The sequence below is a fragment of the Pithys albifrons genome, chromosome 12 (genome assembly GCF_047495875.1).
Source record: "Pithys albifrons albifrons isolate INPA30051 chromosome 12, PitAlb_v1, whole genome shotgun sequence".
NCBI classification, from domain to species: domain Eukaryota; kingdom Metazoa; phylum Chordata; class Aves; order Passeriformes; family Thamnophilidae; genus Pithys; species Pithys albifrons.
The window spans coordinates 2694616-2748414 of NC_092469.1; the positions used below are offsets into that span (position 1 = coordinate 2694616).

General features: G+C 47.5%; 1 protein-coding gene across 1 annotated transcript; it reads right to left on the reverse strand.

Moving 5' to 3' along the window:
* Positions 1-31058: 31058 nt before the first annotated feature.
* Positions 31059-52760, reverse strand: GPI (glucose-6-phosphate isomerase). Its single transcript, XM_071567219.1, has 18 exons — positions 52521-52760; positions 47810-47900; positions 46861-46929; positions 44421-44540; positions 42533-42616; positions 42301-42447; positions 40521-40592; positions 39512-39556; positions 38672-38725; positions 37694-37754; positions 36165-36208; positions 35790-35942; positions 35351-35480; positions 34930-35006; positions 34053-34181; positions 33582-33657; positions 33433-33499; positions 31059-32063 (listed from the first exon to the last, which is right to left on the reverse strand). Exons 1-18 carry the CDS (start codon positions 52637-52639, stop codon positions 31940-31942), a joined length of 1662 nt encoding a protein of 553 aa, XP_071423320.1. The 5' UTR covers positions 52640-52760; the 3' UTR covers positions 31059-31939.
* Between the last annotated feature and the right edge of the window lie 1039 nt (positions 52761-53799).

Here is a 53799-nt window from a genome sequence, read left to right on the forward strand (position 1 = left end):
TCTTACATAATAAGGCAGGTCTGGCCTTTTGGCTGTAGAATTAACCAATAGTCACATACCTCCTCTCTTTTTTAACATCACCAAAACACACACCAGTTACCCTTTTGACATAAAGCACCACTTGTGAACACAGATCAGTACAATTAATTATTTTAATGAGCAAACTAATACCACATCAGAATAATGCCAGCTCACATTTCCACAAGTCCGTCTTCCCAAGAAAATTTATTCATTGTCATGAACACTCAGACCAATAGGACAGCTATTTTTTCTCAAATGAAGGGTAAAAAGCCCCAAGGCATATCTGGAAGCAGCCAGACCTCTGCCCAGGGAGGCCAGCAGGGATCCAGGGGCAGAGCAGTGCAGGCAGGGACCTCCCAAATAGGCAGCACAGTCCTACGGTGTCTGAGCAAGCAGGGCAGGCCCAGGGACATTACCCAGGGTCAGCCACCAGACAAGTGTACAGGGATGAGGCAGGGCCAGGCTCAGGAAGCCAAGGCAAGGTCAGAGTCAGCCAGGCACAGCCAGGGACAGGCACACACACAGGGGAGCTCAGGCAGGGAACTGAGTTAAATATGACTCCTAAACAGAGGCAGAAAGACCCCAGCAAGACTTCTCACAGCTTTGTTTTCATGTCAGCCTGACCACAGCTACACAGCTGCACCTTCTCAGAGCTGGCCTTGATCACAGGCAGGGCATGGGACAGAGCCACACTCAGCACCTGAGACACACCTGCTGCAAGCCCATGGTCACAGAGCCCTCTCATCCTCCCCTCCTGCTCCCACCTCAACCACAGCTGTGCTGCTCAGGTGAAGGTTTCTTTAAGCAGGAGAACTTTTACCCTTGTATTGCACACCAAGTGGCTGATTTTCTGAAAGTTGTGGGACTGGTGCAACAAATATGAATAAGGAGTTTATCAATTACACTGAAGGGATTGCACTGTATACTTTAAGTTAGGTATATGCTCGTGTTAAAGGGCAAAACAGTGAAAGAAGAATTTGGCCAACTGACATTCATGGGTATTGTGGGCAAATACAAATAGGATTAGCTACTAACATTTAAAAAATATGGACAGTGTTAATATTAGAATATGAAAGATATATTGTTAATGACAGCCTCAGTTAAAAAACAAACCAACAAACCACTAGTTTTTGTTACCCACCTCATGTATGCAAAGTTCAGTTGTTTCTTCTGTATAACCTCCCTTTGCAAGGGCCTGTGCTCCACAAACAGATGGAGAAAGGCAGCAGTTACACCTTGACTTCTAAAAAAAAGCACAACCATAGTCTCAAACATCTCCTAGGAAAAAAGCACCATGCAGAACAAGCCAGGTTTTATTCTCAGGTCAGGCTAAGGAAGGTGCCTCCTTCAGCACAGCCCCGGGCTGGCACTGCCTGAGCACAGCTGTGAGACAGGGAGGCAACGCTCAGGTGTGGGGTGATGAGCTGATAAGGCCTGATATGGTACTAGTTACCCCTAAAGACCTCTGTGCCTGGGAAGCTAATAAACCCAGCAGGTCGCTTTGCCACCGAGCAAGTGGGTTTTTTCTGTTTGCAGGAATATCAAGTGAACTAAACATGGAACAGAAGATCTGGAGTGAACAAACCTCGAGTGCTCGCCTAAAGCATTGTCATTGATTGTAACATTGATGTTATTTCTGCTGTGCATTATAATCTAAAAAACCCTAAAGTTCATACATGCATTGTGCAAAACCCACAAAAGCTCATTTATGCCCATGACATTGGTCTTGAGACTAAACAAAAACATTTGTAATTTTAAAATTAATACTAACTAAAGCTTTAACAACAGTGCTCAATTTACATTGGTAAAAGATGCACTTGAAGAAGAACTTTGTGTAATTGAGTATGTTTGTGTCTGTAACCTTTTTTGTCTTTTCCCTTATAAGAAGCAATTTTAAAGCTCCTCCTGTCCTATCTTACCAAATAGTAGATCTACAGAGTACCCCTGCTGGTATAAAACTCACTCAAGTGAAGAGACTATTACAACATGATGCCAAAACAAGCCCAAGAAAATGGACAAAAACTCTAAGAGTAAAAAGAAACAAAAAGTACCACTGGTGAAACACCCTGTTCAGATGGTCCACTGCTGCTGGACTGCTACAAACAGCTACTGAAATTCTCAACAAAATGCTTCACCCTGTTATTGTATTATTGATATTGACAATTTTACTTTTAATTCTAGTAATTGTGTTGTATATTAAAATTTAAGTATGTATGTGTATGTATGGCCAAACTTCGCGAACGAAGATTTGGGAAGGGCTCTCCTCAGGTGGGAGTGTGCCCTTCCAGCCTGCACAGTGGATGTTTTAGGTGAGGCTCAGTGTGCGCAGAACTGGCCCCACCGTTTCAGTCCCAAGGTCCATCTGCCATGGCCGAGCGAGCTTGGATGGTGACAGTGAAGTCCTCAGGACTGTCACAGCCCCCGGTACTAACCGGGGCTGACCCTGCTGAGCATCTGAGATCTGACGGGATGGGATGGCAGGGAGGCTTTAACTGCCCGCTACGGACTCCACTGAGACTCGAACTCACGACCTTGTGATCAGAGTTCGGAGTGCTCACCATTACACCACGGGACCGCCCTAAAATTTAAGTATTCATAAAACAATTAGCTCACAAGTTACCTCCACAGATACTGGATGACTCCCATAATATAAGAGCAAATGATATTATAAAGCCTAATTCGGATGTTGTGTAGTTTATGCAACCATAGTTACGGAGTGGAGTTGTGGGGTGATCAGTTGATAAGGCCTGATGGGTTGAGGGAAATGCCTTAGCCCCCTGGAGAGATGCTCCAAGCAGAGAACAAAGGGCTTTCAAACTGATAAGATTAACAAAAGTTGGAGTGTTAAGACATAGCATGGCCTTCTTTTGCGATATCTTCAAGAGCCCACCTCACCTCAGGACATCTGCCTCACCCCCCCATCATGATCATCACGGCTCAGCTTCGGGAACAAAGATTTGAGAAGGGCACTACCCACACTTGCTGCAAGCTGCTGGTGGCTAAAAAGGCCGATACGGGATAGGCAGGTCCGGTCACAGAAGGCACAGCGGAACGTCTCTTTAGGTGACATTGGCAAGGAACGGTTCTGTCTGCGGTGTCTTTTCTCCTCAAGACTGACTGTGCATTCTCAAAGGAAGCAGCAGCGTCGTGAATGGTGTGTCTCCATGAATCCCGATTGGAGGCCAGAGTGGACCATTGGGGCAGTCAATATGGCCAAGGCTGAGGTGTTGTTTCAGGCAGTCCTTGTATCTCCTCTTCGGGGCTCCTCTCTTGCGGCAGCCGGTGGTGAGTTCACCACAGAGCACAATCTTTGGGAGGTGGTGGGTGATCCTCCATCCTGGAGACGTGCCTTGCCCAGCACAGCTGTGTTCTCATCAGCATGGCCTCCATACTGCTGACCCCTGCCTGTTCAAGAACAGACACATTGGTCACATAATCAGACCAGTGGATGTTTAGGATTGAACGGAGGCAGCGCTGATGGAAGCGTTCGAGAAGCCGCAGGTGGTGGCAGTAGATGACCCAGGATTCAGACCCATATAAAAGAGTAGACAGTACAGTGGCTCTGTAGACACTAATCTTTGTACTTTTCCTCGGGTGTTGGCCGGGTTATCCAACCGGGTGTGGAGATGAGCTTTGGTTAGGCCACCTTTGCTAGGCCCCTCTCCATGTGGAGCAAGCAGTGCTGTCCCTAGAAAAGGCTGCTTGGTCATTCAGGGTGCTGCCTCACGAGACTGTCATCTCCGGGGTCAAGTCTCTAATGACCCATATCCTGACCCACCTGCATGCAGGGTTGGGTCTGTGGCTTCCAGCTGTTTCCTATCACCTGCCGTTTTCGACCCTCGCCTGTCGCTACAGGGCTTTGCAATGTGGGTGAACCCTTCAGGCCTGTGCAATGGATTGTTTAGGTGAGGCACAGCGTGCACAGAACTGGCCCCACCCTTTCCTCCTGAGGTTCATCTGCCATGGCCGAGCGAGCTTGGACGGTGACAGCGAATACCTCAGGACGTAGGTTTGGTCAGAGCATCCTTCTCTTAGATGGATGGCCTTACAGGGCTAAGCGAGCTCCACCTGCCCGGGTTTGGGGTTGGAGTTGTCCTTCTCCTAGGATGGTTGCCAGAGGGCTGGCGAGCCCATCCTGCCCGTGGACACACTTTGTCTGACCCTTCAGCTGAGACCTGTCTGGCATGGGAGACCCTACCGGTGGCACAAACCAGCGCCAGCACAGCTCTCATGAGGGCACGCAAGCTTCTCTCCCACGACAAGGGGATGGCCCCGGAGATCACCCTCCCCCCAGTAGATTGACTATTGGTCACATAAACACCTGGAGAAGAAAAACGATATAAAAGAAGTGCAGTTTAACTGCAACTTGGGGAGAAAAACTTTCCACTTCTGGAAAGGGCAACCTAAGAGCTACCCTGTCTCCCCCATTCCATCAATATTGCAGGGGTAAGCCACAGAATTCTTACTTTACTTTTCTTATGCCTTATTAGTTGTAATTTGCTATAGCTCACTGGGTGTATGTGGGTTAATGGGAAGTGGCTCCTGTTGCTTTTCTTTGGGGTTATTGAGTGTGTTTACTGGTGGTGTTGAACTGTTGTGTTTTCTGTTCAGTAATCTTCTGTTAGTTAAGTTTGCTATGGGAGTGATTTACTGCTGGAGTGGTCCTTGAAATGTGTGTTGTGCCGATGTCTTTTGGGGGGAATTTTGTACAATCCTGCAGCTAAATGTTATAAACAACTAAGTAACCCATATAGTTATTGTCACATATTTGTATTAATAAATGTTATTTCGGGAGCTATCGTGAGAAAGGTTCTTTCTCCTGTTGCTATTAAGTGTGGTCCTCACATCAGGGGTTAGGATACCTTCCAGCCTGTGTTCTGTCCTGGTCTGGCAGGCAGTGCTGAGTTCATTAAGGCTCTAATGTTTCTGGAGACGCTTATTGCTAATAATTTTCTCCCTGGCTTAAGTGTGGCTTCACATCAGAGGTCAGAACCCCTTCCAACCTGTGTGCTGTCAGTTAAAAGACAGACAGTGTTGGGGTACATAAGGATCTGATTGTCTGGAAGTGCTTATAGCTAATAACTTAATTAATACAGTTAAGACTAGAAATCTTTGTATTTCTGTCTCTCTCTTCCCTTTCACATGACACTCAGGTGATGCCAACCAGCCAAAATCAGGGACCAGCCTTGTGTTTCCATTTGCCCTTGGCAGCAAACTGAAATCTGAAACATGCTGCTTGGAAGTTATTTCTGCCTACTCCTACTTCTTTGTATTGAAGGAGGTTTTTTGTTCAAAGAACACGGACTTTGTTCTAACCTGACATTTCTGCAAAGCTTTAAATTGTTGTGGTCCTGAAAAGAAATAGTTTTACAAGTTAAAAGAAGAGATTGCTTGCCATCTGGGATTTATTATTATGTGTTTTCAAAAATATTGTCTGCCAGGGTGCCAATATCCTTGTGGCTATGAGAACTGAACAGTACTATATATGATACAAATGGCCCTGTAGGGAGTGCCCTGCTCCAGGACAGGTACCAGAGTCACACTGACATCTGTGGACCTCCTTGAAATTATTCTCTCATTAAAGGTTTGTACCTCTGTTCTCTGCTTAACAACTCTGTTATTAAACTGTTGAGCACAATAAGGGAGTGAATTTAAAATATGCAGTGGATGTCATGTGTCACAGCCAACAGCTTATTAGGTGGCTCTCAAAAACCTTTCCTGGCTAAGCCTATCCTCAGGATAAACCTGGGAGTCTGAAGTTCCCCCATCACTACACCTTGCAGCTGGAGCTTTCCTGCAAGCAGAGGAGGGAGTGGGAGTGGCAGCAGAGGCTGTGCTGCCCTCCTGCCCTGAACCCACCTCTCACCTTCCCTTTTCCTCCTCCTGCCTGGGCCGGGCTTGCTCCTTTCCTTTCTAACTGGTCCCATTGGTTGCAGACATTGCCCCTCTTCCAGGGCACATTCTCTGTTGTTTAACTACAGCCTCTCCATCAGTAAAAGCTTTGGGGTTTTTGACTGTACATGAGAACTAAAGAGCCCACCAAGATTTTAAGGACAAAGTGTATTGAATTACCTAAGATAATTTCAACAGACTTCAAGCTGCAGTTTTCCCTCACACTAAACTTTTATAATTATAGGCAGTAGATAAGGATCACAGAGAGCCTTCCTGCTGTTCTGCCCACGAGGTGTCAGGTTCAGCACAGCTCCAGAGCTGCCCCTGCATGAGTACAAACACTCCTGAAACTCATGAAATGCCTCTTTCCAAAACAAGACTCACTCCTGCAGTTTGCAGGTACAATGGGCAAAACACCAGTTTACCCTGAGTAAAAAAATACTGTTTGTTTGCTTTTAAACCAACCTACCTTGTATCAATTTACAAGCAAAACAACCTCTACTCGCAAATGTTTTTGTTAGTACAGTTATGTCTGCAGCCTGACCTTTGCTTGCATAGGCCTGACTTGAGAACAATAAAAGCCTTCTACAGTCACCATTGTGGGGGGAGAACTCGAATTGAGTGGAATAATATAGAAGTTTTCATTCTTTAATCATATGATTCAATATACAAAGCAGACTGTATTTTAAAAATGCTCTAGAATTGTGCAGGCCAAAAATGGAAAGCTGAATTGGTCACATGTGAGATCCTTTACATTAATGTATGGTCACCTTTCAGCTGACAAACACCTACCACCAATGCCAGCAGTGGCAAGAGCTGGCAGACTAAAATAAACACTCAGAAAACAAGCATCACACTAACCCAGAAATGAAGACTCACAGGAACAAAAATGTAGTATTTAGTCTTTGTTTGCCATTTTACTCCTGAGAAAGACTTCTGGTATGACCATAATTTCTAGTATGTCAGCAGGATGCACAGATTGCTGCACCATGTTATATTTTAAGGAGTGCTTGACAACTGGGGAAGGACCGGGGGGGTTTAGGTTTCTATTTTTTAGAAAAAGAGTGATTTCATTTTAATACAACAGTCTCTGAAAGACAATGAGTATGTGATTGCAAACAAAAAGCTTTGGTTCAAGGACTAGAGCTGATGAGAACAGAGGTTACTGAGTCCATAAACAACACCCCGCTGCTTCTGACCGTCGATGCTGCAGCGAGGCTGATGGCATTTCTCATTTTTCTCAAATGTATTTGCCTGTGTGTTTGGTAAAAGAAACCCTTTGGAAAAGCATTAACCACATAGTCAAACTCATATTTGCATTGTAACAGCAAAAAACTGTTACTTTTTAAAATGTTATGCCTTTTTTCTCCCAAAAGTGTAAATCAAAATGATTTTTGGAAGAAGTTTGTCTTGTGTTTCCAGGTACTGTATATACAAATACAGTTTAAAAAATCCACAGGTCCCTGCCAGATATGCACTCAACAGCTGGTTTTGATAAAAGCAGGCCCAGTCTCTCACACACGTGCTCACTCAGTACCAGCCTGGCTCCCAGTACATCTTTGTGTTTAATGTAGGAAAGCCCTGTGGTGTGCACTGTGTACCTGGCTCCATGAGACATCATAAGGCCACCCCGCTGCTCTGCTCCTGCACGTGGGGACACCTCACACCACTGTCACCACAGTCCACTGGGGCTGCTCCACTGGTTTCCTCAAGCACTTTGGAAGATGCAGCCTGTCTACTCTTTCTAGGGATAAGCTTCTTTAGAGCTCCCTCTGTTGTAAAACAGAAGGAAAAAAAATAAATTTTAATTCTCACAGCAATTTTCACAAGGTATGATCATTTTTATATAGGAGAGGAAAGAAGTTGTAAGATATGAAAACTAAGATTTAAATTCAATTATCTCAGGTGTTAGTAACCATAGTGGAACGTGGAATTTTTGTGTTTAAAAAGAAGACACAGAGAGAGATTTGATGCTCTCAGCATTAGTTTGTTTGGGTTTTATTTCCACAAATTGAAAAAACCTTTTCTCAGTGGCAGACTCAAACCATACTGGGATAAGCTGAGCTTTAGTGTTACATTCATCATTTGTGGGTCACAGTGGGGTGCATGTGACCCTGTGTTTGACATAGATGGCTAATTCAGAGTGAGAATTTGAGTGAAATGTTAGCAAAGTCCTGAGAACACCCCAGGTACACACAGAGTGCACTGAAACCAAACCACAAGGACATGGCCCAGCTGTGATAGTGACTGATGTGACATTCTAAAAGACCGCAAGATACCCAATTCTGTACTAAAGGCAGGAGAACAGAGATGTCCCCTTGGATGTGAAAGTAGTTAGAGCACACCTAGCAGCAGACCATAAAAAATCAACTGGATTGAAAGATATTGACTAGGTAATATACATTGACACCAAGCTTTTCAAACCTTGGAATTTAAAACAAATAGTAATTTTATGTAGATTTATGCCATGCACAGAGATTAATCATTTTACTCATTCAAACCTACCTTCTGTGTTGGTGTTTAAGTTTCACAAGCATGTAGAGAAACCCAGCTCAGCTCTCTCCATCAGGCAGACTTCCTAGCAAGCAGAGAGCTGAACCCACCCCATCCCAAAATACTGTTTCCTACCCATTTTCTCTCCTGAAAATAAGGAAGACTTACCAGTATCACCACTTTTCCTATGAGTGCAACGAGGGACAGGCACACTTTCAATGTACAGCTGTTAAACTGAACACCACCATGTACTCCTACAAAACTTGGTGAGCCATTCCAGCTGAATGTGATGTCTGCTGAGCTGTTGTAACAGTTACCAGGCAGAGTTAGGATGGTTAAAGGGGAGCTGATCCTCACTCAGTACTCTCTCGTGGCCCAATAAAGGCAGGCACAAAGGCTGTGTGACCCCACGGTGCTGTCCCAGCACACAGGGACACTGCTCAGAACCACACAGCACTGTCCCAGTGTTGGAATTTCATATGGTATTTCACCTAAAAAGCAAGCCATATGCTGAACTGCCTATGTAAATTAGTGCTGTAGCCTTAAGAACTAATTAATGAAATCAGAAATGGCTGCTGCCGACCTTCTCAGCAGATGTGCATGGTCAGCCAATTATGAGAGGCTTTGTAATATGAACAACATTGTTACCCAATAATCAGTGCCAAAGTGTCAACACCTGTGGAAGGTTACAGTCTTAAAGATGTATATTAGTGTGTGTGCGCATGAACAAGGGGCCTGTTTCAGGAACTTCCGTGAAGTCGTCTCAGCAGGACCAAAAACCCGTCTCCCACGGTTACATCCCAGCACACAGGGACACTGCTCAGGGCATCACAGCACTGTCCCAGCACACAGGGACACTGCTCAGGGCATCACAGTGCCGTCCCAGCACACAGGGACACTGCTCAGGGCATCACAGCACTGTCCCAGCACACAGGGACACTGCTCAGGGCATCACAGCACTGTCCCAGCACACAGGGACACTGCTCAGAGCATCACAGCGCCGTCCCAGCACACAGGGACAGTGCTCAGGGCATCACAGCACTGTCCCAGCACACAGGGACACTGCTCAGAGCATCACAGCGCCGTCCCAGCACACAGGGACAGTGCTCAGGGCATCGCAGCACTGTCCCAGCACACAGGGACACTGCTCAGAGCCACACAGCGCCGTCCCAGCACACAGGGACACTGCTCAGAGCATCACAGCGCTGTCCCAGCACACAGGGACACTGCTCAGGGCACCACAGCACCGTCCCAGCACACAGGGACACTGCTCAGAGCCACACAGCACTGTCCCAGCACACAGGGACACTGCTCAGAGCCACACAGCGCCGTCCCAGCACACAGGGACACTGCTCAGAGCATCACAGCGCTGTCCCAGCACACAGGGACACTGCTCAGGGCACCACAGCACCGTCCCAGCACACAGGGACACTGCTCAGAGCCACACAGCACTGTCCCAGCACACAGGGACACTGCTCAGAGCCACACAGCGCCGTCCCAGCACACAGGGACACTGCTCAGAGCATCACAGCGCCGTCCCAGCACACAGGGACACTGCTCAGAGCCACACAGCACCGTCCCAGCACACAGGGACACTGCTCAGGGCACCACAGCACCGTCCCAGCACACAGGGACACTGCTCAGAGCCACACAGCACTGTCCCAGCACACAGGGACAGTGCTCAGGGCATCACAGCACTGTCCCAGCACACAGGGACACTGCTCAGAGCACAGTCCTGCAAGCACAGGGGGTGTGCTGGGGCTGTTCTCCAGCACACTTCATTGCATGGCAGGGTCACCATTTACACACTGATCTTTCTTTCACCTTCCCCTGCAAGCTCAGGGTTCAAATCCTCCCTAGTCGTTCACTCAAACACCACACTCACCATTCTCTGAGGAGAAACCATCAGCCCAGCCCCACTGCCCCTCTGGAAAGCACTGGGAGCACAACCCCAGCAACTGGGCCAATGGGACTACACCTGATCTGTCCAAAAGAAAAAGCCATGGCCAAAACAGGAGTGGTCTCTGTTTCTGCAGAAAGGAGGACTCTGGGCATCACAGTGGCCCTTCCAGCCCCCTGGGTGGCCCCCCTCAGCAGTGTGCACGGCCACTGCCACCTGCCAGGCCAGGGGGAGCAAACACAAACCCTCACTGTCCCCACAGGGCCAGATTTGACTGGAAAAGCAGCATTAACATTTCTGGTACCCCCAGGGTAACACGAGCATGTTTTTATCCGGGAAACAATTACCACATCAGAGAGCAGAGTGCAAATTAGCATTAAGGTGCAGCTTGATTTTTAAACAGGAATCCAATAACATTATATAGCAAGAGTCACATCACCAAAACCCACCCTGCTTGATTAAGTGATAGGGACATGGCAAGGGTGTAAACAAGCCAGCCAAAGCTTTGCTCTGAAAGCAGCTCATGCTTCAGGTCCCAGCCCTGCTGGCAGCCCTGCCGCTGCAGTGCTGTGGCTGATGTGCTCCTGGGCACCTCCACAACTCAGGTGAAAGACACGGGAAACGAGCTGAATGCAAACATTGTGCAGAGGGTTGAGATTTTTTTCTCTTTGCCTTGGAAGAGACACAAATAGCTGAAGGCTGGAGGTCACTGGAGCCCCCCAGCAAGTCTTTGTAATAATAGACAGCAATCTCCAGGTCTGCAGGTGATAAGCTATCGTTTTTCAGAAATATTTTGTGTGCCTCCTGCTGAGCTTTTCTGGCATTCAAGGCACAGATCAATATTTGGTATTTTCACTGCACTTGAGGTGCTATTGTTCTTTGTATCTGGAAACAGAGTAACTGTTCAGATGTTTATAAAGGTAGCCAGGGCAGCATCAGAAGGAATGCAAAACAGAAGGAACCTAAAATATATTAAAACATGTAAAAAAAATCTTCAAACTCAGATTAGTCCAAGGGTCCTCCCAAAACAAAGAAACTATTTATTTCTTCAGCAACACATAGAGGAACTGTCAGGTGTCCACAACTAAAAGCTACAGATTCCCTTAGAAAAAATATGTCTAAAAACTGGAGGTAAATCAAAAACCAAGACCACAATAAGACTTGGGGGTTTTTTTACATCTTCAAGGCAGTATTATTAGAATGGTGTTTTTGTAGCGTGAAAAACAAGTGTAGGGTTACATATTTCCCATGACATAACTAAAGGACTTTGGGGATTTCACTCCCTTTTGAATGAATGAAGCCTCTGCCAGGTTACGTTTCTGTTTGCATGTGGCATGTTTAGTAGACAGAAGGATCAACAATATTTGTCTATCAGTTGTTGTCATACTTCATGCTACGTTTTCTTCACTTGCTGTTAGCAAAAGCACCCATGTTCCCATCAATTAAAGTGAAAAGCCACATAGCTGGGAAAAAACCCAAACCAAAGCATGAAAGACGAGACAAGCAAAGGAGTCTGCACATGCCAAGGCAGTCCTTGAACTGTGCTGTGCTGTCTGAGCTTTGCAGACAACAGTGACACCAGAAATGTTCCTGTTTCTTTCCTGATGTGTAGGCACTATGGCCACAATGCTGTCAGTGCTGTCACCTTGTCAGGCAGCAGCCACCACTCGAGCTCACAGTTTCCCATGGCATCAAAGGAAAACTGGCCTTGGTTCTAGACAGCAGCAGCTTCTCTCAGGGATGTGTCAGAACTACGTACAACCATATGTAAGAATGGCTGCAGATCTGTGGTGTAGCAAGTATGTAACCTTACCAGTCAGCCTTCAGCCTGGGGATCCATTCTAGCTCCTGTCTCCTGTCTCCTGGGCACCCAGTTCATCACAGCACAGCAGGAATGAGGCTGAAATCTCAGTTCTGTACAGATTACAACAGATGGGTAACAGAGACATTAAAAAGTAGGTATTGCATCATCCCATACTTTTTTCTGCCTACTTTCAGCTCTATAGCACATGGAAACACAAGGGTAAAACACAGTATAAAGGGATTAAATTGTTTATCAGAGGGTGCAGCAAAACAGCAACTCAGCCTGGTCATACCACAGGCACCAAAGGCTGAGGTCTTCAGAGCTTCCCAGCCTTGGCCCTGCACTTGATGTAAGAGCTGCTGTTCCCTACAGCAACTCAGTGAGGGGTCCAGAACTGGTCCCCTCAGTTATGCAGCCGAGAGAGCTGCACTTTGTGGCACTGACCTCTCTGAAGGATAGCAGTGTTTGTTCTCTTGAGGTCTCTTGCATGTAGGAGGTGAACAAGCAAACACAGCACAGCATCCCTCTGCAATCATCAGTCCACAGCCACTTCACTGATGGGGCCACAAATACAGCTGTAAATGGAGACCCACTGTTAGTTAATGGTATTTTTAATGGTGTTGCACAGGGTTAGTTCTCCACACAGGTTTTTCAGTATCTTTGCATATGAGCTGAAAAAGTTACAAACTGTTTGGATATTAAATGCACTGCTGACACATGTGTTTGAGAATGGAAAATAGTACTCAGAGCAGGGCTCCAGGACACAGCAATGGCTCGGTAGGTTGGCTGTGTGCACTGCAGGTAGTCAGATGTGTGTGCATTATTCCTGCAAACCACAGGCCATGGCCCCCTCCCTGAGGAGGTGCTCTGCAGGGGAAGCAGGAGCCAACCTCAGCACCACTCGAAACACCACGACCAAAAGGACTTGCCCCATCCCCAGGTGGCTCAATGGCAATACTGGGTAAAGCAGAGATGCCACATTCCTGCTGCATATTCTGTTGGTGTAAACCCTGCAACAAATACCATGGTTCTGATACCCTTAATTCAAATAGGACATTTAAAAAAGGAGAGAGGGTTCAGAGTTATGAGACAATGTCAAGTCCCTCAAGAGACCAGGTGAGAGGCTGAGGGTCTGCTTAGTTTGGTCTTGTCTGATTTGAATGTGTTCCTTCAATGTTAAAGAGATTGTGCTTGTTGCAGCACATTTGAGCTGTACCCATTGCCCAAAATAAGCCAGGAAACTGTATATATTTCTCCCTTCTACATACAACTTTTTAGGACTTGTGGTGGAAGAGGGAAAATTGATGTCTTTTCCCTGAAGCAGCAAACATTAGATATAGTCAGGGTATTAATGCTCTTTATGGTATTGCACACCTTTGATGCACAGAGTTAGGCAAAACTTTTAATTCTGATCATATTGTTAAGGAACATGACAGTAATTGGTTTGTCTTCTTGTGTACTGTAGTGCATAGTTTGCTTCCAGTTAATCTGGGAATGTCACCTGACAAGTTCCATGTTAATGTGGGGATCTAAGAGCAGAATGGAGCTCTCCCCCCAGATATCTTCCAGTGGGACACAGTTTACAGCTTTTGATCTTTTATGTAAGGTTAATGGTTTGAAGTTTGATACAGGGCACGTTCTGCGACCTGCAGTTTGTAGAGAAACACAAAGTGGGTGTTCTGGAGACCATTCTAGATTTTGCCAGACATGAAAACCCGTGGTGGCATCAGGCAAGGCTAGATGAAAACATGATTTCTGCTAATCTTATGGTCCCACCTACATGAGCAGAACAGCATTGTGACATTAACTGTGACAGCAAGTCCTTCAGAGGTTCTGAGCAAGCTGTCCAGTTGTTCCTGTATCCAATCAGGTCAGGGGAAAACAGTTTCTTTAATCCACAACAGAGAGTGGGATCAGCTAACACTTAGCAAGACTCCTGAAGACAATGTATGTTGGGTAATGAAGATACAGGATAAGAATTTAATTCTCATAAAGGGAGTTCCCTTTGCACTGCTGTGAGAAACACAAAGAAATCCTGTTTTGACTAGTTAATTGAGCAAACATTCCTTCCTGCCCTAAAATATGCTTGCTATGCTTTTTCAGTTTTTTTTAGAAGTGTATCACTCTTTAGCATGTTCATGTCTCCACCAGTCTGAGGAGCAACTGCCTGTTCAGTGCCTGGGGCTCACCTGCTGCTGCCCCACTGCTGTCAGGAGGGATTGCTCTGCAGAGCATGTCGGGCACAGCAAACCACCTCACACAGTGGCAAAGGGAAGGCTTGAACAGTAAGCACGGATGGGCTGTGCTGCCCACTGCCCCAGCCTGCCCCACGCTGCTCTGCAGTGCAGTCAGGGCAGCGCCAGCCCTGCTGGGCTCACCCACCTCTCCCAGAGGCGCTGGCTGAGCAGTTTTCCACAGGGTGCTGCCCCAGTCATGCCAGAGTGTCCTTCTGGCCTCCTCCAGACGTAACCCAGGCCTCTGCCATTGCTGGCAAACCCCCTCAAAGCCCTCTGTCACCTCCCTGGTGCTGCAGCTCATCCCCATCTCCTCACTGTGCTTCTCCATTACACACAAGCCCTGTGGCCCCCTCCCTGGCCTGGCCCCCGAGGGGACTCTGCTGCCCCATCCTGTGCCACCCTGTGCCTGCATTCCTGGCACCTCCTCATGGCACTGCATCCCACAGACCCTGCTGTCCCCACCCTATGCCTGCATTCCTGGCACCTCCTCATGGCACTGCATCCCACAGACCCTGCTGTCCCCACCCTGTGCCTGCATTCCTGGCACCTCCTCATGGCACTGTATCCCACAGACCCTGCTGTCCCCACCCTGTGCCTGCATTCCTGGCACCTCCTCATGGCACTGTATCCCACAGACCCTGCTGCCCCATCCCGTGCCACCCCTTGCCCGCATTCCTGTCACCCTCCTCATGGCACAGCACCCCCACAGACATGCCAGGCCTGCACCACGTTGCCAGGCTCTCTGTTCTCTGTACTGTGCTCTTGACATGTTTTCAGCCTCATGCAAAGCTCGTTCACCAAACAGAAAGAGCTGCTTTGACTCTAATGGGTTTCAAATGCAGACTGTAGACTGTGTCTCCACAGCAGCACAGAAATAACAAGTGTTGTGCAGAGATACCCAAGCCAGCTTTGAACTAATTAGGCTGGATCCCATAACCATCTAATCATACAGGGAGCTCAGTGCTGGGTAATTTACCCTAATGAGACTGTAAGCTTGTCAAAGGAGAAAGCCTGTGTTTGCTTCAGTCCAGTTCCAATTTAATGTCACATTGCCTTTTTAGAAACACCTACTGCTGTTCAAAATCAAACCAGCACATGTCAAATAATCTCTCTTTGGGTAGTAATACAACTACACAGAGCAACTAAACATGTCTAAAACTAATGACTAAAACTATCCATGCCTCATGGTCACTTTTCTCCTCTCTCATCTGCCTTCTGCACACTAAACAAACGTGACATGTACCTGCAAAACAAAAATTTAACAAAAAGACAGGAAATGCAGAGTACAAGAGAATATGTGATTTATCCTGCAACCTATTAGGAGGAGAAAAAGTAACAAATCCTTTATTCCACAGTACACACAGAGACTGCTGTACCTTTTCATGCAAAAAATGTATGCATTGGTGAGTATTATTATAGTCTTTCAAAATGCACAGATAAAACACTCCAGTCCAAAGCATGGGCTTCCTCTTGGAAGCCAGAGATGACAACACCTGCAGTCTTCAGCCACAGGAAAACCTGCTAAATTCCATGTAGGAAGAAAAGTAATTTCCTATATTTGAGCATCTACTCCAAACTCCAATTATGCAAAGCCTACAGCTTAGCTTTTGCTCCAAAATGTGATTTTCTGTCTTACATTTGCACTTAATTTTCTGATTTCCCCCCCCCCCCATTCTGACATAAGGAAAACTTTGATTGTGTTTAAAGTCCATACACAAGCACCCTTGTCATGCCCATTCTGCCAGAACTGTCTCAGACAAGTGCCCACATTTCTGAAAGAAGATGCTTCACTTCTCACAGTGCTTTTCGTTCAGCAGCCACTGCTGGAGCCAAAGGTACCTCCATACTCTTAAACACCAGCCAGCATAAGTGGCAGCCTAAATATGGATTTGGGAGCCCAACTTTGGGGTTCCAGATTGAAAGGTGTGATTTGAGTTCACTTAGTACTCCCTACACCAAGTACCACGTGTTGACCACAAATGTCTTAATTCCTGAGAGCAAGGCAGAGGAGGAAGGCACAGCACTGGAGGAACACCTGTGACCAACTTCCCTGGGATCCTGGTAGGCCTGAGCACACCAGCAAAAATCACATCGCTGAAAGGGCAGGCTGTGGGCAAAGGCAGACACGGGGGGCACCAGAGTGGGCAGAGGCAGAGACGGGCACCAGAGTGGGCAAAGGCAGAGACGAGCACCAGAGTGGGCAGAGGCAGAGACGGGCACCAGAATGGGCAGAGGCAGAGACGGGCACCAGAGTGGGCAGAGGCAGAGACGGGCACCAGAGTGGGCAGAGGCAGACACAGGCACTAGAGTGGGCAAAGGCAGAGACGAGCACCAGAGTGGGCAGAGGCAGAGACGGGCACTAGAGTGGGCAAAGGCAGACACGGGGGGCACCAGAGTGGGCAGAGGCAGACACGGGGGGCACCAGAGTGGGCAGAGGCAGACACAGGGGGCACCAGAGTGGGCAGAGGCAGACACGGGGGGCACCAGAGTGGGCAAAGGCAGAGACAGGCACCAGAATGGGCAGAGGCAGACATGGGCAGCACCAGAGTGGGCAAAGGCAGAGACAGGCACCAGAATAGGCAGAGGCAGACACGGGGTGCACCAGAGTGGGCAGAGGCAGACATGGGCAGCACCAGAGTGGGCAGAGGCAGACACAGGCACCAGATGTGCCAGAGCCAGGAGAGCTCTGGGATCGTGTTGTGCTTTTTTATTTTGTTACCCCAACCCTTTTGGCACCTTCCAAGAATTCCTTCCTTTCCTTCAATATGAAGACAAGAGTAAGCTCTGAACTGAGAATGTTTGTGAGTTTTCCACAAGCTTTAGGAAGACAAATTACAGCCTAGCTAGAGGCTTAACAAAATTCCCTCTCATGCCTCAAACACACACAAAGTGGAGCTTGCAAGCACCTACTGGGGTGAGATACCATCCTTGCAAACTGTTCCCTCTCCTCCATGGGAGACCTCATGCAGGATTCCAGTCTTGGAGGTTTTGCTTCTCATTGGCCACAGACTCTCTGATCAGTGAGAGCCAAAACTCACCAAAAGCAAAAACCAGGATGTGCTGAAGAAATGCCTGCTAAGACTCAAACATTTCTCCAAATTTGTGCTTCTCCCTTCTCACTGCCCAACAGAAATGACTCCCAGGTAGTACCATGGCCAGATGATCCTGGTTTTTAAAACTATGAAAACACCATTTTTTTCAAGTTGAAAATAGTAAGGTTTCATTTAAAATTTTCTGGAGAGAACTGCTCAAATATTTCAGAAAGCTTATCCTGAAGAGTTAAATCCTGTATTTTGTCAGAGCTGCACACAACTGTACAAAATTGAGACTGTTGCATCTATTTTTCACGTCCCATCCACAAGGCACTTGTGCATTTTTAAAAAACAGATACGTAAGCAAAAAATATAATTTGTTTTCTAAAATCTTAAATCATTCTCAAGATATTTTAATAAAGTTAATGATTGTCTGTCTCCATAATTAACATATTAGGTGATGTGCCTCATTTCACCTAATGTTAATGTTTTACTTTTGAGGGAGAAGTTTAAGAGTGCTGAAATTCACTTCTGATTTGCTAAAAAAATGGTTTGTTCTTCACCAGTCACACAAACATAAGGTATTAGAGAACAGTTGAAGTCAGCAAATGACAATGGCTTCCAATAGAGCCAGTAAGAGACTTAGGTAAATACAGATAGGGGGAAAAATGTATTAACAGGGATTTTTTTTTTGGGAGGGAGGGGTATTTCCTACTCCAAGTGAATCCTAGAAAATGCAGTCCTTGCCCAGGGCACTGATCTGCCCAACGGAGCCACTATGCACACAAAGGAATGCAAAGTAATACTTAGGGGGCTCTATGCCAACCAAAGGTGCCACCTTTGTGGGTGAGATTGCAGGATCATAAACATGAAAACCAAGTTTTGGTGTTGTTAATGTTGGTTTCCTGCTACAATAGACAATAAAATTAGATTAAGCTACGTAGCACAGCTTGACAAACAATGTAATGAGGAAAGACAAAAATTGCAAGCATTTAGTAGTTTGCTTCTGTAGAAATAGAAATAATTCACTTCAAAATGGACTATGAGTAATCTCTATGCCAGCACTGACGCAGTGATACCTGCTGTCCTTGAAAAGCTTTCATTCCTACCAGTGACGTTACTGCTCTGAGTCTGGAGCTAATACGGGGGCTTAGGTGTACTTTGAACTACATGGACACTTGAAGGGAGATGAACACCTGATTGAGAGGGAAAGGCAAGATGATGAAAGCAGCAATCCCACAGCTTGGCTCCAGGCTGAGCTCAGACTGTGAGGAAAAGCAAAACACAGCCCGTCCCCCCGACATGTGCAGCGGGGTGGGTGTATCCTCAGCTCTGGCCCGCAGTGTGCTCCTCACCTGAGCCGTGCCAGCTCTGCAGAGCTCTCCCGGCCCTGCTGTGGGGGTGATGCCGGGAGGCTGTGGGGGCTGCAAGGCAGGAGCACACCATGTGCACACGGGGTCACAGCTCCCTGCCCCGTGCGGGCCACAGGGCACTGCACAGGGGGCACTGCACAGGGGGCACTGCACACAGGGGGCACTGCACTCACAGGGGGCACTGCACACAGGGGGCACTGCACTCACAGGGGGCACTGCACACAGGGGCACTACACACGGGGCACTGCACATGGGGCACTGCACAGGGGGCACTGCACACACAGGGCACTGCACAGGGGGCACTGCACACAGGGGGCACTGCACACAGGGGGCACTGCACACACAGGGCACTGCACACAGGGCACTGCACACAGGGCACTGCACACAGGGGGCACTGCACACATGGGGTACTGCACAGGGGGCACTGCACACACAGGGCACTGCACACAGGGCACTGCACACAGGGGGCACTGCACAGGGGGCACTGCATAGGGGGCACTGCACACACAGGGCACTGCACAGGGGGCACTGCACAGGGGGCACTGCACACACAGGGCACTGCACAGGGGGCACTGCACACAGGGGGCACTGCACACAGGGCACTGCACACAGGGGGCACTGCACACATGGGGTACTGCACAGGGGGCACTGCACACAGGGGGCACTGCACTCACAGGGGGCACTGCACACAGGGGCACTGCACAAGGGGCACTGCACACAGGGGGCACTGCACACACAGGGGGTACTGCACAAATGGGGTACTGCACACACAGGGCACTGCACACAGGGCACTGCACACAGGGGGCACTGCACAGGGGGCACTGCACACAGGGCACTGCACACAGGGCACTGCACAGGGGGCACTGCACACACAGGGCACTGCACACAGGGCACTGCACACAGGGCCTGGCACAGCTGCCTTCCCTGGCCTGGCACAGCTGCCTTCCCTGCCCCAGAGCCCTGAGAAACACCAGGATTCACTGTGGGGCAGGGCTGTCCTGGGCCATCCACGCTGTCCCAAACTGCGTGCAAGGTGACTCCCCACTGCCCCAATCAATGTGGCAAATATTTGGAAATAAGACACTCGTGTCTCTTCACTCTCACCCTCTGTCTCTCTGAAATGAATGCTACAGATGAACATGGAGAACTCCCTGAGCAAAGCGTGGAGCAGCTGACCCAGAATATGACACTGGACTTTAATAATTGGGAGCTGAAAGCTACATTTTCTTTTACATTGTTAAATATTCATACCAAGTTAAAAATTGGACTTTTTTTCAGAGTGGCATTCCCAAGCATATTTTCAGAATTTTCTGAAATTCTGTAAAAACAATCCTAGAAGTTTTACTTTCTACCCCAGTATAAGTTGGGGTTGCACCCTCTCCAGGGACAGCTGTGGCAGAGCCCTTCTGTACCTCCTACATATGGGCTTGTTTCACAGACTCCCCAATGAAAAGGAAAAGGAAACTGCTCTGTGTTTGAGCAGGAATTTCCCAGTGGGCACTCCTAGACTTTGCAGGAAGGAGTAATGCTACTCAGTTAAAGTCCTGAAAGATACAATGTTTGATCTACAAAATGTTTTGCTTCTGGGAACTCTGTCTTCTTGAAAAAGAATAGAAATGTAACTGATTTCTACAGTCAGGAGACCCAGTGAAACTTTTAAATTGTTTTCTCCAAATTCTAGATCAAATAATCACATTCTCCCTTCCCCAAATTCCCTTTTCTGGGTTTATTTCTAACCTGACACTGTTTCATGACCTACTGTTAAACAAAAGTGTGGTTTCCTGTACTGAGTTAATTTTAAATGTCTCTCAGCTTTTTGCCCCACAAACCACCTGAAGTAACAAATTTTCCTTCACAGGGACACCGATGACAGCACTTTGTCATCCAGCCATTCCTTCATTCTGTGCATCACTTGCACCAAAGACTGTAATTTATTATGAGGAGGATTTTTAAAGTAACTGGAGGTAGCAGATGCTGAACGAGACTATTGTAGAGTGAATGCTCAACAACTTCAGGAATCATCCCACAGCTGGCACAGAGCCACGACAGACATGTAAGGTGGATAAGGCACATCTGTACAGGCCTGTGGTGCACTGCCCCCAGCTGCACGTTCACCAAGTCCTGCTCTCCTTGAAAGCCCCGCAGATTCCCCTATCTGAAGCCTCATTAATTAGTGTTGGAAACTCCCTTGCCAGGCCCGTTTGGCACCCAGCATTACCACCTAGTGGCCACGGGCTGCCATCCTCATCCACTCGGGATAACCTGCCCCTGCCCTCGGCTGACACATTAATCAGTAAATAAACTGCTCTCCCTGTGTCTGCACCGCATTTATTTGCTCTCAGTGCCCTGCTGCTGCAGCCCCACATCTAAGGAACCACAAAAACACCCATTACAGACTCAAGCATGGGATAAATCAAATCTCCAAAGTTATTCAGTCTCAGCTTGATGTTCCCTGCCATTTTTCAACCTTTTCTTAATGCTTTCTGCTTTATATTGAAACACTCAGCATTTCTGAACTCTGGAAATCCCAAGCTATCCTTCAAGACTCAATTCAAATATATTAAGGACACTATTAACATGCTTTGGTTCAAAGGGAACAAGTGCCCTGTTAAATTTAAAACCACATGAAACCTAAAGGGAAAAGTCCAAAGCAAACCATCTGGGACTAGACTGCAAAGCTATTTAGGTACCAGACTCCTGCTGATTTAGGAACCAACATACCTTGTAGACTAAAGCTGATTTATGATTCCCTCAGGGAATTCTGCATTTCATCACTGAATTTTCTGTTACCATAACACTTCGTCAACATCCTCATTCCCCACTTTGCACCTCTCCCTGAATTGTTAATCTTCATTCTGCAAAGTCCATTAAAGGATTCTCTTTTTCTTCCACTTCCTTTCATACTGTTTGACTTCTTTGAGTACCTTGAATTTCTGCTACATTCCAGCCCTATCAGTCTCCTGCCATGCCCGTGGGTTTATGCTGTTGGATATATCACAAGTTTGCACAAATTTAACGACATCTATTTACAGCTCCAGATTTTCCTGGTTTGGCCATGGCCTCCTTTTTCCTGCACTTCTGTGATCCACCTGGACTCATTGGTATGGCATCTTCAGGAGGATTTAGGTATTTCTGTCCACTATTGAGCTTCCCAAGATCTCCAGGTTTCTGCTCCCCAACCACTACTCCTTTCTGCAATCAGTCTTTTTCCAATGACTGTATTTTCTTGCAGAAGAACAGCTCCATGCCAGGCCCAAAATTTAGGCAAAAATCCAGTATTTTAACTGGACAGATAAGTCTCAAGGTGAATGACTTTGCAGTTCCAAATCCAAAAGCTCAGAGAAGCACATCAGGGCACATTTGCCCTGCAGCCAAGTCTGTGAGGGACCCACAGAGACTAAGTGGCTACAGAGGGAGATGGCTCTAGGACGTGGCTGTCTCAGTGGCCACACAGAAGCACTTGGAGCATTTCAGAAGCCTTGTCTTTGTTCTGCCAGAGTGTTGCACATTTCTGACTTAAAAGCAATTTTAATGAGAGCCTACCAATCAGAAAAACTAACAGCCTGGCAGCACAGTGGGCTCCATGGAATATGATCAACTACAAAAAATGAGACAATGTTCAAAAGCAAACCAGGTTATCTCCTTCCCATATGGCACTCTCAGCTGTTGGCTCAACAGCACTGCACTCCCAGGGTTATCATGTATCCCAGAACTTTCCTCAGTTTGTGAACAAACATCTCTTCCCATTTGTTCTTCTCTGCCCCAACAAGTTTAGGTAGCTGTATTTTACAGAATGCTTTCCTTGGGTTTTGTAGAATGATGGCTCGTCACTCACTGCAAGACAAATAACAGAATACAATAAAAATACATTTCTCCAATGAAGTCTGATTATTACCTGTATTGCAGCATTGTCTGTACAGCATTCAGACAGAAAGCAGGGGGCTGAGCACAGCTCCTCCTGTTAAGGCCATACCCAAACCTGCTAATTTGATTTGCCATGACTGGACAAAAAGCCAGTTCTTGCTGCCCTGTGGCCAGTGAGGTGCCAAACCCTCCCTGTGCTGTTCTGCACTAGGGCAGCAGCACCCTCGGACCTGAGGGGAAGCTGCAGGGCCCTGACTGCAGCCAGTGCCACCAGCACTTGTGTTTGGGGCACAGCACAAGGCCCAGCCTGCAGCTTGGGTGAAAACATCCTTCCAGGCACAGGAGGTTTCCTGATAATGGGCACAGGGACACACAAACCTCCTGAGCATTGTTTGTTTCTTCACCTGTGAAGACACATGGGGAGATGAAGCTTTGTGCAACTACAGAATGTAGTAAAGAAATCTGCTTGGTTTCCTGTGACTGTCCCCAAATCACCAGGCAGAAGAAAGGGGTACTTTGTAGGGCACCTCAGCCCTGCTATACACACACCAGGCTGCCAAACCCACCGTGCATCCCCTGCCACCTCCTCGCTGAACACTGTGAGGCCAGTGAGCCCATCCCAGGTAGTGCTGCCACTTTAACCTCTCAGAGAAATGAACTCCACTCAATTAGCAGCTCTACAGTAATGAAACTGCACAATAAACTGGAGGGGATCTATTGATTTCCCTGTACTGGTTTAACTCCAGCAGTACAGCCTGTGAGCACCTAAGGCTCTGGTAGGTATAAAGAAAGCACATTTCCTCTCAAGACAGTGGGGAGAGACTTAATTCCCTTCAAGTCACTGGAATGACACTGGTGGTGATTGAGGCCCAGTGGCTCTGATTACAAATATTCTTGTAGTTGAATCCCCTTGCAGGCCAATTAATTACCTCCATACCCTGCTGCTGTGTTCCAAATTTTATTTTTATTTCCAAATCAAAGTTAACTAACTAAAAAAATCATGTGGCTGAGCCAAACTGTGACTTTATGGGGTTTAATTTTTGAGATTAAAGCAAAGTACAAAGACACACCCAGTCAGCAAAGTCTGGAGACAATAAGATGTAAAGCAATCCTCCTTCTGACCTCACATTAACACAGAAATCACCCTACAGCATGCAAGTGTCAGCCAACAACGGCACCTACTTATTTCCTGTCAGCTTGTCCCTTTGATCTAACCTGATCCTTCTTCACTTTATTAAAAACGTTCTAATCTTTTGTCTTTGATCTCCCTGTAGGATTCTTCAAAGAGCTTCAAATTAGCAAACATGCAAACAACAAAAAAATGTACTCTGTATCTGCAAGAAACAATGCTGTGGGGAGCCGTTTCCTTCCTCAACACACAAGTTTAATGAGGGGCAGCATTTTAAAGCCAGAAGATGCCATAGTTATCTGTTGTTTATTGGCATTAGGGTGGATGACAGAGCCCGAGCTCTTTTACTGGGGGTGGTTTGCTCTGAAGGTGTAACAAGGCAGCCCAGCAGGGGTAGCAAAAAAGCCATGTGCATACTTCATTCAGCACCACAGATGAAAGGATTATGTCACATTCAAGAGCAACAAAGAGCTCTGTTTAAGTTTGTACCAGGCTGGAACTGTGGGGCAGCCGTTAAAGACCACCAAGGCTTTAAATAAAACCGGACACTTTTAAGTTTCCTCAAGCTTTCCTTGTGGTAAATCCACCCAATATGAAGGGAATGTCAGTGTCTCCCACGAGGAAGATCTCTGAGGCTTCAAAGGGCAAAACATGTTTAATGTATTTGTATATATGTAAACCCCATATGTCTATTTTAAATATCTATAGAAGCTTTTTCTTACTAAAAGCACCATCAGTTTCAAGGACACCACCACATTAATTTTGTTCCAGCTTAAACTTACTCAATGGCACAATGTTTTCAGCAAGGAAGAGCACTGCTCTAGGACCTCCTCTACATCAAATAATTAGCACCACTCCTCTGCTACAACTTCAATTTGGCTGCAAAGGTACATTCCACACAACATTGGTGCTTTTTAGGACTGAATACTGCTCACCTCTGAAGAGTTACAACACCAGGTTGGAAAGACTCTGTAGGTGACACTGCAAGTTCCTTGCATGAGCAAGTCTTGTTTTTAACTCTTACTCTGTGGGGAGACAGGTTGAAACAGTCCAAAATATCTTCACCATGTAATCCAGGTGAACCCCCTCATGGCTGCAGTTAATAATCCAAGGCACAGACCAACTACTGCAGTCAGTGTAAGGCAGTAAGTCTGCTCAGTAAAGTCTCAATCCAGGGGAAATTAAACAGGGTGTGCCCCAAGATGGTCACACAGACCTTGGCCAGCAGTCCTTGCCATGCTCACAGTTCTAAGACTACAGTGGATGAAGCCCCTGCACTCATTTTCCTTTCACTTGTTTGTCATCCCAAAATCTTCTGTGACCGATGACAGGCAGCTGGAATATAACCCAAAAATTGAACTTGACTTTGGCAATAGATCATTGTAACTCAACCAACTCAAGATGATGCAATTCATGTTAAAAGGCCGTGTTGAAGACCAACACTGATAAATACTTGTGGAGAACTCCAGTGAGGCTCTGGATGATCTGAGGATCATTAAGACTGGCAAAGAGCTCCAAGATCATCAAGTCCAACCATTACCCCAGTGCTGCCAGATCCACCACCAAACCATGTCTCTAAGCACCACATTTTTGGAACACTTCCAGGTATGGTGATTCCAGCACTGCCCTGGGCAGCCTATTCCAATATTTGATAATCCTTTTGGTGCGGAACTTTTTCCTAATTTCCAATCTAAGCTGCCCCTGGCACAACTGGAGGTCATTGCCTCTGGTCCTGCTGCAAGGGGGCGAAGCGTTGGGTCCTTGTCCTGTCCTGCCCTGCACTGTCTCCTTTAATTCTGATTTTCTTCAGAAGCTCAGGAAACTGCTGCTAAAGCACAGACTGTCCAGCCACAAAGCTGTGCCAACTGCTCTTTTGTTGTCTGTCTAGAATGGGGTTTGGAAAACAAAGCAAACATTAAAAAGACCTATTAAAGTATTAGGAGCAAAAAATCCAAACTGCACAGATTTGTCAGGAGAGCTGACAAAAACGGTATGGCTGTAGATGCATTTCTTCAAAACCCTGGAGAAGCTGTTCTGAACTGAGCAGCTCTGCCAGCACAGCAAAGCCCTTCAGTTAACCCAGGAGTTCCCAAATTAATTTAAGAATTAAACCTTTATGAGGAGTCACACTCAAGGTCTGAACTTGTCAAGTTCATTGGCTACCCACATTACTAACTTACAAAGACAAAAGTGGTGTTTGTAATTAGTCCAAAACTAGACAGGAATATTCAACAAAACACTACTGGAATTGCTACTCAAGATTTCTTTGTTTTTTATGGTTCACTAGCACTCAGAATTTCTGCAACAACAAATAAGCTCAGCTTTCATCCTGTGTGGGGGATCTTCCAAGCAGATCTGTCTCTTGTGGCTGTGGCTGCTGATGAAAGGCAGAGCTCAGCCTTTCTAGGAACTGCCACATGCTGGAGTGTTCCAGCTGCAAGGGCTCAGGCCAGCTCCTGACACCCAGCTCTGACCTCAGCTGGATCCTGCCTGCTGCCAGACTCTGCAGGGATCATCTGTGCCCCCCTCCTTCCCTCTCTGCCAGCCTGGAGCTGCCCTGTTCAGTGGGACGGCCCCGCTGAGCCTTGCCCTGGCCTCATCGCTGCACAGGGCCGGGCTCAAAGTGTTCCCTCAGAGGAAACACTGACTAGATCTCAAAAGGAGTTTAGAGCAAACCTGGAATGTGTCTGCTTGTGACAACACCAACCAGGGTAATCCAGGGATGATCATGACAACCTGACTACACACACTTTTGAGAGTACACTTTTAGAAATTTCAGGTATGTCCAGCAGGTTTGGGGACTGTTGTTTTTAAAGAACACTGGGATTTCATGGTTTCCTGCTATCAGGAAACTGTGAGAAGGAACACAAAGGAAAATAAGGACAAAACAAAAAATTATCTGGACTTCATCAGCCCTCTGGAAACGTTTAGCTTTAGGACTAATTTTTATCTGACCTTTTTTGACAATCCTCACATGCCACAAAATTAACAAAAACTGGAAAAGCCTCTCTCAGAGAAGGCAGAGCACTGCAGTTCCCAGCATTAAAGTTGGACTGAGGGAGCAGCCAAAACCGTGCTCTTCTCTGCTGAATTTGCATTAATCCAAGTTGCTTAACCCTTCTCCCTGGAAGCCAAACTGCTTTCTGTTTGCCACACCCTGTGGTCCCTAAAATACCTTCATTAAAATTGCCTGTGAGCCAGTTCACTTTTATCTGCACTGGAGCTGACAAGATGCACCCCCTGTCAATGTCCTACTCAAACTTCTGAAAACCACATCCATGCAAAGCTTTAATGCTCTCACCTTGACTACCCTACCATGTATTATCATCTACCTAACTCTCCAAAATCTGATTATTTTTAAGAAAAGTGAACAGCAGGAATTGTCAAAGCAGAATATTTTCAAGAACATTTAAACATAAATATTTCACCTGAGGAAAGGTAAAGATAAAAGAATGCATGAGGCAAAGCTTCCTTCTTTTTATTTGACTGATTCTACAGACTCGTGACCTGTCCAGTGCAGCACTAGCACTGCAGATCTGCAAGTGCTTTTTGTTCCTCCAGAACAGCAACAGCTTCAACTGAAGCCCTTGATGTAGCTTGGGAAGTTTTATTTCTTATCCTCCTTCAAGTGGTCTAAAGTCACACCATTACCATTATTGACTCTGCAGAACTCTGCAGGTAGTGCAGGATAGTCTGGAAATCAGAACAGCCCCAGCAGATCAGATCACTGTGAACTGGCCCAAAGGAAACCACTGATTGATTATTCCTGCCAAATTCTCCTAAAACAAAAAGACTGAAGATGTCTTCACTACAGTCATAGCTCATGGATATGCTTTTTTTAGACAAATCACTATGCAAACATATTCCTCCTGTAAACCTAAACCCACACAGTCTATATTAAGTATTTGTCCAGTGGGAATACAGTATGAATTTAGCATAATTTTCTCCAAAAATATTAGAATTTTTCCTTGAATACAATAATTATCTTCTCAAAAACTCCTAAAATACATTCATAGATTAATTTTGATGCTGAGAAGCTATTATGGCTATATAGTCAAATTAGCATTGCAAGTGTATTTTTACACATATATCAGCACCTTGACTACTTACACTGACTGAGCATCTCCACAGGGTATTTCCCCAGGGGCCTTCAAGAGGAACGTGTCTTGTAGCAAACACCCAGGGCTGAGGATTAGGGACTGTAGGATTAGGGACTGTGCCATTTTATGGGCCCAGCAAGTTTCTGCTTATTTCAGGCACTGATTACCTTTCATGCTGTCCTGTAATATGAATTATCACTATCAGAGCCCAGCCATGCCCAGTACAATTCCCCAGCTGGGACTGACTGCGTGGCACTCTCACTGACAGGGCACAACTCATGAAGAAAGCAGTTTCACTCCCGCAGGAACTGACTGGATTGATATTAAACAGAAGGATTTATGCAGATTCCCTGGAGCTCAACAGACCAAGTCACAGAGTGCTTGTTTGCCGGCCTGTGGGGCGTGAGCCGGGGCTGAGCCACAGAGCAGTGCCAGGACACTGTCCCTGCAGCGCTGAGGGCAGCCCGGGCACAGCCACACTGGGGACAGTGACAGTGGGGACAGCAACACAGCGACAGCGGGGACAGTGACACAGCGACAGTGGGGACAGCGACACAGCGACAGTGGGGACAGCGACACAGCGACAGTGGGGACAGCGACAGTGGGGACAGTGACACAGCGACAGCGGGGACAGCGACACAGCCACACTGGGGACAGCGACAGTGGGGACAGCAACACAGCGACAGTGGGGACAGCGACACAGCGACAGTGGGGACAGCGACAGTGGGGACAGCGACACAGCGACAGCGGGGACACTGACACAGCAACACAGCGACAGCGGGGACAGCAACACAGCGACAGTGGGGACAGCGACAGTGGGGACAGCGACACAGCCACACTGGGGACACTGACACAGCGACACTGGGGACAGCGACACAGCCACACTGGGGACAGCGACACAGCGACAGTGGGGACAGCGACACAGCCACACTGGGGACAGCGACACAGCGACAGTGGGGACAGTTACACAGCCACACTGGGGACAGCGACACAGCGACAGTGGGGACAGCGACACAGCGACAGCGGGGACAGCAACAGTGGGGACAGCGACACAGCGACAGCGGGGACAGCGACACAGCCACACTGGGGACAGCGACACAGCGACAGCGGGGACAGCGACACAGCGACAGCGGGGACAGCGACACAGCCACACTGGGGACAGCGACACAGCGACACTGGGCACAGCGACACAGCCACACTGGGGACAGCGACACAGCGACAGTGGGGACAGCAACAGTGGGGACACTGACACAGCAACAGTGGGGACAGCGACACAGCGACAGCGGGGACAGCGACACAGCGACAGTGGGGACAGTGACACAGCCACACTGGGGACAGCGACACAGAGACACTGGGGACAGCGACATAGCAACACTGGGGACACCCACACTGTGTCACTGGGGACACTGACACAGCGACACTGGGGACAGCGACACAGCAACACTGGGGACAGTGACACAGCAACAGTGGGGACACCCACACAGCGACACTGGGGACACCCACACTGTGTCACTGGGGACAACCACGCAGCGACACTGGGGACACCCACACTGTGTCACTGGGGACACCGACACTGTGTCACCGCCTCCACCGCCCGGCCCTGTCACTGGCTCCTGAGCCCCGTGTGGGTTTCGCACCGTCCCACCTCCCAAATGCAGCCACCACAGGCCTCCGCTCCCGCCCTTACCTACCACGGCTGTTTTAAACCTGTTTACTGCTTTTATCCTGCATTTGCCTACAGCGCCGAGGCCTTGCGGCTCGGAGCGGCCTTTGCACGCCCTGCAAAGCGCGGGGACACAGCCCTGGCGATCCCGGTGAGGGACAGCAGGGCGCTGTGAGGGGCCAGCAGGGCGGTGTGAGGAGTCAGCAGGGTGGTGTGAGGGGCCAGCAGGGCGGTGTGAGGGGACAGCAGGGCGGTGTGAGGGACCAGCAGGGCGGTGTGAGGAGTCAGCAGGGTGGTGTGAGGGGCCAGCAGGGCGCTGTGAGGGGCCAGCAGGGCGCTGTGAGGGCCCAGCAGGGCGCTGTGAGGGCCCAGCAGGGCGCTGTGAGGAGTCAGCAGGGTGATGTGAGGGGCCAGCACAGGGCGGTGTGAAGGGCCAGCAGGGCGGTGTGAGGGACCAGCAGGGCGGTGTGAGGGGCCAGCAGGGCGCTGTGAGGGCCCAGCAGGGCGCCGTGAGGGCCCAGCAGGGCGCCGTGAGGGGCCAGCAGGGCGCTGTGAGGGCCCAGCAGGACGGTGTGAGGGGCCAGCAGGACGGTGTGAGGGGCCAGCAGGACGGTGTGAGGGGCCAGCAGGGCGCTGTGAGGGGCCACAGCGGGGACAGGGCCCGGCAACATGGCGGCTCTGCCGGCAGGGGGCGCCCCGCGCGCGGCAGGGGCCGGGAGGGAAGGGCGGGAAAGGCTCCCTCAAGAAGGGCGGGATGGGACGGGAGGGCTCCCTCAGGGAGGGCGGGATGGGATGGGACGGGAGGGCTCCCTCAGGGAGGGCGGGATGGGATGGGAGGGCTCCCTCAGGGAAGGCTCTGTGAGGGCAGAAATGAAGGAAAGGCTCCCTCAGGAAGGGCGGGAAGGAAATAAGGGGGGGCTCCCTCAGGAAAGGCTCCCTGAGGGGCGACAGGAAGGGGGGAAACTCCCAGGAAAGGCTCCCTCGGGAAGGAGGGTTCCCTCAGGCAGGGCAAGAAGGGCGGGCTCCCTAAGGGGCGGAGGAAAAGAAGGGCGGGCTCCCTTAAGGAAAGGCTCCGTGAGGGAAGGCAGGACTCCCTCAGGAAAGGCTCCCTAGGGAAAGGCTCCCTCAAGCAGGACGGGAAGGAAGGCAGGACTCCCTCAGGAAACGCTGCCTTGGGGCCCGCGCTGCTCCCCAGGCCTCGGGGCTGTGTGGAAGCGCCTCTGAGCGAGCTCCGCCCGGGCACCGCGGCAGGGACACAGCCAGGGCGCGCCCTGCAGCGACCGGAGGGAGCTGTGCACCAGTGCAGGAAAGGGTTAAAGCCTCCTGTGAAAACAGGATGCTTCCCTCTAGTGGGTTCTCCCCTGAAAGTCGTATTTTATGGAGGAAAATTGCTTGAGGGAGCTGATCACAATCCATATGCAGTCGGCCTGAGGCAGGAGGAAGGTGTTGGTGCGACACCAGTGAGATGGAGCAGCAAAGCCACGCACCAGAGACGGGCCATGACAGGTACCAGCTCATGGAGGGTGGGGGGCAAGAGAACCACAGGTTGCTTTCAATGCTTGTGTCTGACCTTTATTAAAGGTGTTACAGAACAATAGCCAGAGCATGCCAGTCCGCTAGCAAAGAGGGCTCAACAGTACCAGAGGAGAAAAGAGGATAAACAACTTGTTGACAAACAGGTTTCTCTATTTTTTTTTTTGTAGTGGTGGACAGTGATGCTGATTTAAGAATGTGAAATAGACCCTCTAGGATACCAAAAATACATTTCTTCTGCATACATTTGCTTCACTGTCTTTCCAGGAATTTTCTTCCTTTTTGCATAGCTGTCCACATAGCTCACAGACAAAACATGAAAGCTTTTACCAAACATCAGTAAACTTTTGTTTTCACAGCAGCACTAGGACAAAAAAAATCTGAACTTGCTCAAATGCATGAAATGATGTAACCTGAACAACCTACAGTTGTAGATCTGATTCTTGGAACACATTCTAGTTTCCAGCTTACAGCAGAACCAGTCCAAAAAGACAGAAGGTAGTTCACTTGGCTTCAGAGGACCTTACACAGTGAGTGAGGCAAATCTCATCAGGGCTGCACTTCAAGGAGAGAGAGTGAAGAAGTTTTACTCATACCTTTTATTTTCTAAGATCAGTAGGTGATCAATTTTCAGGAATTTGAGGGGTAAGAACTGAAGGAATATACCAGCAGCACTTTACAGATTACCAGCCACAAAAATAGAAAGCAACTATACAATCTTGGGGGTTCACAAAACTAGTTTTCATTTGTAACACTTGACGCAACAAGATTAACTGCAACAAGTGAAGAAGCTACATCTGTAAAGTGCCATTTTTGTTAGAAGTGGCTAAAAAAGCACAACTACAATGGATTTGGGTATTGTGTGGTGAGATTGTCGATGTCCTCCAAGTGTTTCCTTTCAGGCTCTGTGTTTTTTGATGAAACTGATGAGCCCATTTGTTGAGCTATCATGAGATGTCACTGGAGCATCTGACTCCAGTTCAGGCTCAATTTTCTTGGCAAGTTGTTTTCCAAGCTCAACTCTGCATTTATAAAAGCAGGAGAAGAAAAAAGGAGCATTAGTGCTAACAACTTAAAGAGGATTTACTATAAGCCATTGACATTAAAAATGGATGCCAGTAAAGTAACTCTGCAGTGAGCACTGCGATGCTTTTCCCCTCACAAATTACTGACAAAGTATTCAACTCTGTGCCATTCCTAAACAACTGGAGTTCTCACAGCTGCTTTGCTGAACAGACAGCTCAAATTACAGGAGGTCTAAAGACAAATTCTTGTTTTAAAAGGTGAGCAGAGTCTTTTCCCCCCAGTATTGGCCTGTGTTACACAGCCTGCCCCAGTGCAGAAGGCATTCAGGTCACTCCTGCCACTGCTAAAGGTGACACTGCTCAGAACACCAATCTGTGGCACCAAGACAAGAAACAGCAGCTGAGCTGCAGGTCTGGAATCATCCCCAACACTACAGTGGGCTATCCAGGAGTTACAGCCTCACAGGGTAAGAACCTGGCATATTCCAACAGCTGCAACAAACTAGGCTGGTCCTACAGGGCCCCACATTCCATAGCTTTGGATGCCATTCCAGATTTCCAGGTGTGGCAGTGTAAGCTGTACTTGCTCCTGTCCCACTCCTGATTTCAGAGTTTAGAGCAGTACAGCTGCTACTGGACAGTCTGCCCTTCTCAGGTTCTCCTGCAGTATTTCAGTTAAAAAGCACAGCTCTAAGAACACACACACACAAATGATCCTTCAGCCTTTAAGAAGACAGCTCAGGGTAAACTGCCATTCTACACCTGTAGAGCAAATGTGCTCTTCAAAACAAGCCCTCACAGCACAGGCTGCACCTGAAAAATCTTATTTCCCAAACCCTCCACCTAAGCCTTCCTACAGCATGTTGTACAGTTCCTATCACTACAGATTAAAAAGCATCTGATTGGCTCCTGATTGAATCTTCCACTTTTAAGTGACAAAGTACTAAAGCTGCTGTTGTGCACATGAACTCCAGCACAGCCCTCAGGCACAGATGCAGACCCTGCCAGGAATGTTCTGGTCTCTACTATAGAAAAATTCACAGGTCCTCAGTCTCTGGCACAACAGATCCCACTCAAACTGCCTACTAAAGGTTTCTACAGGTAAAAATTCTTTTCCTTTCTCATTCTCAGAGCACAGTATTATAGTATCATAGTATTCTAAATCCAACTAAACAAAGGTCCTTAGCTAAAACTGTACCTACAAAGTCATTATGCATGACTGAATAAGGATACACAGTGACTTATCCCCAGAAAAACTGTTTTCATTTAAAACTACCCTATAATAATTTTGTTGTCTTTTCTCTGAAACAGGACAGATTAAGAAATATCAGTCAATAAATACAAGAAACAGAACACAGAGACTTACCCCCACTGGTCATAACTGTTAATATCCCAGACAATTCCTTGAACAAATATCTTGTGCTCATACATGGCTATAAGAAGAAAGAGATTTATCAACAGACTTGATCAGAAAGCCTTAATAAACACTGACAATTGTCAGATCTATTTACTTACCAATGATGGCTCCCAGAGTGAATGGGTTGAGTTTTGTAAACATGATGGAATTGGTTGGTCGATTTCCCTCAAAGACCTTTCAAAACAAGAGTTATGTTGTAAAACTTACATCAGAAACTCGTTTGTATTTTCCTCACAGCCCACTGGACTATTTGCATTAGCAGTAAACGGGCAGTCCTGGAAGCTCTAAAGGGTAACACCTTCAACCATAAGATTGCACCACTTCCATGTTTCATTACAAGCACAATGGCAACTTCTCTCCACGCCCCACGCTGGCTGCTGTGGGCTACAGGAGTGAAACACGTCAATTGCCCAGGGCAGTGCTGACACAGCTCCTCCTCCCTGAAACGCCTCAAAGGGCTCGAGCAGGGAGCTGGAGCCCAAGTGCTGCCTGCAGCCTGCTCAGAGTGCCCCTGTCCCGGCTGCCTCAGCAGTGCCCTCACTGCAGGGGCAGAGAGAGAGCCCGGGTACCTTGTGGGGCAGGAGCTTCTCCAGGGCCTCCCCGCTCAGCCCGGCCGCCTGCAGCTCCTTCCGAGCCTCCTCTGCCGTCTTCCCCTTCATCAAGGCCTCAGTCTGGGCAAGGAAGTTGGCCAGAAGGATCTAAGGGAGAAACAAACACAGCTCAGGTTTCCTTTCCCGTAGCTGAACAGTGGTACCTGCTGCTCCAACCCGTGCCTGGGCTGGACTCAACTCTTGTTTTTAACACTGTAGCAGGAAAATGGGCAGCAGTTCTGGCTGCCCAAACCCGGCTGCTGGTGCTGTTCCTTCAGAGTGCCAGGAAACTTAATTACTATTTTAAAGTGCCTGCATCCAACGACAACCAGACAGTTTTGCAGGATCCTGCTGCTGCCAGAACTGGCAGAACAAGGAGCCAGGACCTCACAGCCCTTTCACACCCAGTGTCAGCTGTGCTTTCATCCCATGCTATACCATATGCATGGAAACCCAGGTGCAAAGATCAGGCACAGGTACCAACCAAGTGCACTTACCTGTATGCAGGAGTCTCCACAGCAGCTCACTACCAATCCCTGCCAAGGCAGTTCCTATTCACTGCCTAATCTTAGCCTGCAAATTCACGTGTAGCTACACTGAAGGTAAATTCTTACTGTATCAACAGTCAAATGAAACATTTTCTCCCCTTCTTTTGCAAAGTCATACTCAAACTTTCACCTGTACTTGGTATTACCTGACAAAAATAATTTAGATATTTTCAGATCTACTGTGACTGTTGACAGAGCCCATATGTATAGTTTCAAGGGGCGTTCAGAAATAGTGCACACTGCAAGTCCAAATAAGCTTTAATGCTTCAGCCACGAGAAATACGGGGGCCTGACAAAGAACTTATTACCTTGTGATGCAAGCCATTTCTGATTGGGTGCTGGGTCTGGACTGGGATGAGAAAATCACAGGGAATCATGCGAGTTCCTGTAAGAAAAGCCACATTAATAACCCTGCAACAGTAAATTCTTAGAAAATCTTCAATTCTCACCCTATTTTCAGAGTTACTGGCAGACTCAGTCACTTTTAAAAGTTTTATAGAAGAGGTTTTTTACTAGTAACAGCAGGGGGAAGTTACAATACAGCTCACTAGTCTCAGGTTCATTTGACCCTCCTTATTGTAAAAATACCTGCATCTTGTGGCCTTCAAAAGCCACTGATGCAGAGCCCCATAGAACACAATGCTAGGTTAGGTAGAGTCCAAACTCCAAACCAGTGCCAGCCCTGCAGCCCTGAGGCCATTGAGGATTTAACTGCCGGTTTCAGTTTACCTTGGTGGATGAGCTGGTAAAAGGCGTGCTGCCCGTTGGTGCCGGGCTCTCCCCACACAATGGGGCCAGTGCTGTAGTCCACTCGGGAGCCCTTCTTGGTGATGTACTTGCCATTGGACTCCATATCACCCTGGAAGGGAAGGGGGGTATCGCTCAGTATCAGTGTAAGTTCCCCCACACACATCAACTATAGTGAACTCTGCTTGTTTATATGAGCTTTTTAAGTATCAGGGATACAGCTACTTAATTTATGGACATCGAGATAATGGAGGTTTGAGGAAAGGCCTTTAACTGAGCAAATAAGATGCTATCAGTCTTGGCACAGGCCTCTTTAGGCCACTGGTTCCATGAACTGAAGTGACTGAAGTTTTAACCCACACATGCAATCACGTCTGGAGCCAGGAGAGCAGCTCGTCCCGCTCCCTCTGAACACCCCCACCTGCTGGAAGTAGGCAGCGAAGCGGTGCATGTACTGGTCGTAGGGCAGCAGGGCGTGGGTCTCACAGCCGTAGCAGTTGATGTACCACACCCCCAGCATGGCCAACAGCACGGGCATGTTCTTCTCCAGGGGGGCAGTGTGGAAGTGATTATCCTGGTGACACAGGAAAATTAACACTTTGATAAAGCAACTGGCACCCTTCCCAACTCTTACATTGTTTTTATGTCACTGATTCAGAGAGAGCTTCCCAAGCACGGCTGTTTTAGGAGCATTGAGAGGACCTGGGGAGCTGAACTTTAGAAACCAACCTGCCTTCAGTTACCTTACTAGAAACTCTTAAAGAGAACAAATCTGAAACAGGCATTCCACACTCACCATCCAGTGGGCTCCTGCAAGCAGACTCTCAAAGTTGTCAAAACCTAACAATGGAAAAAGGCAGTTTGTATTTACTACTACAGCTGAAACTTGATTTGTCTTGTACAGACTATTGTAAAACAGTTTTGATTCCTTGTGTGCAGCAAGACCCCCAACTACTAATTGAGTTAAAGCTGCACTTTGACTTCTCCTGAAATCTGCATCCCATAAGCCAGGCATTTACTTATGCTTTAAGCCTGGCCTTTGAAGCAAGTCCAACTTCATGAAACATATTTCAAAAAACCTTTGCCTAAAATTCCCATTCAGACAGAATGAACAGCTAGAAAGAAAACAGAGGTATTTAATACAGAGCCTGCTTTAAGGCTACACAGTTTTCAGCAAGTTCAAACACTCAGTCACTTTACAGCCTCATCGGGAGAGACATCCCCAAGAAAACAGGGCAGTGCTGGCACAGCAGGATTTCTGTGCTGGTCTGAGGAGGAACCGCTCTAAGAAGATACTCTCATAGAAAAAAGCTCAACCCCCCTCCCTTCCCTGTTCTCTCAACAATTCACCTGAATTTTTTTTGCTTTATAATTAGGGTATTTAAACCTCTATTCACTTTCACTAATTAATAGTCTAGCTAACTTTTTTAACTTCCTTTCCTGCAAAGACATAAATCCTGATTCTTATGTAGACATTAGGAGGTAAAGTGTCTGGCAATGCAAGCAGCAGCTCTCCCTGTGGTCAGGAGACAGCTGTGGGAGATGAAGGGTCTAAGAGGAAGAGGTGCAGATAGACTGGCATGTCAGCACTCAGCACCAAATCTGTCTGACAGCAGCAATGAACAGTTAGTGCTGAAAAAACAGTCACAGCCTCACTGGTTTATTTTGCTCTTATCGTACATTTTTCTACACATGACAACTCCTATTCATATAATTCCAAAACACCAAACCCAGTGTTATTCTTCTTACCCCAGTCTAAGGGAATTCTAGCTTTTGTTTAGAAAAATAAATTACATTATAGTTTCAGACTTTAAACATCTGAAAGCAGTGATGAGGGAACAATGTGATCAGGCTCTATAGCCAGGATGAACAAGTACTGGGAACAACAGGAATTAACAGGAGGAGATGACAGTTAACAATGCTAAAGAGAGCTCAACATGCACTGCTGGAGATACAGGACCTTGACAGAGTGTGTACACTCCCAGGAACTGAACACCTGCTCCCAGGGTAGGAAGGGCAGCTGCAAGGTCTGATTTCCCAGCACTGACAGGGCTTTACATACACTGGGCACTTCTGGCCATGCAAATACTAAAGAGAACCAATTTGACTATTTGTACCCAAATACGGGCAATTTCCCAAACTGCATTTGCAGCACTAGAATGCTGACATTTCCACTGCATTACAGGCCTTTTAGCACAAACGTACTCAGAGCAGGCTGGGCAAACCAAATTCACCCCAAATGTGACCCACATGAAGCATTCCATAGTTCAATTCCTGAGGCAAACAGCCCAACTCCTGGCACAGTGACCTCCCAGGAACACCTACCGATGTGCAGGGCGATGGAGAGACCAATGGCAGACCACAGGGAGTAGCGGCCACCAACCCACTGCAAACAAGAGACTGGTTTAGATGGAGAAGTGCAAAGCTTTGGAATTCAAACTTATTCAAACAATTAGAAAACAGCAGCACGTGTTTGGATTATTTTCAGCAAAATCCACATTCTTTCTGGTTATAGTTCACTACATGTTACATGGCATAGTCAAGGGAACCTGCACCTTACAGCATCCCCCTAGGGAATCCTGAGGTGTGCATTTTTTGAAAGTCTGGAGTTATCCTATTTGTCCAATTTATATAACTCTGTTGAACCAGATCCCTTGATTCCAGTTCATTTTCAAACCTTCAGTTTGCAGCTTGTATTAATTGCTTTCCTAGTACCAGCCCTCCATAGGTAAGGCCTGCTTCAGGGAGATTCTGACAATCTAGGGAATTCCAGGGAATTCCTGAGCAGCAGCTTTAAAACCCAGCTTGTCAGGCAATTAGTCAATGAGGCAAACAAACTTGTTTCTAATTAAGGACCAAGACTAAGGGCAGTATACTTAAAATATGCATCTGCTACAGACTATCAAATCAGAGTCCCATTTCTGATGTCTGACCTTTACAGGCCCAGGTTGTCCCCTGCAGACACCAAATGTCACAGCTTATAATAACAACGACTTGCACACAGGAATAAGCCAAGACTTGGCTCTCCTGTTACTCCACAGCTGATGGACAGCTAAGAACACTCAAGGCCCCTCTTCAGACCTTTGACTGCAGGATTGTAATGCCATGGCCAATAGTCTGGCTTGCCTGACACGTTCAAAATGTGCCTTTAATTAAGAGTTTTCAGGTGTTTCAGTGCACTGAACACAACTACTATAATTTAGGTGCTTTTGCAGTTTTCAGACATGTAGTTAGAATCAGCTTAATTGCTTCAGGAAATGCCAGCAATTAACATCTACCACATAACATTAGACATTTACTTACATCCCAAAACTCAAACATGTTCTCTGGGTCAATTCCAAAGTCTTTAACTTTAGGCTAAAATAAAAAAAAAACCATCACGTAAGAACAGCATAAATAAACCCAACAATATTAAAGCACTTTACAACCAGCAAACAAACACAAGTTGGTTACCTATTAAATACATAATTTCAGAGCAACATCCTCTAATTTTAAAAATGCATGACATCCATCCCCTTCATTTCCAATATCTATCATTATTCACTACTAAAAAAATCAATGACATACATTCATCAGAAAATGAGTGTAAGTGCCATAGAGTTCAGAGTTGGACTGACATTCAGTTTACAGTTACCAGAACCCTAATTAAAAAAAGGAATTTTGTACCTCAGTACCTGACAGCCTGCCCATGATTGCTCTGTGTTTTCCTAATTGCTGTGGGTCTCTCCACTTCATACATGGGCATGGAACATCAGCATTCACCATAAGCATTATTCAAACTGCCTGCATGGCTCCAGCCCTCACTTGGAGTTTAGAATAGGATTTGTTTACATAACTGCACTCACACACACTGAGGCAGTTACAGGTTACACTCACTAATAAGAGCAGTAATTTCAAGTACAAAACATCTTTATTTCAGATTTAAAGCTTTAGCAGAGAAAGCACACATCCATAACCAAAGTCCAATCTTGATACAGCTCAATACTCTAGCAGTGTTTCAGTTCCTTTCAACAGAAAAAAGGCTTCCTTTCAAGAGGAGTGCTAAAATTTGGTATTCAAGTGTCTTAAAAGATAGGCTTCCTTATTAAAGTGAGGCCACCTCAAAGGTACACAGAAAAAATAAACTAGATTGGTTATACTTACAGCGTTGGTAGACAAGGCAACAAAATGCTTGGCCACAGCTGAAGGCTTAATAAAGATAAAAATACAGTTAGAGCTAAAATACTAATTATTTTAATTTCTGTTTACAAAGCTGATCTGCTGCCACTTACACAAAATACTGTTGACTACCAACAGTTATTTGTGTGTTACGAACTTGAAATCATCATATTCACACTGACTGTGGGATTTGGCAGCGTGCCCAAGGATCCCATTTCCGTCAGTGCCTCGGGAGAGCAGCACTCCAGTTCCCCCAGAGCCTCGGCAGCCTGGGCACCAGCACCTCCTGCACATGGAGCAGGCTGTGCACACACAGCCATCCCACCAGGGTCACACGACACAGCTGGCACTCCTGAGAAGCCTCCAGCTCCAGAGTCAGACTTTGGTCTTGCAGTAAGTGCTCTGCTGAACAGTTGTCTGCAACAATGAGGCATTTCAAAGCCCAGCTGCCAAACCAAGTGCAGCTGCCCTGACTGGACAGGTTAAGGACCATCTTAATTACCTGAACAGGCACTGTCTGCTCTTCTCCATTTAAGAGTTAGAAATAGGAGAGAATGAGCCAAATACAAGGGTTCTATCCATAGCACAGCCATCTGCCACAGAAATGTCACTGTGTCACTCCAGCCAGAGCTTCATGTCTAGTTTTTAAAGATTTGACAAGAATTAAAAGGCAATGCCACACAGAGTATTCTTGGATTTTTGCATCAGTAGTTCAATCAAACTGTTGTCCAGCTCCAAGGCAAACACTGCACTCTGTTATTTAACAGGCAGGATTTGGGGAACAATGCATGGCAACCATTTATAATGGAAAACTAGGGGGTTTATCACTTTGACTGGAACAGAGTCTGTCACCAACAACACAGCACTGAAATGATCCAGGTACAGCATTTGCTGAGCTCATGTTTGGGCAGTTACTGGCTCTGGGAAGGCCCAGGGAGAGCCCACCCAGCAAAGAGCTGTTGCATTGTCAGTGAACCCAAACAGTCGCACTCACATCGTTAGCAGCTCGCAGGAACCACTCCTTGGCCGTTTCTGCGTTGGTGATGGTCTCCTGGGTGGTGAAAGTCTGCAGCCAGAGAGCAAGAAGGTAAGTAAGACACTTCTTAAAACAGAAACAACTTCAGGTTGCTAAAGCATCACACACTGCAGATAACCAGAGCACAGTGAGTATGGATGTGCAAACACACAGCTGCTGCCAGACTGCAGAACAAAGCAGGCTCACGAATCCAGGGAACAGCAGTGCTGCTGAATTCACCCACCTAGTTTCAAACTAGCATGTGTCTGGAGAATTGGAATAGTTATTCCCCATTTTCTACATTCCCACCCACAAAATGTTCTGCAAAACTTTGACACTACAGTTTTCTACTTTAGTCTTTTACTTAAACTTTTACCACTCAACTAAGAAGGAACTAATTGAGCATCACAACAGGATAACCCAGCTGGACTTTCATCTTGTTTTCAATTCCTACTTTTTCACGCAGGAACTCTCATTTCTACTAAGATTCTTGCCATAATTTTGGTTTGCTGATTGGAGCAAAACATTTTCCTGCTTCATGAAGTGTGCAGAGAAGTTCAGTCATGCAGTTTTGCAAATATCTACAACCATTCTGATTTACTCAGCCATCAAAATTTAGCTTTAAGGGTAGATTCAACCTACTCTCATCCATCCCCAGAAATATTTCATTATGAAACACAAGCCTGTTATGGAAAAAACATGCCATTCATCCTCTTCCAAATGTATCCAATTATCTAACTACAGTCTGGCAAACAGAAACCAAAGTGTTACTCTTTCAGTCTGTCACTTTTCTAAGCCTTTGAACCGTGATCCCTGGACTCAATTATTCCAAGTAACCATTAGTACTACTTTGTGTAGTTTCCTTATTATTCCATAAGTTGCTGCTCAGCCGCAGCACTGCCAAGATTCGATAATGAGCAGCAGGGCAGAGCATGGCCAGCTTTGCTCATGTTCATTTGCTGCAGATTGTCTCCAACAGCAGAAAGGTTCTACTGTGCTTTACAAACCAAGGTGACCCACATTACATAACTATGAGGTCTGTCTCCATCCCTTCCCTCTGCCTGGACAGCAGCATTCCTCAGAGGAAGCTGGGCCAGCAGGTATGCTCACAGAGTCAGTTATTAGCAAGGCAAGACTTAAAGGCAGCTCTTCTGTCTGTAATCAGAAGTTAAGGGTCACCTTAGACAGGGAAGGATAGTCTGCTGGTACTTTGTAAGTAAAGCAGCTTAGTATTTATAGTGCTCAAGGAGCTTGGCATTTAAGTTATTGAGGTGAAGGTATTTTGTTACTATCCTAAAACAACATGGGAGATTCTTAAACTACATGCAATTCATTTATGCAAAGAAACAGAACACTTAGCAAGTAACGCTGCACTTAACGTGCAGGACCAAAGTCCTTTAGGAATGAGACAAGATTTGGAATTTCAAAGCAATAACCACATACAATCCTACACTCCACCCACAGGGAATTACAGGAAAACAGACTTCTGTGACTAAAACTTAGACTTGCACTGACTGAGAAATACACCTGAAATTGCTCATGTATCTAGTCTAGGCTAAGTGATTTTCAGCACTTGACTTAGGAATCCCCAGGTATTTCAGCAGCAACACAAGCTTGTACTGCAGGTTTAGAATGAATCACAACAGGCCTGTCCAGAAATAACCCACACTACAAGTCCCTGATCTAGATCTTCCTGTGGACAGACCTCTATTCTTTACAGGCAGAGCAAGTCCCAGCCCAGTGCTTGTATCAGACATACCTTTGATGCAATGATGAAGAGAGTGGTGTCTGGTTTGAGCTCAGCCAGGGTCTTGGCTATATGGGTACCATCGATGTTGGACACAAACCAGACACGAGGGCCTCCCTTGGAATATGGTTTCAGGGCTTCAGTGACCATCAGAGGGCCCTGGGGAGAAGCCACAATTGGATTTCACCTTCACTGCAGGCACACACACAAAGATGTGCAAGGTGTACAGAGGTCAGGAGCTTACCAGGTCAGAGCCACCGATCCCAATATTGACCACATCAGTGATGGCCTTTCCGGAGTAGCCTTTCCATTCCCCGCCACGGACTCTCTGTGGCAAAAAACATGGCAATGACATTTCATCCTTACTCCAAAGCCAGGGACTCTGACCCTGGAAATAGGCTGTGTTTTCAGGTACTGTTGTGGAAAGTCTCCAAAGGCAACTTTCAGGCTTCCTACACTCAGAACTACCTGCTTAGCTACACATTTGATTAGGTCTGAGGTTACACTCATCAAGTGCTGGAGGTCTAATACACAGTCAAAAACACATTGCAAGATCAAACTCTGCTCCTGTGTGGACTGCTGTAGCATTTAGTGTTGGCAAAGGCAGCAGAAGTCTAGCCAAAAATGAAAAAATCTTGGACATTATCAAACTATTCGCAACAAACATTTGAACCTGAAACATGTCTAAGTGTCTTTAGTTAGAATCAACTTCACTAACCAAACTGGAAGAGAACAGGATTAACAAAGCCACAGAAGTAGAGAAATATTGGCAAATCAAACATTCAAAAACGTTTTCTATTGCATGCATGCTTTGCTTTAGGATTTATTTCTGGGCTGCACCTTCACAGCACATGGTGCAAGTTTCTGCTCTATCTTTGCTCTTTAAGAGTCACTGAGAGCTTTAAGACACGATTACAATCATTAAGTAACAAAATTCTGCATTGAATTTTGTCCATCTTTTACCACCTATGCATTAAATTTGTTCCAATCACAAAAGGACTCCAGCATCAGGAATACTTCCAAGTACATTCCCCAAGTCTAAAACAACTTCTCCACAAAGCACTTAGTTATGCTGACAGTTCCCCTCCTGCCCTACTGATGTCTAAGCTTCTCATTTTTCCAAACAGAAAAACCATTGTTAATATACACCAGTCCCATACCCTGCAGATGATGTTGCCATGGTCTGAAAGTCCCATCTGCTAAGTCAGTCAACTCAAACAGAACCTTTGTTAGTATTTTCAAAGAAACTGCTTATCATATTTTGCAGAGAAGATACACCTGCATGGAAAGTGCTATTCCCAGGCTCTGGTGACAGAAACCATGGAGCCATCCAGAGGGTGGCACCAGGGAAAGCTCTGGCACTACCAAAACCTTCATCAACTAAACCTTCATCGGTGGCAGAGAGACCAGTGAATTTCTGTAGCCATTCAATTCTCCCACTATCTGAACAAACTACCAAATTCAGACCAACTAGTGGCAGTTATTGTGGTTTAGGACCAGGCTCATTTAGGAATCAAGGCTCATTTTGCACAGGTTAAAAGTATGAGCTGGCCACTCCCACCTGTGTGAGACTCACAATTGCACCCAAGCAGGTCCAGGTCCCCACAGCCATGTTTAAAATACATTAAAACTGTTCAGGGAGCTTTTACTACAAACAAAACAGAGTCACAAAGGATTTTGGCCTAAAACCAGAAGATCTTTAAGAAACTATTTAAATAGAGTATAATCAAATAGCAATTGAGCTGGGAGCTTCTACCTCTCTCCTCATGTTACACAAACGTTAAGAGGCACTTTCCATTTGATGAAGTCGAGTAGTCAAAAAATTAGCAAAAAATAAAGTGACATTTGAATGGCACTTAATGATTTACAAGACTTCCAAAGTAAACACGGGATTACTGCTGAAAGAGCAAGACCTAGAGAGCCCATGAAAGAAAAAGCCAACTGGGAACAGACAGAGAAAAGTGAATCAATAAAAACAGCTCCAACTCCACGCCTGAGCCAGAACTATTGTAAACCTCAAACAAGGGCCCAGTAACTCATGTGAACCCACCTACAGTCAGTGCTTCACAACACACATGTAAGAACCTGGCTGGGAACACAACAGGAAAAATAACCTATGGTGTACTTTATACCTGGCAGAAGTGTTTCATCTTGTCCAACACTTTGTTGACTTCTGGAACAACATCCTTCCCATCGACCAGGATTGGCACATTGGAGCGATTCCTCAGGGCAATGTGAAGCACAGCCCGGTTCTGAAACAAGGGAGAACAGCCAGATGGAGCCACTTCCAAGTGATACCCAGGGGCCTCAGGTGCCTCAATCAGAAGGCAGCACAATCTTCAGGAATTAAAAACCCTCAGATTAACCGGGATTAGCAGGGCAGTATTTTGGGTGTGTGTACTGCACACATCCCCAGCTCCCTGAGTCACCCTCACTTCACACAGTCAGTGCAGAGGGCTTACAACTGCAAATAGCATGCAAAGTAATAGTTTACCTGGAGAAAAATCCCTTAAAAACACTTAAGAGATTGAGGATCAGAATTCAGCATTGTTCAGTACTCAGTGATCTTTACTTTGGCATGCTTTAGGTAGACAACAGCGAAACTGTTCCTTATTGATTTAAATACCAAATGCTAATTCAAAAATCATTGAGTTTGTGGTTACTGAATTGCCATACAAAAAGCCTCTTTCACTCACTAATTAAAGTGTACCCACTTAAATCTGGGGTGAAGAGAGAATTTTTTTTGCAGCACTCAGCCACAGAACAGATTTGGTAGGTACTGCTCACTACCAGGCTTGAAGGATGCTTTGTCTTGATCCAGAGAAGCAGCCAGATGTGACCTGATGTCTATAGCTAAGCAAAGTATTTCCCAAATACACAGGCTATGAAGGCTGTGCCCAGCATGAGTGGCCAGAGGAGTTACCTGGTAAAGCTCTGTCTTTGTGCCATACCAAGATGCAAGTTTTAACTCATCTGGGACAAACACCTGGCAATGCCACACTTGGGTGCACTGTAAGGAACTTCCACATTAGCACACACCATGCAGCCATTGCCTGCAGCACCAAACACAGACAAGTCTGAAATACTTCAGACAAAAATCTAAAAAATGTTCTAAATCAGACCCAGAGCAGTGGACGAGTCAGTTCTTGCCATTAAGCAGCTCCCTTGTGTCTCACTGCTTTAGGTTCAGTCACATTGACAGCATCCTGTTTAATGTCTCCTGACAATTTCACATTGCCCACTTATTAACAGAGCCAACCAACTTGATTTGATATTCTATAAAACAGAAAAAATTAAACAAATCAACCCCAAGTCAACTTCTGACTTGGAAGGAAACAGCCTGACAAGAAAACAATGTTACCAGACTCATGATGTAGGCAACTGATACATGACTGGTGTCAAGACAGCAGCAGGATAGGGAGCCAGGAGCAGAAACCAAACACATCCCAGTTCCATAGTGTGTTTAAGTGCTTCCTGTGAAAACCACATCCTTCTGAGCAGGTTTCAGCTGCTCTCACACAGTGAGGAGCCACTCCATGATATACAGTCAGAGATGGGCTAACCCTCTAATAATCTGTGTTACATGAGGCTGGTGGAAGGCACTATCTGTGAACACCCTGCAGACATTTCCCAGCCCCCTTCCCCCCTTTCTCTTTTCACTAGTTACACCTGCAAACTGAAAGCATTAAGACAGAAGGAAGAGGAACCATTCCTCCAGATAAGCTTTATCTGTTTCTGACTGTGCATCATTCACAAACAATACAATGTCCAACTGCTGAGTTAGTTCCAGCAAACAGCTTGTGCAATAGCCAAGGCAGCCAAGAGCCAAGTCAAAGGCAACACTGATTTCTATGGATTTGCCTCAAAATTACTAAGTAGCCCTTATGTGTTAAGGCAGACTAACAAAACCCACTATACCATTCAGTTTCCAGAATTCATCCTTCTTTTCATATTAGAAGAAAGGACAGTTGGTTTTCTGTATAATTTAGTGAGGATTTAAGCACAACTCCAACCAGACCTACAGAAGCGGAAGGTCCTCATCCTGTTACTGAAACACATGGCTGCATTTCCCAAGACTGTTTGTAGTCTTGACTGTTGAACAGACTCAAAGCCAAGCAGCACCCCAGCCCAAAGCAGTGTCTTACACAATCCTCACCCACACCTTGTAGGCAGTTTATTCAGCTCTATGAACACTGACATTAGGCAAAAGCGTGTAAGGGATACCTGGAATGCAATACTCTGCTCCATGCCCTTTGCAAGATCTAACTCATCTTCCTCTCTACAAAAGAGGGAAGAGAAGAAAAAAAATACCACCAAAATCTCTAAAAATTTAAGGTATATATTGAAAGCAGGATTGAGTAACATTATTCACACACATTTTTCTTCTGTTTTTTAGTAAGAGCTGTAAAAATTTCTCCTGTAAGTAGTGCAGCAAACATTACAAGCACTCAGCATTTCAAAGGAGCAATGAAAGCACGTTTTTTCCAAGACTTTGTTTACACAGATGCATGAACATCCCTAACACACAGGCACGACTGAAGGGGCAGGAACCACGGACAGAAATAGCTTTACCTCAGTGAAGTTGATCTTCTCCCCACTGAACATGCGCTCCCGGGCACTCTCCACACCCCTCGACTTGGCCTGAGAAATGCAAGCACAGATTCCTCTTAAAAATAGCAGCAGGTCAACAGGCACTACACAGGTCCAGCTACATCAAAGACCAGGAATATTTAACACAAGACAGTGAAATGGTATTGGATTAAAACACTCACTAGATTTAGAGAAAAAATTATTCTCCCATTTTAAAGCACGTCTTTTGATGCTGTTTGTTCCCTTCCCATGTTACAGACTAACAAATGCTGAAAGGTCAAGATGCAATGAGTCCACATTAACTACTCAGTTCCATGTTGTTGTACTGCCACAGGATTCATTTGCACCAGCTTAGAATTTTTTAACTGAAGAGTAGCAATAGTACTTTTGTTACAGCTACTTTTGCTAATTCTTCCCGTATGTGTTCCAAGCCTTTGGCTGCACCAATACTTAAAGAAGGAAGAGTTGTAAATATGGACACCATGCTAAAATGAAATCAATGACACAAACTGCTTTCTTAAAACAGATCCAACTGCAAATGAATCTCCAAACTAGGACTGCATGACACATGAAATATTCTTTCAGTTACAGATATAGAAGACAGGGCCTGCTCTTGCAGCTTTATATGAATCTCCTACTTTCCTGCAGACCTCAGTAACAGCTAAATGCCAGCTGGAGTTTATACAGACAAACATCTTCTCAGTGAGCACAAGATCTGCACACTGACAACCAGCCTTGTAGCTTGGGGCTGGATGACAAGGCAAGAATTTGAACAGTGCCAAGATTTGTAAACTGATGCCTTTTAGCTCTTATGGTCTCTCAAATCCAGGGCTAATGAATATAAGCAAAGCTACAACAGTGAGCTGCAGGCAAGACCTGCCTTGTTTAAAAAACATATTTGGTTTACTAATGTAGTAGTTAAAATGGTTACCAGTTCAATCAGCATTTTCATCACTTCTTCTGTGACAAGGTTCTTGGAGTAATCCAGTAAGATATCCCCATGGTCAGTATTCACAGTCAGGCTGTCAAAACCAACAGGCTGTTTAGCTGCACATTCTTGAACATATCACAGAATAAGAGACCCTAACTGAGTGTCCAATTTGCCCAACAAGGTTCATAAGGTGACTTACCAGTGTGGGTTTTTACTGAAGACCAGGTTTTTCAACAAGCTGAATTAGGGTCCACTTTCTGCTTGTGAAAATCCAAATACAATGAAATGTATTTGATGCATATCTGGACAATCCCATTGTTTTCACCAAGCCACCAGCATTCCCCAGCAATAATTATTAGCTTTTTCCTAATGTATCATCAGTAAAGAGCTCATCACATTCTTCTGCTGTTGAAAAATCAAGCTGCCTTCCTATACCTCCTTTAGCACAAATACAGCCAGTCATTCTCTCAGACTTGAAAGAGCCCAATTTAAAAATCTACACAGATTAATGTACAGAAACATTCTGTCAAATACTATGCAGAATTAAACCCCACTTGCACATGGTTTAATCTCACAGTTCTCACTGACTCTGGCAGTCTCCCAATTATTTAACTAATCATCTGCAAGCTACAGCCCAACCCTTCAGAACACAGGCACATATAGATCCATATGGACATACAGACACATCTCCCATCTGAAACACCAGTGGCAGCCCAGCAGAAACCAAGTGAGCCTTTGTGTCCTCGTGTCTGTGCGAGTCCTACAGCTCCAGTCCTTGACAGCACTGGTTTTACCCATTTCTGCCCTGCACTCATTTCCAACCAAATACATACAGTTACTCTAACAGAGGAACTGAATTCTGTGAGTGACTCAGCCACCTTCTGTAAAAGCACAGCTTACTCTGCCTGTTGCTACACACCCACAGGAAATTGCAGCCACCCAGGGCTCAGTGTCCCTGCCCTGGTCATTGTCTCCCCTGCTTTTGCTTTCTCAACACCTGAGCACAGGAACATGCACTGCTATTTTAGTCACCACATATGCCAGAGAGTTCACAGGGACAAACCACGGCATAACTGTTATTCAGAGCGTACATAACACGACAGAGCAGGCAAGATTCTGCAGAGGAAGAACAGAGCTGAGCTGAGAAACAGTAACAACAGAAGGCCTAGGCATTTTTGTGGCTTCATTAACTTGGGGAAAAGCACAGTAACATCCTTTTTTTTCTCTTCAAATACAAGAGACACTAAGGGAAGGAAGGTCTCTTCAAGCACAGCCTTAGACTGTGTTTCTCTTATAAGCACGAACACAGGCAAGCAAGGAAAAGCAGTGGTAATGCTGCTCATCACCTCTTCAGTGGGCTGCAAACAACCCTGAAACCCAGACCAAGAAGCACAAGGATACCTAGAATATGGATGGCTGATGGAGGGACTGTTACCTCTCACCTGCCAAATCTGCTATCACTGATAAAGTACAAAAGAAAAATGAGAACCAAGTCTTCGAAATTTGATGCAATTTATTTATAGAGGCATCTCAGACTTGAGCACATGTCACTAATGATACAGCAAGGCCATTAGTAACACTTCTTCAGTTTGGAGAAGCAGAACTCTTCTTCAAATTCTCCTTCTATAGTAAACTGTAAATTATAGTCTTCCCCAATGTTCTACTCTACAAAGAAAATATAAGGATTTCATGTTTGTTTACCCGACATACAGCTTACATCTACACTTCATTATTTTACTTGTACAAATACAGAAGTCAATCTCACTAGACCTAGAAGGCAAAATAACCCATGAAACCATGGCTGGCTTTAAACTACTGCTCGTTTGAAGAAACTGCAGAAAGGTGCAAGACATTTCAGGCAAAAACAAAGCATGCCATGGCCACCAGACTGAACTTCCCACGCAGGAGGTGGAGGGCAGAGCACACACTGTAATCTGGTGTTAAACCCCGGCATGGAGGGACCCACCCCTTCTTTAAGCAGAGGCTCAGCCGTGCTGCCCAGCTCCCCCTGCAATGCAGCAGCCCGGGCAGTGCTGCCCAGGGGCACACGAGCCTCGGCACGTCAGCCACAGCCACCCAAGGGACACAGCCCTCCCTCCTTCAGAGCTCACCTCCCAACCACTTATCTCCCACCACACTGTCCATCGAGACTGGAGCTCCTTCTGAGCCTCCAACACGCATAACCCAACTGGCAGGAGTGCAATTCCAGAGCTTTACACCTTGCCCCAGTTATTTGCATCGGGAGCACCTTAACCAGCACCCAGGTGTCTGTTACCCACTGAGTTTTATGATGTGGCTGCATCATACCAGTTCTAACCCTTCAAAACCAATAGTTTCTAGTGAACAACCCACGTTGCTAAGACCCCCTGTCCCTCACAGACCTCACCTTACCACCTTGGGTAGCAAAGAAAGCCAAAGATGCATCTTACAGGTGTGACCACACTCCCAACCAGGAAAATAGGATATACAAATTTGGAGGCAGAAAAAAGGACAAAAGCAAGAAAGGATCTTCTATCTAAATTCTGTAGGATGCAATCAGTGAGTGTAAGGGTCTTATAAGAATATTAAATATTGACACCTGTGCTCAGAGATAAAATATTCAGGTTAAAAGTTATTCACACCAGTCTGGAATTCCTCCAGAACCAGTACCAGGAAGCACTTTCATATGGGTGTTTCTCTTTTCTTCTTCTAAAGAAAGAGACAGTCAGTGATTTTATGATAACACCTACAAAGTTAACAAATATATTCATAAAGTTTAATTGCTCATGAGGAGAGGTGCAAATTGCAGAGGACCGTGTGGCCAAACCTCCAGGCCATTTGGGTTTCAGCAGATGTTGAGCACCCTCATCCTGCGGGGCTGCTCACAGTGGACAGAGCAGATCTGTCCCACGCAGGCCACTCTGCAACTGTACTTTGCTGTAAGGAAGCTCTCCTAGTCTAGAACATGATGGTTTACCAGGAGACAGGACTGAAATAATCAAAAGAAAGGATTACAAGAGATTAAGTAAACCTAAAACTCCGTTTCCTCTGCTTAAATGGAACACAAAAGGACATGAGTTTGGGCAGCTATTTGACATAGATAACCTCAGAAAAGAACATTTCACAAAGAAAACCCTGGAGATAAGGAAAAGCTGAAACCAGAACGAGCTCTTAAGTAATAGAGTTAGTAAATTTGTATAACATAACACTGACAAATTGCTCTAACAATATAAGAAGTCCTGTTAGAAGAGTCAGGTGAAGTCAGCACTCCAAAAATTTAGCACACCTTTTCCATGAATGCCAACGATACTTAACTCTTGTATATTAGTATGGAGGATTTCATACACACTGTTTAATTACAATTTAAGAACTTTATAATGCGATCAAAAGGGAAAAAAAGCAATCACTTCACCTAGGCCAGTACTGAAAGGCCCGGTGCACGCAACAAGCCTTCTCTCGGCACTCAGGAGCAGAAGGCCCCTTTATCACCCAGGCTCACGTTACAATCCCAGGCTGTGATGCTCGGACACGGTGCTGGATTCCCCGCGGGTGCCGCAGCCCCGCAGCGCGGCCGCACACGGGGGGAAGGGAGCGCAGCCACGATGCTCGCACAGGTTACTGCCCCTCGCCACAGCCACCCATCCTGAGCAGCGCCGGGCCGGGACCGTGCGGGGACCGTGCGGGGCCGCGGTGAGCGCCGTGAGTGTTTGTGTGTGTGCCGTGTGTGTGTGTGAGTGTGCGCTGTGTGCGTGCCATGACTGTGTGTGCCGTGTGTGTGTGTGAGTGTGCGCTGTGTGTGTGCCATGACTGTGTGTGCCGTGTGTGTGTGTGAGTGTGCGCTGTGTGTGTGCCATGACTGTGTGTGCCGTGTGTGTGTGTGAGTGTGCGCTGTGTGTGTGCCATGACTGTGTGTGTGAGTGTGCGCTGTGTGTGAGTGTGCGCTGTGTGTGTGCCGTGTGTGTGTGTGTGAGTGTGCGCTGTGTGTGTGCCATGACTGTGTGTGCCGTGTGTGTGTGTGAGTGTGCGCTGTGTGTGTGCCATGACTGTGTGTGTGAGTGTGCGCTGTGTGTGAGTGTGCGCTGTGTGTGTGCCGTGTGTGTGTGTGTGAGTGTGCGCTGTGTGTGTGCCATGACTGTGTGTGCCGTGTGTGTGTGTGAGTGTGCGCTGTGTGTGTGCCATGACTGTGTGTGCCGCCCGGCACGTACCGCCCGCAAGGATGAGTCAAGGGCAGTGGCGCGGCCGCCCCCGGGGCTGCGGGAGCGCCCTCGGCCCGCGGCATGGGCCCATCGGCCCCGCACGGCCCCAGCGCTCCACTGGCCCCGCACGGCCCGGCCCCAGCACGGGCCCATCACCCCACCGGCCCGCACGGCCCGGTCTGCGCCCATCGGCCCCGCATGGCACAGCCCTGCCCCGTGGCCACCGGCTCCGCACGGCCCGGCCCCAGCCTGGGCCCATCGGCTCCATCGGCCCCGCACGGCTCGGCCCCGCCCGGCCCCACCGGCCCCGCACGGAGCAGGCAGGGGTGCCCCACTGGGCCCCGCTCCCGCTGGAGCCGCGCGGGGCGTGGAGGGCGGCGGGGCCGGAGGAGGCGCCGCGGCCGCCCCAGCGAGGGCCCAGCCCCAGTTACAGCCCGGCCAGGGGCGAGGGCGGCGGGCACCGGCCCCGGCCCTGCGGCACAGCCCGACTCCCCGGCCCTGCCCGGCCCCGCACGCGGCGCCGCCCCGGGGCCCACCTGAATTTCTGGAAGCGATCCTTGTCGGCCTCGAAGAGCTTCCGCAGCACCAGCTTGGAGGCGTTCGCCTTGTGCCACTCCAGCAGCTTCTTGAACTGGGGGTCGCCGGACAGCGCCATGTCCGCGGGCAGGGCCGGGCAGTGCGAACGGAGCTGCTGCCGCCGCCGCGCCGCCTTTATAGGCTCGGCACGGCCTCCTGTGCCCGCCCCGCCCGGCACGGCCCTCCCTGCGCGGGGATCCCGCCGGGCCGCCACACGAGAGGGAGGAGCGGCCGCGGGGAGGAGCCGGGGCGGGGGCCGGGGCCGGGGCGGGGGCCGGGGGCCGGGCCTGGAGCCGGAGCAGGGGCCGGTCCCGCCTGCCCCGCGCTCCTCGGCGTTGCCGACGGCCCCGCGGGCAGCGCAGCGCTCCGGCCGTGCCCCGGTGCGAGGGACCCGCCTGTGCCCGGTGTGCGCCCGCGGGGCTCGGCCGCAATCACCGACCCCTCTGGGCTCGGCCGCAATCACCGACCCTGCCGGGCGATTGGTACCGCGGGATCCGCGGGCGGGGGCAGCGCTCGGGACCGGCCCCGGCACCAGCCCCGGGGCACCCGATGCCCACCGCGCCTCCGGGCACGGGTGTGCCCTGTGTGCACCACCCCTCTGTGTGCCCCATCCCTCTGTGTGCCCCATCCCTCTGGGTGCCCCATCCCTCTGGGTGCCCCATCCCTCTGTGTCCCGTCCCTGCCCATCTCCCTGTGTGTGCCCTATCCCTGTGTGCACCATGCCCCTCTGAGTGCCCCATCCCTGTGTGTACCCCATCCCTGCACATCTCCCTGTGTGCCCCATCCCTGTGTGTGCCCCATTTCTGTGTGTGCCCCATCCCTCTGTGTGCCACATCCCTGTGTGTGCCCCATTTCTGTGTGTGCCCCATCTTCTGTGTGCCCCATCTCCCTGTGTGTGCCCCATCCCTGCCCATCTCCCTGTGTGTGCCCCATGTCCCTCTGTGTGCCACATCCCTTTGTGTGCCCCATCCCCGTGTGTGCCCCATGTCCCTCTGTGTGCCCATCCCTGCCCACCTCCCTGTGTGCCCCATCCCTCTGTGTGCCCCATCCCTGCCCATCTCCCTCTGTGTGCCCCATGTCCCTGTGTGTGCCCCATGTCCCTCTGTGTGCCCCATGTCCCTCTGTGTGCCCCATCCCTCTGTGTGCCACATCCCTTTGTGTGCCCCATCCCTGTGTGTGCCCCATGTCCCTGTGTGTGCCCCATGTCCCTGTGTGTGCCCCATGTCCCTCTGTGTGCCC

What these genes read in the sequence shown, in the direction of transcription:
- GPI (XM_071567219.1), bottom strand. Translation starts at nt 52,639, where the DNA reads ATGGCGCTGTCCGGCGACCCCCAGTTCAAGAAGCTGCTGGAGTGGCAC. An exon ending in TCTTCATCATTGCATCAAAG is followed by an intron (nt 40,593 to 42,300) that starts GTATGTCTGATA and finishes CTCTGGCTGCAG; the next exon opens with ACTTTCACCACCCAGGAGAC. An exon ending in AACAGTTATGACCAGTGGGG is followed by an intron (nt 32,064 to 33,432) that starts GTAAGTCTCTGT and finishes TTATAAATGCAG; the next exon opens with AGTTGAGCTTGGAAAACAAC.